This window comes from Fundulus heteroclitus, unplaced genomic scaffold (assembly GCF_011125445.2).
Source record: "Fundulus heteroclitus isolate FHET01 unplaced genomic scaffold, MU-UCD_Fhet_4.1 scaffold_303, whole genome shotgun sequence".
NCBI classification, from domain to species: domain Eukaryota; kingdom Metazoa; phylum Chordata; class Actinopteri; order Cyprinodontiformes; family Fundulidae; genus Fundulus; species Fundulus heteroclitus.
In genome coordinates, this window is record NW_023396713.1 from 87,533 (window position 1) to 159,621 (window position 72,089).

At 42.7% G+C, this 72,089-nt stretch overlaps 2 protein-coding genes and 1 long non-coding RNA gene across 3 annotated transcripts; all 3 read left to right on the forward strand.

Annotated features, from left to right (window-relative positions):
• The first annotated feature begins 21,890 nt into the window (after window positions 1-21,890).
• On the forward strand, window positions 21,891-24,469 carry LOC118559518. Its single transcript, XM_036130231.1, has 5 exons — window positions 21,891-22,027; window positions 22,128-22,221; window positions 22,922-23,084; window positions 23,929-23,993; window positions 24,146-24,469. Exons 1-5 carry the CDS (start codon window positions 21,891-21,893, stop codon window positions 24,467-24,469), a joined length of 783 nt encoding a protein of 260 aa, XP_035986124.1.
• Window positions 24,470-34,937: 10,468 nt separating this feature from the next.
• On the forward strand, window positions 34,938-43,188 carry LOC105935275 (GTPase IMAP family member 4). Its single transcript, XM_012875606.3, has 4 exons — window positions 34,938-35,057; window positions 35,439-35,489; window positions 40,675-40,800; window positions 42,160-43,188. Exons 1-4 carry the CDS (start codon window positions 35,036-35,038, stop codon window positions 42,924-42,926), a joined length of 966 nt encoding a protein of 321 aa, XP_012731060.2. The 5' UTR covers window positions 34,938-35,035; the 3' UTR covers window positions 42,927-43,188.
• LOC118559520 lies at window positions 36,288-37,116 on the forward strand. Its single transcript, XR_004928908.1, has 3 exons — window positions 36,288-36,344; window positions 36,507-36,775; window positions 37,065-37,116. It is a non-coding gene; the product is annotated as an uncharacterized LOC118559520 (long non-coding RNA).
• Window positions 43,189-72,089: the final 28,901 nt, after the last annotated feature.

The following is a 72,089-nucleotide window of genomic DNA, read 5'->3' on the forward strand; positions in this document are numbered from 1 at the left end:
AGGAAGCTGTCTGAAAGGGATTTTCGGGTGCTAACCCGGATTGCATCCAAAAAACATAAAACCACGGCTGCCCAAATCACAGCGGAATTAAATGTGCACCTCAACTCTCCTGTTTTCACCAAAACTGTACGTTGGGAGCTCCACAGGGTCAATATACATGGCCGGGCTGCTATAGCCAAACCTTTGGTCACTCGTGCCAATGCCAAACGTCGGTTTCAATGATGCAAGGAGCGCAAATCTTGGGCTGTGGACAATGTGAAACATGTATTGTTCTCTGATGAGTCCACCTTTACTGTTTTCCCCACATCAGGGAGAGTTACGGTGTGGAGAAGCCCCAAAGAAGCGTACCACCCAGACTGTTGCATGCCCAGAGTGAAGCATGGGGGTGGATCAGTGATGGTTTGGGCTGCCATATCATGGTATTCCCTTGGCCCCATACTTGTGCTAGATGGGCGCGTCACTGCCAAGGACAACCGAACCATTCTGGAGGACCATTTGCATCCAAGGGTTCAAACATTGTATCCTGAAGGAGGTGCCATGTATCAGGATGACAGCGCACCAATATGTAACAGTGTTTAGGTTTAAGTTGTAGAATCCCACTTGCTTTCTATGTATCAGTGCAATGGGGAAATAGCTCCCCTCTCTGTGTAGTTGGTTATATGTTGCTGGTCCCTGTAGTCAGTGCCAGTCTGTGAAAGCTGCACGAGAGGTGAGTTGCATTCTTCAGCACACAGTAGAAAAGTGTTAGCAACATCATAAAACATAATTTTTTACTAAATTAGACAAGTACTTTGTAATGATTAGTTACTAGATGTGTGCCTGGGACCAATATCTGTACTTTTAGTTTTCTTAATATTGTAAAACACTTCGTGTGCTAAGTTAAAAGCTAACATAATGCTCTGTTGTAGCGTGCTGAGTGAAGCTGAGCCGTTGCACTGATTCAAACCCTGCTATGTTTCCATTCAGGTACATCATTTATTATTGTATTCTTCATTGTACATTGAAAATATGAATGTTTTGCTGTAATTACGGCCAGTCTGTGAAAGCTGCACGAGAGCGTGCTGAGTGAAGCTGAGCCATTGCACTGATTCAAACCCCGATATGTTCCCATTCAGGAAATAAACTGCCTGACAACCCAGAAACTCATCTTCATTTAAAAAAAAAACTACACAACGCAGAGTTGAGGGGTTACTTGGGCCAACCCGGTACAGTGGACTGAAGCAGAACCCGGTTACAAATACACACAGCAAGACTGATGAAAGATTGGTTTGATGAACATGAAAGTGAAGTTGAACATCTCCCATGCCCTGCACAGTCACCAGATTTAAATATTATTGAGCCACTTTGGTGTTTTGGAGGAGCGAGTCAGGAAACATTTTCCTCCACCAGCATCACGTCGTGACCTGGCCACTATCCTGCAAGAAGAATGGCTTAAAATCCCTCTGACCACTGTGCAGGACTTGTATATGTTATTCCCAAGACGAATTGATGCTGTATTGGCCACAAAAGGAGGCCCTACACCATACTAAGAAATTATTGTTGTCTAAAACCAGGTGTTTCAGTTTCATTGTCCAACCCCTGTAGTTGCTAATCAACTTTGTGAACATTTACAAAGTAATGACCTTCTTGAGGAGTTTCAGTCAGGCTTTAGAGCTCATCATAGCACTGAAACAGCTCTGGTGAAGGTCACTAATGATATTCTCATGGCCTCAGTACATGGACTTGTGTCTGTACTTGTCCTGTTAGATCTCAGTGCTGCATTTGACACAGTTGATCACAATATCCTCCTACAAAGACTTGAGCATACTGTAGGGATTAAGGGGAAAGCATTAGGCTGGTTTAAATCCTATCTGTTGGACAGATTTCAATTTGTTCATGTTAATAATAAATCTTCAAACTCTAGGGTCACTTGTGAAGTACCACAGGGTTCAGTCCTTGGACCAATTCTCTTTACTATATATATGCTTCCGATTGGCAAAATTATCAGACAGCATAGGATTAATTTCCACTGTTATGCTGATGACACTCAGTTGTATTTGTCCATAAATCCTGATGAATCCAATCAATTGCTTCAACTACAGGCATGTCTTGATGACATCAAAAGCTGGATGACTTTAAATTTTCTGTATTTAAATTCTGACAAGACAGAAGTTGTAATCTTTGGGCCAGAGTCCTCAAAAAATTAAATTCTTAATCAATCACTTAAACTGGATGGCATTAACTTGGCCTCTGGTAATAAAGTAAAAAATCTTGGTGTTATTTTTGACCAAGACATGTCATTTAAATCCCATATTAAACAGGTTTCCAGAGTTTCCTTTTTTCACCTCCGGAATATCGCCAAAATTAGAAACATTCTGTCCAGGAGCAATGCTGAAAAACTAGTCCATATATTTGTTACTTGTTACTTGTTACTTGTTACTACTGTAATTCTTTGCTATCAGGAAGTCCACAAAATGCAGTTCAGAGTCTTCAGCTGATCCAAAATGATGCAGCAAGAGTTCTGATGAAAATCAACAAGAGGGATCATATTTCTCCAATTTTAGCTTCCCTTCATTGGCTTCCTGTTAAATCAAGAATAGAATTTAAAATTCTTCTTCTAACCTATAAAGCCCTTAATAATCAAGCTCCAACAGACTGCAGGTCTGCTGGTGGTTCCTAGAGTCTCTAAAAGTAGAATGGGAGGCAGATCCTTTAGCTATCAGGCTCCTCTCCTGTGGAGAATAACCTATTTGTGTTGTGGCTTTTAGATGTATGTTGAGCCTTTTGTATTTGTGTTCTGGATTTTGTATTAGTGTTCTGGCTTTTGTATTAGTGTTCTGGCTTTTGTGTTAGTGTTGCGGCTAATGTATTTGTGTTGTGGCTTTTGTATCAGCGTTGTAGATTTTTTATTTATGTTGCGGCTTTTGTATCAGTGTTGACACCTCTGGGCTACCGTACTCTAGACACAGAACCGTACTCTTCACTTCTGGAAGTATCCCAAAATAAGAATTGTCAAAAGTAAAGTGCCATGGGTGATGTAGTGGTGACAAGCTAACAAGCTAAAAAACTAAAATATGCGATTTCTAATCAGATATGGTCAAGACATATTTAAGAGATCAAAACATAGAATATATTACTGGTAATTAACACCTTAGCCATATATTACTGATAATTTGTCTCTCTTTATTTCCCTACTTAGTCATGAGGAAAATTCTTCTCTCCCCAGAATCACGAGGCTGTGTACTTTGCAGTGTCTGGTTTAAATTCACGCATTTAAAAACATGCCTATAAGCCGTGCCGCTTCTGTTACGCGGCCAGTGTATTTCCTCCTTTCCTCACAACTTTGCTCTGTGAGCCAGATGCCCTGTCTAGTTTTAAGACTAGGCAAAAATTTTCATGGCCCCTAAAAACCCCTATTATGGGTCGTCTCTCCTCTTTCCTTATGTTGGGGAAGCAGCTTTCCTTGTGTTGGCCCCTCTCGCGCACTTTTACCCTGGGCGTCCCTTAGGGCTTCTGGGGTTTTGGTTCCTTGGGCGTCTGCCTCGGTGCTGTGGGGGGCAGGTCTTTGGCTCCTCACAACCACTATTGAGCATTTCTCTCATGGATAAACCTTACATACACAGGCACACTCTCAAAAACACCTACAGGTGGTTGGATCCAGGTACTTACAGATAAAGAAAACCCCTATTAGCTGTCACTTTATACATTTGGTATTATATAATACTGTATATTCTTCAGTGATGGTATGAAAGCGTTGGTTGTTTGTACCTATAATACTTTATTGACTAGTTTCACTTTGCATGTGAAGAAGCAGACTCAGTAGATGTTGTATTGCTCTCTCCCTTTTCTCCCTTTTGGCATTTTGTCTCATCTGTTTCTCTCCTTCTTTCCATTTAAATTAAGAGCTGTTCTTTTGAATAATATTCTAATTAATAAAAATAATTAAAGTTCTTAGACTTAGACAACTTTATTGTCATTTTGTATGTACAGCGTGTATACAGAATAAAATTTCACTGCATACAGCTTGTGAGAGTGTAATGAGATTTCAGGTGGAATAAGATAACATTACAATATAAAGTGCAGCAGTGATTTAAATAGTCCTTGTTTACAAACATACTTATTTAGAGGCCATTTTTGTTTCTTGTGGTTAATGCTGAGAAAAGTCAAAACTAAATCGTGATTTTGGTTTGTCAGGCTTCTCTGTGTTTCTGTGCTCTAACTCTGCTTCACAGGTTGTTGCAGTTGACTGGTGGGGTTGGCCCACACCTGCTGCTCATCAAGGAGCTTTCACCTCAGGCTTCATAAGGAGTTCAGAGACAGCTGGAAGATGCCAGAGCGTTACCCCGTCGTGGTATGCCTAGGCCTCTGATCTGTCACCTGTGCCTCGTACCTATGAGTTTTTGGAAACCCTGTTCATGGACTAACTTTGTCTCCTGTTATTCTCCAGTCTTGTCGTATTTGGATTTACTCACCTGTCTTGACGTGCTCAGAATTTCCGCCGCTCATATTTTGCTCTGGCATCTCTACTTATACTCCCATGGTGGTACCAACCCGTTCCTGGATTCACCTGGTTCACCCACAACACTCCGGTTCTTCCAGCTGCTGCTGCTCCTCCTGCCTGCCGTCTCAGTGGTGCTGTCCCCCCTCACCGGCATTACATCTGTCAGCCCTCCAGTCACTCAGCCGCCTGTTTTCCATCAGTGAGTTACGGTCACAGAGTTGCCTCGTCACTCAAACCCCCCCGGATAGGTCTTTCCAACTGAATGGTAAGCAGCGCAGCTTCTGGTATCTTTTCCCCTGGTTCGATCCCTGGTGATGTTATCCCCTCTCTTCCCACAGTCGTTCCAGCTCTGACGTTCAGACCTCGCCTGTCTCACACACTGTGTGCTTTCCCTTTATTTAGCCTAATAAACATCTTAAAACGGTTTCTGATTCCGTCTGTGTCTGCATGTGGGCCAAACACTTAAAAACCATGACAGAAGAACACTCTGGCCAACAATGCCCAGCAGACACATTCGGTCGGCAATTAGCCGCCCAGCAGGAACAGTTGCAGGCTCTTATCTTAGCAGTCAATTCAACGCAGGAACAGATACAACTAGTCGCCACTCAGCTGCTAACTTGACAGCTGAAGCCACCGAACAAACCCGTCTCAGTGAGCTCATCTCTAAGTCCGGAGAAGTTTTCAGGAGACAGTGGGGATTGCAGAGGCTTCCTTTTTCAGTGTAATTTAGTCTTTAATCGTTCCCCTCATACCTTTCCCACCGATCAAGCCAAGATTTTGTTTGACTTGCGATTATTAACATGAACAGCCCTTAAATGGGCCGAAGCTTGTTTTCCCGACTGCAGATCCTTCGGTTGCACCTTTTCGGAATTTATTAGAGTTTAAGACGGTCTTTTCGGCCGAGTTGGATCCTGTGCAGCAGTCACACTCTTTAAAACAACGCGGACAACGCGTCTCTGAATTCTCCGTAGAGTTTCGCACATATGTTGCTGCCGCCGGCTGGGAAGCCCGACCGTTAAAAGCAGTCTTTTTCCAAGCACTGGACAAAACATTAAAGGATGAGTTAGCAGACGTTGAAGAGCCTGACACTTTCGAGGGCTTGGTCGCCTTAGCAATTCGGCTGGACACCCGGTTACGTAGCCGAAACCGGGGCCAAGCTGAAGAACTTATATGGCCGTCTGGTCCACCTATGCAGGGAATAGGTTCCCTACGACCAGCGATAACACCGCCGTCGCCCCCAAAACCCATGCAGATTGGCCGCGTTCATTTAAACCGGTTATGAAGCGTCCGTTAGTTTGACTTAACCTTATGTGTATATATATGCCAAAATATGAACAAATAAATATACCACCAAATTTATTTTTTATTTTTTTCACATGTAAGAGAAAATCAGAAAAGATTCTGATCATATTTCAAGCGCCCTCCAACCCGCAAGTCGTCAATTCGTGAACGTTCATTTAAACATGGCGGATTACAGCACTACATGCGATGGCGAAAACGAGAAATCTGAAAGTGAAATTTCGACTTCAACCGAGCAATTCCTACCAGGTGACCATTCTGATGTATTGGAGGAAGAATATTTGTGTCTCGAGCCTCACATGTTCGACCCAGAAGTTTCAGATGACGAGAAGGCAGCCGATGAAAAACAGCCTTCCATATCGGACAAGGAGTGGAGATTGCACGTCGGGAGATTAGATGAATTGTAGCACACGTTTTTTCTTTTAACTACGCAGTTCAAATATTTTTTCATATGTTGACATCATTTTCTTTTAGGCACCATAGATATTTAATGGCTAAAATGCCGGTGTTGTGCGAAATCCAGTTCCCCTGTGAAAATCTGCCCCCCCTTGTCGGGAGCGCGCATTGCAGCCGTTTTCACGGCGCTTATAATTGATTTTTCGGTAAAACAACGCATATAATAATGTCAAGGTTGTAACATTCAGTTTAATCGGCAGCTGTTTACAAAGTTATAAAATAAAAATAAATAAACGAGGTCTTCTTGCGCTGTTTTGTGTTATTTTAAACGCCAAGATAATCAGTCTTTTTCCAACTTTTGTCACTTTGATTGAGCCAACGTGATAAGCGAATTTCTCCAAGATAGACTTAATAAAGTCTATCTTATCTTATCTTAAATGAAGAGATGAGGACAAAATTTATCACTAAAATGAATGAGCATTTATTCACAACTATAAATGAATTTATGCCATGGCCTAGTTAGGCCCAATGATGAGGTGCTACTTATCATAAAGAATCACTTGACAACAATTTATGAACAGTATCGGTACATCTAATATTTAGCCTACCTACATAGTAGCATAACAAAAGTCAAAAATAATAATATATCAAAAATATACACTGAGTAATATTGAGGCCTAAAGATTTCCTTAATGTAAATCAATTTCCAACTTACCATAAATGCATTAATAGTGAATTTACGAAGTCAGTTATGGTGTGTAATTCATATACAATTAATCAATCTTATTTTTTAGGTGTTCCTGTTCTCACTGCCAATAATGGATTCTGCGAGAGAGTGCATCTGTTGCCAGGAAATCGGCTTGGTTGTTGCTAAGATGGAAGAAGCCAGAGAGGATATGGATGGAGAAATCCCTGGCTGTATCACAGACCATCCTGGTATGTCTAAATGCTTGGACATTGCAGGTTGCTTGGTCCCAATACAAGCAACAGTATAGGCATATAGCCTATACAATTTGTGAGATGGTGTTGGGACTATTTAGGCAAAGATACCAGGGTTGTGATACCCTCGTGTGCAGTCAGCTGTATAAGGGCCCACTTCCCACCCCCAGGACATGAAGATGATTTTACCTTAAGAGGTCACCTGTTGGCAGTTAAAAAAAACACTCAAGCTGAAAGAATTAAATCTAAAACATGCATGTAAACTAAATTGTTGTGGTTATTATGTAATATAAGCAATTACTAATAAAATGATTTAATGGTCTTTTGGAAAATCGACTGAATGAGAGATTGATGGCATCATCTTTTGTTGGTTTGAACTTGTGAGTGATGGGGGCCCTTATGCTGCATCAACCTGCTTAGTTTTTATTTTCTTGAGCTCTGCTAGCAGCATCTCAAAACAGTGGTCTACATGGTCTGAAACAAAAAGCAGCAGCGAGTAAAATTTCTCATAACATTTTTTTTTTGATTGCTGGGGTGCATTTACACACAAGTGAATAAACAGATACAGGAAAGTAAAAGACAACACATGTAGACATAGATACATGAAAATAAAAAGACAAAGAGTGAAGCAAATAGTATGGCAGTGGTGATTCCTGATAAAAAAAAATTTCAAAAAGAACATCTAATTATCTCAGTATATATGCAGTAGAATTATGTGCTATATTATTAGCTTGAGAATGAGTGGAGGATACGAATATAAATAAAATAATTTGTAGTGATTATCTGCATTGAGTATTCAAAAGGGATGTACAAATAATCATCAAAATATATTATGAGGTTATGGCTGTCCATCAGAATATGTGAACAAAATAAAAATGTAATATTATTTTGGACTCCTGCTCATGTAGGTATTTTGGGTAATGAAATAGCAAATAGGTTGTCTAAGGAGGCTATTAAAAAAGAATATATTGATATGCCAGTAAAGTTATCCAAATCTGAAAGCAAAAGTATAGTTTGGAGAGAAAGCAAGAAGATATGGAAAAGTAGGTGGGATAATGAAATAAATCGAAGGCACTTATATAGGATACAAAATACAGTTGATGTAGTAAGGATTAGAGAAATAAACAGGCGGGAGGAAATAATTATAAATAGAATAAGAACCGGTCACATTTTAAAAAAAATAGAACTCTGTAAAATGGGGAAACATCTTACAGGTTTTTGTAGTTGGTGTCATGATGTAGAAACAATAGAACATGTTTTTTATTAATTGTAGAAGATATGTAAATCAAAGATTATTAAAAACGGAATTAAGTTTTAATAGGAATTTAAATTTGAGAATGTGGTTTATAAGCTAAATAGTATTAAGGGGAAAAAGAAGATTTTTAGGTTTAAAAAAAATACTGGGATCAGAGAATTTGAGGAATAGATATTAGGACCCAATAGATGGCAGCAGTGCAACAATAATGGATGCAAGCTGGCGTTAAAATCTAAAGAGGAAGTGCAGAATCTATGAAGAGCCAAAGACCCCCTCCCCCGGAGCACAGAGGCAGTAAAATGACGAGCCACAAACGGGCTCTAAGTGTGTCTTTTGGCCACTCATGCAATCTTCCATCTTCATGGGAACAGTACATAGCGACACAACGACAAGGCATCTTGTAAAAAAGCCGTGAAAGCAAAACAACATTATCATTTAGTACTCAGACAGTACAGCGGGTGCCGGCTTCCAGGTTTGCAACTCATGGTATGACGTCACTGGGAAAGTCCGCCTATAGCGAGATCGTTTTGATTCCATGGATTTTGCGAACGCAAAAAACGAGAGATGCGGGTAGGACACCGAAAAAAAAAATTATCAGAAGTAATAAATAGCTATGTGGACATCATCTGTGAGAAAAAATCTCGCTGATCTGCCGCTTCAACAATTAATGCTTCATAACCGGTTTAACCCGTGAGGAACGTCAACAGCACTTCTCAGAGAATCAGTGCCTTTACTGTGGGGGTGCTGGACACTTTGTTAATTCCTGTCCAGTTCGACCAAAAGACCGGGTCCGTCGCCTGTAGTGGGGAAGACAGCGGACCATTGTAAAATTTCGTCCCCCAAATCTTTTGATGATCAGGTCCTGTCTTGTTTCTGTCTCCCTGTTACGTTTGTCCTTGACCGAGACAGCTTTAATGTCTCTGTTTAAATTGACTAAGGTTTGGTAACCCAGTCCCGTATTGAAACGGTTCCTTTGTCTGCGCCCCTCCAGGTCTCCGCCTTAGATGGAGAACGGTTAACTCTGATCACACATCAAACTAATCCTCTGGAGGTCATTGTCTCTGGTAATCACAGAGAGCGGCTCTCCTTTTTTGTTTTCCCCGTAAAACATTATCCGGTTGTTTTAGCACTGGCTTGGTTAACTATTCATAATCCACATCTGAATTGGACGGAGTCTCGGTTAGAATCATGGTCCACTCCCTGTCATTCTCGCTGCTTGCAGTCAGCTCGGCCAGTCTCCCATCCCTCGAATTCGTCCCCTGAATTAGAGGACTCCATTGACCTTAGGCGTGTCCCTGAGTTTTACCATGATTTGCGCTTAGTCTTTAGTAAGAGTCAGGCTTTCTCACTTCCGCCGCATCGCCCATACGATTGCGCTATTGATTTGCTACCGGGAGCTCCTCTATCCTCCAGCCGCCTCTATAATATCTCGAGGTCTGAATGTCAGGCGCTCGAGAGATACATAGGTGAATCCTTATCGGCTGGGTTAATTCGCCCTTCCTCCTCTCCATTAGGTGCAGGTTTCTTCTTCGTGGGGAAGAAAGATGGACCCCTCAGGCCATGTATCGATCACCAAGGGCTTAACCAAATCACTGTTAAAAATAAATACCTGCTTCCCCTGTTGTCTTCTGCCCTAGAACCAGTCCAGAAAGCCGTAATCTTTACCAAACTTGACTTGCGTAACGCTTACCATTTGGTCCGGGTTCACCAGGGGGATGAATGGAAGACGTCTTTTAAAACCCCACTTGGTCACTTCGAGTACTTGGTCATGCCTTTTGATTTGTGTAACCTCCCATCTGTCTTTCAGGCATTGGTTAATGACGTCCTGTGGGACTTTTTGAACGTCTTTGTGTTTGTCTATCTAGGTGACATTCTGATTTACTCTAGTGATCTTGTTCAGCACCAACAACATGTCCGCCTAGTCCTCCAATGACTCCTTAAAAAAATGTTTGTATGTCAAGGCAGAGAAAATGTGAGTTTCACATGAGATCAGTTTCTTTCCTTGGTCTCATCCTAGAAGGAGGACAAGTCAGATCAGACCCAGAGAAGATTAAAGTTGTAGTGGAGTGGCTGACTCCAGACTCCAGAAAACAGCTTCAAAGGTTCTTAGGATTTGCCAACTTCTACAGACGTTTCATTAAAAATTACAGTCAGATCGCCTCCCCCCTGCATGCTTTAACTTCTACTAAAGCCCCTTTGTCTGGAGCTCTGAGGCTGAGGCCTCGTTTTCTGAACTTAAGACCAGGTTTTCACAGGCCCCCATACTTGTTCATTCCAACCCAGCTAAGCAGTTCACCTTAGAGATTGATGCGTCTGATACAGAAGTAGGAGCTGTATAGTCTCAACTGTCAGATTCTGATAACAGATTGCATCCCTGTGCTTTTTTTTTTCTCTCGCCGGCTGTCTCCTGCCTAGCGAAATTGTGACGTGGGAGACCGTGAGCTGTTAGCTATTAAGTTAGCGTTAGAGGAGTGGCGACACTGGTTGGAGGGGTCCGAGCAGCCCATAGTCATCTGGACCGACCACAAGAACCTCGCTTACCTACAGTCTGCCCGATGTCTTAACCCCCGTCAAGCCCGCTGGTCCCTTTTCTTCTCCAGATTCAACCTCTCCATAACCTAGCCCTGGCTCTAGAAACATCAAACCTGATGCCCTCTCTCGACAGTTTGCACCTCAAGAACAGGAAAGGGAACCACTGCCCATTCTCCCACCTACGTGCACCTTTGGGGCTCTCCGTTGGGACCTGGAGGATCATATAAGCCAAGCCTTACAGTTGGATCCAGATCCAGGCACCGGCTCCTCTGAGTTAAAGTATGTCCCTGATGTACTATGTAGGTGCCACAATTCGAAGTTCTCGGCTCACCCTGGAATATATCGACTCAGTCCCAGGTGTCCCGTCGTTTTTGGTGGCCGTCCTGGACTAAGGACGTGCGTGAATATGTTTGTTTCTGCCCCATCTGCGCTCAAAATAAACCATCTAACCAGCCTCCCTCCGGTCTGCTCAACCCACTTCCCATTCCGAAAGGCCCCTAGTCCCACATCACTTTGGATTTTGTCACTGGACTCCCATCATCTCAAGGTATGACCACCATATTGACTGTTGTTGACCAGATCTCCAAGTCATGTCATCTCATCCCGATACGTAAATTGCCTAACTAAGCATGTGTTTAAACTCCATGGCATCCCTGTAGACATCCTGTCTGACCGGGGCCCCCAGTTCATCTCCCAGGTCTAGCGGAACTTTTGTTCTGCTCTCGGTGCCCGCTACACCCTCACCTCAGGTTATCACCCTCAGACCAACGGTGAGACTGAAAGGATGAACCAACAATTGGAAACTACTCTTCGCTGCCTTACTTCCTTGTCACCCTCAGATTGGAACAGGTTTTTGCCCTGGGTTGAGTATGCTCTCAAGTCTCATGTTTCATCCGCTACAGGACATTCGCCTTTTGAGATTGCACTTGGATATCAACCCCCACTTCTACCTGCTGATGAACTCCATATACCGGTCTCATCAGTCAACCAATACATCACCCGTTGCCAGGAAACTTGGAGATCCACTGTCACTGCCCTCACTCGCACCGCAGAGCAGAACAAGAGGTTTGCTGACCAGCACCGTGTTCCTGCCCTCCAGTATCGCCCCGGTCAGAAGGTCTGATTATCCTCTAGAGACGTCTTAACGGACCCAACAGCCAAGAAACACGCCAATACATCACCTGTTGCCAGGAAACTTGGAGATCCACTGTCACCGCCCTCACTTGCAGCCAAGAAACACGCCAATACATCACCCGTTGCCAGGAAACTTGGAGATCCACTGTCACCACCCTCACTCGCACCGCAGAGCAGAACAAGAGGTTTGCTGACCAGCACCGTGTTCCTGCCCCCCAGTATCGCCCCGGTCAGAAGGTCTGATTATCCTCTAGAGACGTCTTAACGGACCCAACAGCCAAGAAACACGCCCCCCGGCTATGCCGTTCGTCTGCTCTGTGAGCAGAGAACCCTATTGTTTTTCGTGTGTTTTTAAATTATTTATTATTATTATTACGGAATTAAAACGCATTGTGGAGCCCACGCGGATTTGTAACCAATCAATTGGATCAGGTATCTAAGTTTAGAACGTGCGCCCCTACTCAAACCCAGAAATTCAGACCCCTCAACAACTAGGGGGCGCTATAATAAAGGACAATGCGTTTACGCCTGTAACCACCAAACTACTGGTCCTACACTCAAAAACTTGATGCCACTTTGTTTATTGGATGATTCTGCAAAATAAAGGGAATTGGCACACCCTTCGTTTCCCAGCTAGTTTTCGCGCTACATGGCTACAAAGGTTAAACCTTTCTTGTTAAACTCCTCCTACATATTTTGTGCAATCCGCACAAAACTCCATATATAACCATATAATGGACAAATAAAAAAAGTTATCGCGGCGGATTTTTGAATTTTGACTTTTTCGAAAAGTAACGCTAAAATAAGTGATTGTTAGCTAGCTAGCTCTAAATGTAATTGCTGATTATTCTAAAACTATAACAGATTTTGACATGTCCTTCATAACACATAGTCCAAATAAGATTTTGCACATGTGACCCGCGTTTGAGGATCGTCCATCACTAGGGGGCGCTGTGATGTCAAGAAATCTACTACGCAAGAATGGCTGATCGGATTTTTACAAAACCTTCTTCATTCCCTTCCAGACATTGCCCTTAACTAAAGTATTAAATATGGTATTTATTGAAACAAGTGGGCGGGGCCTATTTCCAAAAGTGTGGAAAAAACTTGAAAACTTAAAAAATTCACCTAAAATCAATTGTGTGGTGTAACAAGCTCAGATTTTCAGGATGTATTCCTTGAATAAGGTGCAACAATTCTCTTACTGCATGTATTCCAGTTTTTTAAGTGCCACACTCTGTTTTTTTCAAAGTTTGTAAAATGGAGAAATCAATGTATTTTCCACAAATATTGGTCAATCCCAAAAAAATGGCCTCTATCTGTAAAGCACAGCCAGAATAAGCATGTCTTTCAGTTTGGTAAAAATCCAGGCGATTTTGACCAATTTACAAGAATTTAAAAATTAATGATACAAGATTATAAAGTTTAATTTTTTTTTCTCTGAATCCATTTTTTTAACGACCATCAAAAAAAAATCATGTGGTTAGATAAAACACTCTTGGACATTCATGAATATTTTCAGAATTTTAGAGCAAACCGTTGATTTAAAAGGAATATTTATTTAGATAGTTTGACAAAAACCTATTGTAAAGAGCTTTTCAGGAAATGAAGCAAGGGCTCCATCTCGTGGCTTGTTTTTGTAACTACAACAACTCTTACCATTAATAGTCTAAGTAAAGGGTATTGAATTAAAACTTAGAAGTCCACTTCAATAATTTTGTATGTATATATGTATGTCTATATATATATATATATATATATATATATATATATATATATATATATATATATATATATATAGATTTACACTAATGCTTTAATGTGGCGTTGTATGGAATACATTTAAAAATTCCAGCAGAGGACAGGATTTGATCATGGATGGATCTCTACAAACACACACACATATATATCTATCCATCCATCCATCCATTTTTTGACCCGCTTAATTCCTCATGGGGTTGCGGGGCTGCTGGTGCCTATCTCCAGCATATATATATATATATATATATATATATATATATATATATATATATATATATATACATATATATATATATATATATGATCACTCTTAACAGACTGTTCCTTCAGAGCCAAATCTGCGTGGAGGTCAACTAACTGCAAGCTAACTGACTCAGAAGTAAATCTATGGTTAAGCACTACAATTAGGGCTGGGCAAGTTAACGCGTTAATTTCGCGTTAACTCATTAGACTATTAACGGCGATATTTTCTTTAACGCGCGTTAACGCATGTTGGTCACATGCTTTTATTTTGTGAAGGTCTGTTGCTGCGGTGTAGGGGTTTGAATCAGAACAGTAGGTGGCGATAATGCGCCAATAACCTCGCTGTCAGCCCAGCCTCAGATTCAAAGAGGAAGAAAGGTGCTGGCCGGAAAAAAACACAGCTGACATGCGGAAGGCGGTGTTTCCCGCAGGTACCGCGAGCGAGCTTAGGCGGGGCGAGGCGGTGAGTTGGCGGCCGGAACAAGTTTTGTGCGGAGCGGAGCGGGGGGGGGGGGTCTGCATCGACGCCGTCGGTGAAGTCGCTTCTCGTTTCAAAGTATCCATGTATTTTTGCCTGTTTTCCCCCTGCCATTCACTATATGCGCGCGAGAAAGCAACAACAAAAAACCGCGTGTCAACGTCAAATAAACGCAAGCATATCGAGTTAGCAAGCATTTCAGTTTAAAGTTCTTCCAGCATGGAATATGACAGAAACAAGTTAGTTGGAACCACTGCCAAGTTAAACTTTGGTATTGAACATAAAATGGTAATGCTGCTCCCTGCTGTTACCTCAGAAATTGCCTGTTTTTGGTAGATTTTTTCCCCATAAAGAGAATTCCCTGTCAGTGGCAATAAGCTTTAATTTATTATTATTGCTATTTTTTGTTTTACATGTTTAAGTTGAGCTTTACACTAAATATGTGTTACGGATAAGTGCTACAAATGTTACAACACTTTTGTTCATATGGCAGCAGAACATTAAAATAAAAGTGCTCTTTACACTACTTTTGAATTCATTCTTGGAGTTTGTAAATACAATGCGATTAATCGCGATTAATCAGTGCGATTAATCGCGATTAAATATTTTAATCGTTGCCCAGCCCTAACTACAATACAAATATACAGTCAGTTTATCAACATCCCACTGTTAATTCTTCTAGTTCAAACATACTTCATGTAAATTAAAATTATGACTGTTCATTAATATCAATCTAAACAGTAGACATTTTAAACCTTGTTTACATCTTAGTTAAATAGCTTGAGGCTGTACACGTGTAAATTCCTACGTTGAGCGAGGTACTTGAACCCATCACACACGCAGTATTTGATCCAGTCCAACATTTCTCTGTGTTCAGCGCTGGGTTTCGTCCATACAATGGATGATGAAGGAGAGTATTGGATGTAGAAGGATTTCATGCTCTTTGGTAAGGTGATAACTGTATTTCATCTCATGATTTACAAAGACTTGGAAGAGGATTAAAAAAACCTAAGCTGTAATTTGTTAAATTACAGGTCATAGTTTCATAATTAAAAAGGATTTTATATTTTTGTTTTACATGGGTTAAAGATGATTCCGGTGTTTTGAGTTGGGAAAATTTTTTAAAGTGCATGTAAAACATCACAATGGAAATGTGAGGAATGAAGAAAAAACAATGCTGTAAAAATTGATAAAGTGAGTTTATTTAGCTGAATGCAATAATAATATTATCGTGTGCAGGCTAGGTTTTTTTGTTGTTGCTGATCAAAAAGCTGGATCAGACTACTGGATCAGATTCCATAGATTCTCTCTGAAAGGACACGGCGAGCCTGTGCCCCAAGCAGAACTGAACCTCCATTGACAAACTTCATTCTTCTTACTGACGTGAACTTGCCAGTGGTAACAACACAAACCACTGAACAAAGAAAAGAAAGAAAACAACTGAACTCGCAACATAATTTGACTTGACTGACGACTGAAATATATTATATATAGTCACAGAGGGTGTTGGGGTAGCTGGGGCTGAGTTCTTCCTGAAGTCCACAACCATCTCCACTATTTTTACAGCATTGAGCTCTAAGTTGTTCTCCCTGCACCGGGTCACCAGATGGTCACCCTCCCACCTGTAGGCGGACTCGTCACCATCAGAGATCATCAGAGTAAACAACAGGGGGCTGCGGACGCAGCCCTAAGGGGAGCCCGTGCTGAGGGTGATGACATCAGAGGTGGTCTGTCAGACCCGGACTGACAGTGGTCAGGAGGTGAGGAAGTGTTGAGGGGTGTGCTGAAGCCCAGATGTTCCAGTTTTTCCACCAGATGCTGTGGGATGAGGGTGTTGAACGCTAAAGTCCAGGAACTTGCTCAAAGGGGGCGCGGCGTAGGTGGGCTTGGATGAGGGTGTTGAATGCTGAAGTCCAGGAACATGCTCAAAGGGGGCGGTGCGTGGGCTTGGAACCCGTTAATAACTGCTTGCAGTTCTAGTTATTATTATTATTATTATTATATATCAGGGCAGTCAAACTTTTTTACAGTAGCAGGCTACACACTATCAGGTAGGACGGTGCACTCATGCCGGTGCCCGAGCCCCGGAGGGGGGAATTTTGAAAAATAGTCTCCCTGATTGGAAGCTTTCAAGACAGGTGATTATTTAAAGAATAGAGTCAGAGTGCATGTTTTAAATTGAATAAAAGGCAAAAAAAATAAGTGAATGATCAATTCTTCAAAAACAACCTTTGTTTTTTTTTATTATTATTATTAAATCATTATTTTTTCACATGATATTATCATCATGTTTTAACAAGGTAAGGTAATCTCCATTTGCATAAAATTAGTTTAATTTGAATTACTAGCACCACATAAAACAGATCAGATTAGGTGAGGTCTGTTCATCTTATTATTATTATTCACAGCTCTGTTCTAAAAACGATCGTAACATTTCTTCACGAATAAAGTCGAATTTTTATAATAAAAATACAGGGGTGGAATTTGAAATTGAATTTACATGTTGAATTTATTTCAGTCATATTGCTCTTTCGAAATCTCTTATCTCAGTTTAATTTCACTTGCACTCATCACACACGATATCATATCATCTACGAGTATTCTAGAGACGAACACAAAATGCATCCCCTGAAAAACTTCGATAATTTGCTGCTGTAATATATTATATTAATTATATTATATTATATTATATGTAATATTATAGATTTTTCAGAATAAAAATCTAACAGATGTGCATAATCAAAAAATATCAGAAATACAATTATAGAGCATTCAGTATTGTAAGAAAGCCCACACTGTTTCTGGATAAATACATTACTCTATGGCTTAAGTTCTATTCCGTTTTAAGCCTCTTTCCTTGTAAGGTTGAAATGTCCCATGCTCCTGAATGCACCATAGCTTTCTGACGCTCGTGAATGTATCACACTGGTCTATGAACGTGGTGCTGTGTGCTGTGAATGTTTGATCTTCCGCTTAAGACAAAGCTTTGCAGTTTCAAAACTCACGTCGGCTCTCACGGTTTTATTGCACTTTTCGGCATAACACCGGTCTGTGTTTTGATTGGAAAAGTAGCATCTCGGTTGGAACAAGGAACCCAATCACTCGTTAATGTTGCTCTCAGTGGAGACAGATTCTAAGGTGATTCTTGGGATGTATAATCGGGGAAAAGTAGGCGGCGGCAAGAGCTGCTATAGACGGCGATTTGCCGCCGTTGACCGGTTGAACTAACAACTAGTTGCTAGACGAACCAAGAATTTGCATAGCATAAATAAATACGTAATATATAGTAACCTAAGCTCAATCTCCCAAATGTTTTCTTTTCTGTGACAAATGAAATGTATTTTGTGGAATCGAACGGGTGGCCAGGAAGCTGTTAGGATATCGCGCGCACGTTGTATAGCCTATGCTAGTTTGACATGGACATTTCATTCTGTTTCCGTTCTCCAAAATAACCTAGAACTAATTTAGTTATATAATTTAACTAGGCACTTAGTTCTAGCAGACACCAGCGAATCTGTATTGCTCCTTAAACCGCCTCTGGCATTAATATCTGCCAACAGTGCCTTAACTTTGCTAACTGTGGGCGGCAGTGTAGGCTAGGCGGGAAAAGCAATCCCATTTGAAAATGCACCCGTTACCTCCGCCAATTTATTTTTGCATGTGTCTATGTATCGAACAATGCACGCATCTGTATATATCTTGACATACTTAGTAGAAGTCAGCAATAGTGTGTGTGTAGCAGACTACTACTGTAAATCGGGAATTCTTGTGCAAAATTCTGTTTCCCTGTGAAAATCTGTTCCCCCTGTGTCGGGAGCGCACATTGCAGCCAGAGAGGCGGATCTGACCATTTTCAAGGCGCTCCTGATCATTTTTCGGTAAAAACAGCTCATATAATAATGTCAACTTTGTAACATTCAGTTTAATCGGTTTCTCTTTTTACAAATTCATAAAATGAATACATTTACGAGGTCTTCTTGCACTGTGTTGTGTTGTTTTTTTAAACGCCAAGAGAATCGGTATTTCTCCAACTTTTGTCCCTTCAGCCTGACAGAAATAAACGTCACCAAACAGATTTCCAACACGTAGTGTATTTTTAATTTTTAATTGCTGATATAAGAGGATGGAAACTGGCTGATAGCAGGGCACACAAATTAGAATTTCTGGTTAATCCCCTTCTAATGTAAAATATGAAATATTACTGGATTAAGGACATTTCTAGTATAACATATCACACATATCAATTTTAGAGAAATTGGAAACAGTTGCTCTTTATTTCCCAAAGATGTGGGAGGAGGAGAGGAGAGAATGGATGTTTCAGCTCCCTGAAATAATCTGTTCCTTCTTTATAACATAGGAAGAAGTAAATGTGCCTGCAGGTCTTTAAATGTGCTTATTCCCCTCACCACCAACAACAAATCCTGGGCATTTGGTCATATTTACTCTTTATTTGCAAAAATTAAAAGGGGGGGGGGGGACCATATATTTCAGCTGTTTTAGCTGCCTGATATAATCCATTCTCCCAAAAACATGGGAATAAATTACCAGCAAGTCTTTAACTGTGATTCAAAAACATTTGCTCTTCATTTCACAAAAGCAAGAGGCCTTGGAATTTATATCTTTCTCATTTCAAAATAAGCTTTCTGAAAAAAAAATTCCAGTGGTTTGTTTTTAATTATTTTCGTTATATTTGTAACTAGTTAGATAAACCTTTAAACCGAAAATACATTTCATAAAGGTCATCAAGCAAACAGTCATATTTATAATAATAAAGTATCATATAATAAATGTTGCAAAAATGACTGTACTTGGGCCGTACTAGAAAATATTTGTTTATTACTTGGTAAACTTTCATGGAATCAAATCAAATTTGGCAATAGGCAGCCCAGTTTCAATGCAGCAGCATAGTTGCAGTAACTTTTTTGACCATTTCCTGCACAGCGTACCTTTAAAAATTGTGGTATGTTGATATGGCATTTATAAATATATTCCAGGTTTTTCCATTTGAGGACGGCATGTTGCTGAAAGTTAAATATCGGAATGTAAAGAAGTACATCAGTTGGCACTCAGCCGTGACCTATGTGGAATTCATTAGTAAAGGCAAGGACTTTGATTAATGTCTGAAGACATATGCCACGATTCCACTACTGCCAATAAGTGTTTTTCTGTCAATCCCGTTTACATGTATTTCCAAAGACATTATTGTTGCACATCTGTTTTTTTTTTTTATGGCACAGATATCTTAATAAGACACATTTGCCATTGACTGCAAAGTACAACAGTAATACTGTACACAAGAATGGCCACATATGGCCATTGGTCAGATTTCAGCTTGTCATTGTTTCTCTTCTTTTACAGTGAAAGAAAAGTTTGGGCTTCCCGATGCCACTGAGCTTAAGGTGTTCGATGATGCGGACACAGCAGTTGACGAAGACATTATTTCAGAACTATTGGAGTCCAATCCAGGTCTTTGCTTGAAAGTTCGTGAAAAAACTTCTGATGAAGGTATGGGTCTTATGATGTCAATGAAGAGTATGTAACATATACGGTGCCTAAAAACATCTACACCCCCCCCCTGTTCAAATGCTAGGTTCTTGTTATGCAAAAAAATGACAGAAAGACAAATAATTTCACAACTTTTCCCACTTAAATCTAAACTATTAAAGGGAGAGGATGCACACCCTTAAACTTAATACTTTGTTGCAGCACCTTTGGCTTCTATTACAGCACTTGATCTTTTTTGGGCAAGAGTCTATTAGTATAGCACATAAGCATTCCAAATCTGCCTCTACTGTGTACAATCCTCCTCAGATTGTCCAACAGATCTTCAGTGGGATACAGGTCTGAACTCTCTCTGGGCCATTCCAAAACCTCAACCTTATTCTGGTGAAGCCATTCTTTTGATGATTTAGTCGTGTGCCAAAGACGGTTGTTGTTCTGAAAGATGAAGTTCCTCCGCATCTTCACCTGTCTAACAAGGGGCCACGGTTCCACGGCCCCCGTGGAACTGGTCATAATTCCCTCCTCCCTGACTACAGTGCCAGTTCCAGCTGAAGAACAACAATTATATAGCATGATGCTGCCACCACCATTCTTCACTTTATGTATGGTTTTACCTTGGTGATGTAGAGTTGTTTTTGTGCCAAATATACCTTTTGGAATTATGTAAAAAAATAAAAAAAAAAGCTAAACCGGGGTTTCATCAGATCATAACACATGTTCCCACATGCATCTGGGAGATTACAGTTGTCTTTCTGTAAAATGTACTTTACAGGTTGAACTTTTTGGACATAATTCCAAAGGGTATGTTTGGGGCAAAACGTCACCCTAATAACACCATACCTAAAGTGAAGTATGGTGGTGGCAGTATTGTGCTTTTGTGCTGTTTTTATTCAGCTATAACTTGGGCCTTAATTGGGGAGGATGGAATAATGAATATTTTGACAAAGGCCGTGGTAGTGGCACAGAACTTTTGACCCTCTGTTAGGAAGGTGAAGATGCAGATGAACTGCATTGTTCAGGTTAATAGTTCAGATTAAAGGTGGAAAAATCTGTGAATTTATTTGTTTTTCCGTCATTTTCTTTACATAACAAAAACCTGGAATTTGAAGAGGGGTGTAGACTTTTAAGACCTACTGTACATATGTATGCAAAGTTTTCGCTCTTTGGTACACCTGGCAGTGTGACAGTGTGAAAGTAAGCTATATATGCTGTACTCCTTTGCATTGTGATCGATGCACACTATTAAAATTGATTATAGGTATGGAATGTATAATTGCCAGAGTCAGCTTTGCATTTATTCTGCCCATTGCCAAATTGGAACTTTCCATGAACATTAAAAACACTAACAGCTACTTGTCTTTCACAACATTACATGTTACCACAATAGCCCATGTCAAAACGGATACTACCACAGTCATATATTAATCAAAGGATGTGCTGTACAGATTTCTTTCCTTTAGACCACTCAACGCCTTCTACTTCTGATACTGCATCTTCTCTCACGGATACCTTGTCCTTATCATCATGCGACAGCGACGTAAGAGAAAAGAGCATTTCTACAGGTTGTAGTAGACTGAACAAAGAAGGAAGCCCATCTGTGGAGAAAGCTCCCCTGTCAGAGACCGCAATAGAGGTAACATTTTAAGGAAAAAGTCATGTGTTGTTTGTAAACATACTTCATTTCTGTGGCACAGACACAGGCAAAGTTTCTATCCATACTAATACTCCCCAATAGTATGATCAAGCATTTGTTTCTCACCTACAAGTGGAGCAGGAAAACCACTCAAATGTATCGTGTGATGCATGACACTTACATGCTTAATTATGTTTAATAATGATGATAATTACTTTTGTGTGTTTTGTGTAAGCAGATGGTCAAAAATGCCTTGCTTCGGAAATCTGGAGGACAGGGCATTCTTGAAGAGTATAAATCCGAAAACACGCTGAAGCACCGCACTAGGAGGCAGCTTGTCAACATACTGGCAAGTGATATGACTGAGAGACATGGGTAAGACCTAGCAATTGAACTTTGACATGAGTTTAGATTTGTGCAAAATATATTCTCCTGCCTGTCAGAACTAAGTGAATTTTTTGTCTTGTCGCTACAGCCGGATTCCTTCCCGTCGACAGAAGGAGAAGTATGCGCTGGGAATCATTTCACTTTTTCCTGCACTTAAGGATCCCTTCTCACCAAAAGGATATGTAAGTTTTGCATTGATTTTTAGGAGTCAGTAGAGAAAATTACATTGAAAGGTGGCTAATGTGACCGCTAGGATGGTTATTATTGCATATATTTCATATTTTAGTCATAGCTATAATAGCCTGACTTATATAGGTGATTTTTACTTTTGTTTCCATTTGCTGTGCGAGATGTAACACTATTTTGATGTTCTTTCATTTGTTGTAGGAGCATTTTTATGATGCACAGAAAGGTACTGGATATTTGGCGTGGCGGCTGAAGACAATGAGCAGGACTACAGCGAAGAGGCCAGCAAAGGAGCCATCATTGCCTAAAGACCAAGGGCCAAAACGGAGAAGACAAGTGACAACACTGCCTGAGCAGCTTGATGGTGACGACTGCAGAGAAGCCATTTCGTTTCTTATTCACACCCCTGAAGAGGCAAGTGTGCTGGAGAAAATGAAGATGACGTTTCAATATCGTCAGGACTTGGTGCATGACCCAGAAAGAAGCGCTGTCTTCAAAACATTCCCACGTTTCCTGGATGTCAAAGGACTTGTGAGTAGAACATTACTTTCCTTATAATACAGCCCCTTTCAGAATTCTTGGAGCAGCCTCACAAATTATCTTGTTTGTGTTGTCTACCAAAGACATTTAGAATTAAAAGTTCAAATTGTCAGAGTTTTAACACTGGTTCAATGTTGTCATATATGTGATTAACAGGTAAATCAAGACTTCAACCTGCTGTTTGGTGCTGAAAAAAGTTCCAAGTTGTTGAACAAGTGGGACACAACATTCAAGCCGAAGATCATCAAGGAGGCCACCCAGCTGACTCAATCAACTGATCTGCCTCGTCTGTTAAAAGCGGCTGAGAGGCACCCAGAGAGTGATGGTATGCTGGCACACAGTGTTTTACATTATAAATCAGGGTTGGGGAACCTTTTTCATTCGGGGGGCGGCACTTAAATTAATTTGATGGCCATAAAAGTCCTCAGAGGGCCGTACTATGAACACAAACCATGATTTTCCCCTGTATTTTAGGTCTGTATTGAAGGAAGCCACATTTAAAACAGACCCCACCTTCTCTAAGTCCCCTGAATATAACTTCACTGTATTGGAAATGCATTTTCTGAGATTCACAAATTATGTCATATTTCATTTGAAGCTGCACAACATTACAATCATATCAGGGGCCAGATAAAGGTTCCCCACCCCATACTATAAATTATACCAGTTTAACCCATTGATAATGGATGCTGCGTAGAGCAACGTTGACCCAGATGCCTTAAAGGTGCGCTGTATAATATTTTTAGTAGGTAATTTTCAGAATTCATGCTGTCCATTTACATGTGTTATCTTTTTAGCAAATACTTACCACCATATTTACATTCTAAGTATTTATAATGACTGGGAAAATTGGACTTTTCATACATGGAAATGATGAGGGTCTTGGCTTTTAAAAGCGTCGCATTTCATGTTTTGATGTGCTTCGAAGGCTGAGAAAGTAAGGTTTTTCTAGGCTGAGGACACCCTCTGAGGACTTGGGGCATTCAGCAGGGTTTTTGCAGTTGGTTTTGGCAGAAATGGGTTGTAATGTTTTCTGTTCCTAAGTTAATCACTGACTCTCTCTGTCTCTGTCTCTCTCTCTCTCTCTCTCTCTCTCTCCCTCATAGATTGGGACAGTAACATGGCCACTCTGCTGCTGCTACTTCATCTTTTGCCTCCCACAGCTGGACGCAAGAAGACCAAGATCAGCCCAACTGATGCAGCTGATAGAATGGTGCTCTTCCACAAGGTACATTCATCGTAAAATTTACACAACATACTAGTTTTTACTTAGTTTTTGAGAAACAACCTATTATGGAACATGATGTAAAACCAACTGTAATGTCTGAAACAAATAAGTCACTAGGAATGTTTTTTTCTTTTTTATCATGCGTTTTGCAGTCATGCAGCAGCATAGATGAATGTCTAAAAGAAAGAGAGGGAAAGCAGCCATTCATCCTTGCGGTTGGCCTTACCCGTAACAAGATTGACACCTACTATTTTGCCGTTGACAAACAGCTCATTCCAATTCACCATACCAGCTCACTGAGTGCGTTTGACGAACTTTTCAAATGTCACTATGTCTTCAACCTCTCGTATGATGAGTCCTTGGTCCATCTGTACATGTTTGTACAGACTACTGTATTCAACATCGATGTTTACTCCACGGACGAGTCACCGCGTGTTCGTGTGTTGCGTGCCAAGATGTTGAATGACAATGTTTAAATGTTTTACCTGTCAAGCCGTGCATACCACCAGTCAGGCCTTAATAAGCCACTTATGTTATTTATGTAAGTGTTTTGTGGTGTGATTTGCACCTGCCATTTGTAACTTTTTTTGGTGCTTGGTGTATTAAAAATTATAAATGTATTTGTCAGGGTTCTCTGTGTTTTGGCTGCTCTAACTCTACTCCTCAGGTGTGTCTAGTTGGCTGAGGAGGCGTGGTCCACACCTGCAGCTCGTTGCAGGCGGCTTCCTCTGGCGTCTTAAGCAGAGCGCTGACAGATGGAAGACGCCGGAGCCTTAACCAGTCGTGGTACGACGTGGCCTCAGTCCCAACTCTCGGAGACCAGCTTGTGAGTTTTTTGTTACTCTTCATTTTTGGATTAATTTTTGAACCTCTCTGTTGCTTCAGATTTTGGTGCTTGGATGCACTCACCTGTCTTGACGTCTCGTCCGAAGAAACAGACCAGCGGAACCTGCCTGCTCAGATTTTGCTCTGGCGCTCCCCTCATACTTCCTGGAAGTTACCCAGCGAGGCCTGAGATCCCCTCTCCCGGGTTCTGTTGGTTCTGTGTTCACTCTGGTCAACCCATCTGTCAACCGTTGCCGATGAGGCTCGCTCAGGATTCCTCGCCAGCTACATCAGCCGCCCTCAGCCACTAGCCGCCTATCTCCAGCAGAGTAGTATCATAGAGTTCTCCTGACGCTACTTCTTCCCGGTTAGGTCCGCCCAGCCTAATGGTAAGCAGCGCTACTTCTAGCAATTCTCCGGGTTCTTCCTTCAGGGTACTCACTCACTCTCTCTTGCAGACTTTCCAGCCGTGACGTTCTGACCCAGCCGATTCACCTGTAGTTCCGTCCGTAGACCTGCCTGTTTTCCAAATAAAATATCTTAAAACTGTGCATTGCCTCCCGTTCGTATCTGCATGTGGACTCGTCACCTGAAAACCATGACAGAAGAAGGCTCCGGCCACCAAAGTCCAGCGGATACATTCGGGCGGCAGATAGCCGCACAGCAGGAACAGATGCAGTCGTTAGGTTTTGCCGTCAACTCTACTCAGGAACAGCTTCAGAGATTAGCCGCTCAGGTTACCCAGCTTGTGGACACTGTCACTTCCGCGATGACGTCGCCTGTCACTCAAGATCTCGTGACCCCGCCTTCCGACGCTCAGAGCATGGAGAATCAGATTTGGACTCCACCACTTGAGGGCGCGTCACCTTGTCCGGAGAAATTCTCCGGTGACAGTGGGAGTTGCGGTGGTTTTCTTTTCCAGTGTAAACTGGTGTTTAACCGTTCCCCTCAGACATTCGCCTCTGATGAGGTAAGAATATCTTACGTCTTACGTCTACTAACGGGCAAGGCTCTTAGGTGGGCCGAGGCTCGATTCCCTGATTGTCAGTCGTTTGGAATTACTTTTCAGGACTTTGTTGCTGAATTTAAAACAATTTTCTCACCTGAGTTAGATTCGGCACAACAGTCTCGTCATCTCCTCACTTTGAAACAGCGCGGTCGACGCGTATCTGATTTTTCTGTGGAGTTTCGCACTTTTGCCGCTGCTGCGGGTTGGCAGCCGAGGCCGTTAAAGGCAGCATTTTTTCAGGCTCTTGATGAGTCGTTAAAGGATGAGTTAGCCCGGGTTGAGGAACCTGAGGATTTTGAGGAGTTTGTTGCATTAGCTATCCGTTTAGATTCTCGATTACGCAGCCGAACCCGCTTTAGATCAAACCAGGCTTTGCAATCATCCACCTCTTCGACACTTATTCAAAGGGAATCCCGTTCCAGTACACTGCCTCCTGAACCCATGCAGTTGGGGCAGGTTGGTCTTTCCAATAAGGAACGTCAGCAGCGTTTCTCGGGAAACTTGTGTCTTTATTGTGGAGGTGAGGGTCATTACCTCAGAGATTGTCCTGTTCGGCCAAAAGACCGAGTCCGCCGCTCATAACGGGGGGAACGGTGGACAGGTTGGGATCTATTCCCCGGGTAGCTGTTAAGGCATCATCTGTTTCTCGTTTATGTTTGCCAGTTACTTTAATGTTCGACCAGGATAGTTTTGATGTTTCGGCTCTAGTAGATTCAGGCTCTGATTTTAATCTCATAGACCAAGCTGTAGTGGACCAGCTTCGAGTGCCTGTCGATCCTTTACCCGAGCCTCTCCAGGTCTCGTCTTTAGATGGACAGAGGTTGACTCTGATCACCCATCGCACCCGACCACTCGTAGTGATAGTTTCCGGTAACCATCGGGAACAGCTTTCATTCTTTGTCTTCCCGGTTAAGCGTTCACCCGTGGTTTTGGGGTTAGCCTGGTTAAAGGTCCATAACCCGCAGTTTAACTGGGCTGAGTCCCGACTGGAATCATGGTCTCCAACTTGTCATTCCCGTTGCTTACAGTCCGCTCGGCCCATAGCCGTTTCCTCTACTTCCTTGACAGATTCCGGAGACATGATTGACCTCTCTCGCGTTCCAGAGGAATATCATGACTTACGGCAGGTGTTTAGTAAGACTCAGGCTTGTTCACTTCCCCCACATCGACCTTACGACTGCGCGATTGACTTGTTGCCTGGGGCCCCACTACCGGTGAGTCGGCTCTATAACATCTCTAGGTCAGAACGTCAATCGCTCGAGAAGTACATAAGTGAGTCTTTGGCCACAGGGTTAATTCGTCCTTCTTCCTCCCCATTAGGCGCCGGATTCTTTTTTGTTGGCAAGAAGGACGGGACCCTTCGACCCTGTATTGATTATCGAGGGCTAAACCAAATAACCGTGAAGAATAAGTACCCGCTTCCTCTATTATCTTCAGCCCTCGAGCCAGTCCAGAATGCCAAGATCTTTACTAAGCTTGATCTGCGCAACGCTTATCATTTGGTTCGGGTGAGACAGGGGGATGAGTGGAAGACGGCTTTTAAGACTCCGTTAGGTCACTTCGAGTACCTAGTCATGCCCTTTGTCAGGATGCAGCGTGAGGGCTGCATGCTGAGCCTCTCTCCCTCTCTCTCTCGTTACTGCGCAGCCTGATGGGTTCCACCTGTCAGGCTGCAATTAACCCGCAACTGCCTCCACCTGGTCCCACCCTTATTTAAACATACCTCTTTCTGCTCTCGTTGCCGGCCCGTAGTGTTCACTCCAGCACAGTCTCAGTCTGTCTCCAGTTCTGCAACTCCGCTCCACGTTCTTCAACTCAGCTCCACGTTCTTCACTCCAGCAACTCAGTTCCACGTTCTCCAGCTCTCGGTTCCACGTTCTTCAGTTCTGCAACTCAGCTTCACGTTCTTCACTCCAGCAACTCAGTTCCACGTTCTCCAGCTCTCGGTTCACGTTCTTCAGTTCTGCACTCAGCTCCACGTTCTGCAGTCCAGCTCCACGCTCCCAAGTTCCGCAATCCAGCTCCACGCTCTCAAGTTCTGCTACAGTTCCACGCTCTCCGGTTCCGCAGCTGCTTCAGTCTCAAGTCCTCCGCTCCCGAGTCTCCTCCCGGTCAGTCTTCCCGTGCTCCTCCTGTTAGCCAGCTTCCGCACCCTTCACCTCCGTCCATAAAGACTCTGGTTCCTCTCGTCATTTACCCATCATTCTGTACAATAAAACTCACTTCAAGAACAAGCTCTGTGTGTGCGTGCTGTGTCCGGGTTCATCCAAAGACAAATCATGACACCCTTTGGTTTGTGTAATGCCCCGGCAGTTTTTCAGGCATTGGTTAATGATGTCCTGCGGGACTTTCTGAATGTTTTTGTTTTTGTCTATTTAGATGACATCCTGATTTACTCTCGTGACCTAGAACAACACAAGCAACATGTGCGACTTGTTCTCCAGCGATTACTAGAGAATCGCTTGTTTGTAAAAGCCGAGAAGTGTGACTTCCACCAGACTTCAGTTTTGTTCCTAGGTCTTGTTTTAGAAGGCGGTCAAGTGAGGTCAGACCCAGAGAAGATAAGGGCGGTAACGGAGTGGCCGGTTCCTGAGTCACGTAAACAGCTCCAACGTTTCCTAGGTTTCGCTAATTTCTATAGGCGTTTTATCAGGAACTATAGCCAGATAGCCTCCCCGTTACATGCTCTTACCTCCACCAAGGTCCCATTCATCTGGAGTCCTGAGGCAGATGAGGCATTTAATCAACTTAAGTCCCGTTTTTCCCAGGCTCCCATACTCGTTCACCCTGATCCTGCCAAGCAGTTCACCCTTGAGATAGACGCTTCCAATACAGGTGTGGGAGCGGTCTTGTCTCAACAGTCTGAGGTAGATAATAAGTTACACCCTTGTGCCTTCTTCTCCCGTCGTTTGTCCCCTGCTGAGCAGAACTATGATGTAGGCGATCGTGAACTTCTAGCCATTAAGTTAGCATTGGAAGAGTGGCGGCACTGGCTTGAGGGATCCGAGCAGCCCATCATAATATGGACAGATCACAAAAACCTCTCCTATCTGCAGTCAGCCCATAGACTCAACTCAAGACAAGCCCGTTGGTCTTTGTTTTTCTCTCGTTTTAACCTCACCATAACCTACAGACCGGGCTCCAGAAACGTCTATCTCGTCAATTTGCCCCGTTCGAACAAGAGAAGGAGCCGGAACTTATTCTTCCTCCCACATGTACTGTTGGTGGTCTGCATTGGGATCTGGAGGACAGGATCAACCAGGCCCAACTATTAGATCCGGATCCTGGAACGGGTCCACCTGGACTAAAGTATGTTCCCCAGTCTGTTCGCCCTGAGGTTTTACGCTGGTGTCACGATGCTAAGTTTTCTGCCCATCCGGGTATCTATAGAACCCAGTCTCAGGTGTCCCGGCGATTCTGGTGGCCGTCATGGACCAGAGATGTCAGAGACTATGTTCTAGCCTGTCCTGTCTGCGCCCAGAATAAGTCTTCTAACCAGCCACCTTCTGGGTTGCTGAATCCTCTTCCTATACCCAAACGTCCATGGTCCCACATTGCCATCGATTTTGTTACTGGACTCCCTGTATCCCAAGGGATGTCAACTATTTTGACAGTAGTTGACCGTTTTTCAAAGTCATGTCATCTTATTCCCATCCGTAAGCTCCCTAACGCCTTCCAGACAGCCCAATTCCTCATAAAACATGTTTTTAAGCTCCACGGTATTCCTGTTGACATTCTTTCTGACCGGGGTCCCCAGTTTATCTCACAGGTCTGGCGGCACTTTTGCTCTGCTCTGGGTGCTCGTTACACACTCACCTCCGGATACCATCCTCAAACCAATGGCCAAACGGAACGAATGAACCAACAATTAGAGACCACCCTCCGCTGCCTCACGTCATCTTCACCTACAGACTGGAACAAGTTTTTGCCTTGGGTAGAGTATGCCTTGAACTCACACATCACCTCAGCCACGGGACGTTCACCTTTTGAAGTAGCCTTAGGATATCAACCTCCACTCCTACCCACAGACAAACTCAGGATTCCCTTCGCCTCCGTCAATGACTACATTGCTCGCTGCCAGAATGTATGGAAAGCAACGGTTACAGCACTCACTCGCACCGCAGAGCGGAGCAAGAGGTTTGCCAACCAGCACCGCAGACCAGCTCCCCATTATCGCCCCGGTCAGAGGGTTTGGCTATCTTCCAGAGATGTTTTGTCTAACCCATCCGCCAAGAAGCTTGCTCCCCGGTTCACTTGCCCTTATGAAATAGAGACAGTTCTTAACCCGACCACCGTCCGCCTACGTCTACCTCCTCACTCTCGAGTACATCCTACATTCCATGTATCCCAGATTAAGCCTGTTTTGGACTGTGATTCGTACCCTCCTTCCGGACCCCCTCCACCCTCCCAGGACAGTCAGAACCCTCGCGTCGTCAGGGTTGTGGATGCCCGTCGGCGAGGTAAGGGTCACCAATACCTCGTCGATTGGGAGGGTCGCAGCTCTGGGGATCGCTCATGGGTGTCTGCAGCTACCATCGCGAATAAGGATTTGATTTTGGATTTCTGGTCTACTCAGCCCAGCACTTCTTCGTCTGGGCCGCCAGGAGGCGGCCGTTGAGGGGGGGTATTATTTGTATTATTTGCTTGTCTGTCTTCCCCGTTTTGTATAAGACGACTTAACACTAGTAGAACAGTGAGATGAGTGTATTTCATGTATGTAAATGTGCACTGCACACTGCTGCACACAGTCCAGATGAACGTTTAGTTTTAGAAAAAGCAGTATTTATTTCACAAAATAACACAAATTAGTGTTACATGGTAACCCCTATAGTGAGTTAAGCTAAGTCAATTCAACACTCAAATGTGTTAAAAATATAACACTTTAGGTGTCAAGATGTTACACTTAAAGTGAAGTTTTAACACTAATCGGTGAGGAATCAGCACTCAAATGTGTTAAAAATTTAACACTGTAGGTGTTAACATGTTACCCTTTGAGTGAAAAGTATAACACTGATCGGTGTGAAAAATACACAAAAGTAGTAGTCAAAAGTAACACTGTGGGTGTTAAAGTAGTAACACTGAAATAGAGTTAAACTATCAACACTATGCATAGTGTTGATTTAACTCGGAACCAGTGAGAATTATATAAACTCAGGAAAAGTGCTAAATTTAACACTATGGGAGTTTTAAACACTGGCCGATTTGCTGTGTATATATATATATATATATATATATATATATATATATATATATATATATATATATATATATATATATATATATATATATAGTGCTCATGTTTATGTATGCTAACGCTTGACTTTTGAGTGCAGACACAGCTCTACAGGTTGTTGTATCTCACTGTTAGTTTCCAGCCCAAACCAGCATAAAACCTGCCCAACTAAAAAGAAAAAACAAGCCCAAATCTCAAACTTTCTCATGTCAAAAAGCGCAGAGGTATTAAACACATAAGGACATGCCACAATGTACACAAAATGTACAATCAATCAACCAAATAACACACAAGATCACTTTAACAATCATGATATATCAACTCGGAAAAAAAATTCAATAGTTTCCCAACATGAGTAATAAATCTACCTTTCATATAAACGTAATTTCTCTTACAGAGCATAGCTCAATCAAACTTTTTTTTTTCACACAGTCATGAAATAATTTTAAGTTGATCAGTAGAACCCAACCCCTCTAGGGCGTTTATATTGACCAATACAATTTCATATTAACGCTTGATTAACCATTATTCTTTCCTTGTTTTATTATAACAATCAATATGATTCATCCATCCATCCATCCATTTTCTGATCCGCTTTATCCCTCATGGGGTCGCGGGGTGCTGGTGCCTATCTCCAGCGTACACTGGGCGAGAGGTGGGGTACACCCTGGACAGGTCGCCAGTCTGTCGCAGAATATGATTCATTATAACTATCATTGATGATGTCAGATTCGACTCATTTAAAAAATAAATCGATCAGTAAAATGAGTTCAATGAGATGCCATTTTAATAAAAGGGTTTTAGTTTTCTTCCAGACATAGACAACTATTTGAAATATATTTTGTTAGTAATTCTTTCTAAAAGCCCAATAAATGTGAAAAGCTTTCCAAATTTTTACCTGCCCATAAGCTATTTTTGTTCCAGCTCAATGTGTTCAAAAGAAGCCTAATTGGGTGGAAACCTGCCTACTTTGGTAACACTGAAAACACTATGGCTTTTTGTTTGTTCGATTTTTTAGATTTTGGGATTTTATTGAGAGTTTCTTTCTTAGCACTGCAGTAGTCAAGGAGCCACTGTTCAGCCTGAAGCATATAAAATGCTTTTTTTTTTTTTTTAAAGTGTGCCTCCCTGAAAATGTAATGCCCCCCTGTAATTTGTTTCTGCAGCCGGGTCTGTCCAAGCATGAATTTGAATTGCTCACAGCTCAGGTCTTGCATTATTACAACGTGACACGATTAAAACTATTGCCAAGAAACTTGCATATTATGAAACAATGAGAGTGAGAAAGAGATCTTTACATCATATAAAGATGATCTGCCATCAGGATCAACATTCATGCAGGAAATGAAGTTGTGGCACACAAAGTGGTCATCATTAAAAACCCAGCTCTCTCCCTGAAATTCTAAGGATAACAAATATGAAGTGCTACCCAAACATTTATATGATTCTTCACCTTCTGTCAGTTATACCTGTTATGAGTGCTTCTGTGGAACGTGCTAACTCGGGCCTTAAAGCAGTGAAAACTTTGCTGAGGTCAACAATGGGACAGGAAAGGTTTGTGGCTTTGCTACTTATGTATGACCCACAAGGACATTCATTTAGACATCAACAAAATCATAGACATATTTGCCCAGAAGCATCCCAGAAGGTTGACATTTGTAAACCCATTATCATCGTCATCATAAACTTAAAGGTGTTGTAGAAGAGAACAATATTAAGTCTTACAGTTCTATTATAGGCTTATGGCTTAACTTCACCATACAAGTTCATTGGTTTAACTTACTTTAAAGTTTTTTTTTTCCTTAACATAGTTCATCTCGTTAAAATATATTCAAAACTCCTTTGTCACTTGAACCGTACCAAACTGTTCTTAAGTCCTTGGGTCTTTTTATATTATTTTACTAAATAAATATAATTTCTGGAAATAAAGAAAATCTTTGTTTGATTAATTGTTAAGGATAATTTTTTTTCTTCAAACTACTTTTTAACCTTGTGCATGCTGTAAAAACAGAGATTTTGGCTTAAAAATCCTTTTTCAATTACAATAATGTAATCATCCAATAAAATTATTATCAGTGTCTCCCGCAGCACTATCTTGGCGAGGTGGCTGCCTCGCCAAACTCACGCTACCGCCTCGGCAACATTCCAAAATAAATTTTAAAAAAGTAACTCGATATGCTTGTGTGTTTATTTGACGTTAACACGCGTTTTTTTGTTGTTGCTTTCTCGCCTACATATAGCGAATGGCAGGGAAAAACAGGCAAATATACATGGATACTTTGAAGCGAGAAGCAGGTCGACTTCACCGTCGGCATCGATGCAGACGACCCACCCCCCCCCCCCCCCACCCCCACCCCCACCTCGCCAGTCATCCGCGCATGACTTGTTCCGGCCGACAACTCACCGCCTCGCCTAAGCAAATTCCTGCGGGAAACACTGATTATCAATTCAAAAAACCTTAGATGAATAATTAGGGTAGTGTGAAAGAGTAAAGATGGCATTCTTTGGTTATTTAGCCTCACATTCTCTTGGCATGACCCTAAGGTGCGCACCCCCCTTTGAAAAATCCTGGATCTGCCCCTGCACTGTGTGCTTTCCCGTTATTTAGCCTAATAAACATCTTAAAACTGTTTCTGCTTCTATCAATGTCTGCATGTGGGCCAAACACTTAAAAACCATGACATGGTAGAAATATATCGTAGTCAGAGCGCAATATTTTCTGCCCCGAATTGACACGCAGTGGGTCTTTTAGCACCTAATCTCTGGACAGCGATGAAACAGATTGATTTGTTGTTTGTATATGATTAAAAAGACATAAATTAAACTGAAAAACATAATCACATTAAATCGCAACATTAAGATAAAAAAAATCGCAATCAGCCCTAATATATATATATATATATATATATATATATATATATATATATATATATATATATATATATATGAAAGGAAATTTACATATACAGTATACAAGTACAATATATGTTGTGCATATGTGTATAAAGCCTATAGCTGTTAGTTCGTTTTTGTTGTTGTTTCTATTTGTTTGTTTGTTTGTTTTTATCTGGCACGTTTAACTGTTGGTCAGTGTGACTGCCTGGCGACTGAAACTTTCTCTGTGGCTTTACAATTAAGTATAAATTTCTAATTCAATGAAAAATTACAATACGCTAGCACTGAGCCAAATTTAGTTGGTGTTCCTCAATTCCTATAACAGAAACAGCCTGACAGAATATGTGCCTCTTCTCACCTCATCTGGCCGCCACCCTGGAATTATTTAAACAGATGTAAGGCAGAGTTTTACTTACTGATTTCCATCCAACGCTTAGTGCTCTAGGTTACTCCGCTCCACGCAGTCTGGACCTAAATTTGACGTCCACCATCACGCAACTTCGACCTGCTCCTCCACCATTTTAACACCACCCTGTGGTAAAGTTACGGGAAACTAACTTCTAAACCTCACCAGTTCTGATAGGTCCCTTAAACTTTAAACGCAGACAAATTACAGAAAAACAACGATGTTATTCAACCCACCTCCCAAAAAACCGTTATACCGCAAATTAGTTTCAATTTGGCGAGTTTCCGTGTAGAACCACGGATATACGTTGCAGTCAGATAGTCACAAGCACATTTATTTGCAAATTAAAAGCCCTGGTTTAACTAAACGGTTTCTTATTCCGTTTGTTACTATATGATTATACAATAACAGGCCTAATAATAATTGCGATTCAGTTTAGAACTGACGTGAAAAAATATTAGCTATATCATTTCTATGAGATGAGCTCAGGGTTTATTCACCTAAAAAATAGCTCTGTTTGTCCCTTGTTGACACTCAAGCAGATTGCTTTATTTTGAAGCTGTGATAGAGGAAACGTCTAACTGTTGCTCAGAAGTCGCAAATGTTGTCTTATTTTATTTGGAGGAGCTGTAAATTGCCGAAAGAAAACTTCAGACACCAGACCTATCGATAGGATGGCAGAGAGGGAAGGAGCTGGTAAGTTTGTGTGACTTTTTAAGAGTTTGTTGGTGGAAATCTAAAACCAAAGCGTGGTAAGTGTCTGGGACAAATCTTAAAACAGTCCAACGCGTTCAAACCCTTAGATAGTTTAAAGTAATATAGCGCAAACCTATTTTCCTAACAGTGTTCAGTTTGTTTGGTTATTATAGATTGTTTTTGTCCGTTTGGGCATATTTAGATATGTGACGCAGTTTTTAAGTCGCTGTAACTTTCACTCCACAATTCGGTGACTAACAGCTTACGGTCGAAGTTTATTAAAATTTGTAACGATCCATTACTAACACCAGGAGTGTCGTGTGTATTATGAATTTTAAAAACTATTGTCTATTGCCACTTCTGCTCGTTTCCTTTCTTTAGGTGCAGCAACGGGAAGAGTCCGAAGAAGCAGCATGGATGAACCTCCTTCAGGTTTGACCAGGGCCTCGCCCCGTTTCAGCTTTTATGAATGCTTTAAAATCACATTTTACATTATTGTTGATAACGTTAATTTATTCAGTCTTTATTTCCACCTTTGAAGAAAATTCTGTACCACAAATAATACTGGTAATAAGAAATTTTACAAATATTAAAAAATGTTAGTGAACATATGAGATAAATAGAACAAATGGCATAATTTCTGGTATATTTGTGTGTTTTATTCAGTTTTGGCATCAGGTTTAACCAGTATGTTATGCACTTGCCAGGAAAATCAGACTTGAGAACTACAAAGTCCATTCAGAAACAAAGTAGCAAAAAGGTTTATTAAGGCCTTACAAGAAGCAGTGTCTTCATAAAAAGTAATATTTCCCCCCAAATGGTTTTAAAACATAATATTTTTAGAAAACTTATCATCTGCACAAACCAGCACCAACTCAAACTGAATGACATGCCATAGGAGTATGGAGACAAATTTTTGCCAAAACGTTGCACACAAAAAAAAGTTTTGCACACAAATAAAACTTGTTTTGCACACAAAAAGATATGTTTCACACAAAAAAAATTGTTTTGCAAACTGTTCGCCAACCTTGCACTCAAAATATCATTTATAAGTTTTCCTCGAGCACAAAACGGTCTCTGCTCGCACAAAACAGCCTCTGCTCGAGTACGAAACAATCCCACTACCGCTGCGGGAAATTTGTGCCAAAAGTCACGTGATGCATTGAGTTGTTGTTGTTGTTCAGACTTCCCGACAGCAGGGGGCGCACCCGAAAGAAACTGAAACGCGCCGGTTTGGCTGAGGAAGAAAAACGTGACATCACAGCTAACAGCATTAGCACCCCACAGGTAACTTTCAAAGCTTTCCCGGTGAAAAAGTAATAGCTCACTGATAGATCATGTAAGATTTCAGTTAAAGGCACTGTTTAGTTTTATCTCTGATCTAAAAATGCTGTGTAACGGACTTTTGAAAAATAACGTATTTAAACCATGATTTAACTCTCCTTTCAGAATTCAACGTGTTTGGAGAGACGTGTGGTGCGCAGGAACAAACATATACAACAATGTGCTGCACTCAGGAGAGGACAACAGTTTGCTTGAGCTGTCAAACATGTTAGATAACTTCTGTTGTCACTATTTATTTATCCCAAGACTACAACTAAGTTTTCACACCATCAGCAGTGGCTGAGATGACCATTCACTCAGAACTGAGAGGAATCTGACACTTATGGGAGATGGGAAGCATCCAGCATGCTGTGGTAGAACCAGAAATCACAGAGGTAAGATGGATTTTTTTTGTGCGTGCTATTATACAGTTTCTCACAATGCATATATTTCAAACCAGAAATTAATTTATCTGATCATTCCAATACAACAAAACATTGAAAACATCAGAGAGGTGGCATTGAAACTGTTTTCTTTGAAATGTGTTTATTATTAAAATAATTAATGGATTTTGGAGTCTTTTTTTCAATCCTTAGCTCCATGAATTAAATTATATTCAGTAAGTTGTAGCAACAGAATCATGGCCTCTTTTTTATTCTCTATATATCTCCATCTTTCTTGCAGGGACTCTGCCTGCCTCATATTGACAGTGGACTGCTGGATGACCCACACTGTGGGGTCACTATTCCTGAAACTGGCAATGTGTTGAGCCCCGAACAACTGGTAGCACTGAGGGCAGCCATGGATGGGACTGGGACATTCTGAATCACACGGTTCAGATATATATATATATATATATATATATATATATATATATATATATATATATATATATATATATATATATATAAATAAATGTTGCTACTGTCCAGTATGACCAACACTTTACGAGTTTAATCTTATTTTGGTTACCATTGTTGCAAAAGGTTTTCAAGTAATAAAATCTAGCCAGGAAAATGTAACTAAGTTAATGTATTCACTGAATAAAAATGTAGAATTGCTAGGATTGTGATAGTAAATGTGTAAGGTACTGTATAAACCTTTTGAAAATGCTGAGGTTATTGAAAAAAAGGGGCACATGACCCCTTTTTTTTTACTAAAACTGAGGATGCAAACATTGTGAGACAATTAAACAGTCCTTTATTTTCCACATTGCATAATAAACATACCCTTTGATAAACTCTTCATTTCCAATTCTTACCAATATTAATCAAAGTGAATACACCTTTTTCACAAGGATTGCTTTTATTGTTGAAATTAAGACTGAAAGAACTCCATTAATTCTCCAGGTTTTTCCCAGTAAACAATCCATATATTAACAATAAAACGGGCTGTATTAAAAAAACTGGCTGATGAAATGGATGAAGCCAAAAACAGGTCTATGAAAAACAATTTCTGCATGTAAGACTGTCAGGAAATTTAGAACAATCTCAAACCTGGCCTTTTTTTTTCCTAACTTTTTTTTTTTTTAGCCTAAAGGGCTCCACTAAGAGCTATGAAGGACATGCTGCAACAGTTACTGATCAAAGTAGTTAATACTGGGAACTAAAACGGTTACATATTAAGTTATTTTTTAACAAGCCCAACTCCTCATGTGTTTAAAGATTCCATCAAATCCTGAATTGTTCAAGTCTTGGTAGTCTCGTGATGGAAGTCGACCTGGTAGACTACCAGAGTTTATGTAGGAGCCTTCCATCCAGCCCAGAACTTTGATGACCTTCACCTCATCAGTGGGTGCTGGAAAACAGATATGTGTTATTGTTATGTAAAGGATAATACTGTTAAAGAAAAAAATAAATCACCACTTCGATGAAAACAAACTTTTCAAGAAAATATCTGCTCATGTGGCTAATTCCAGCTGTGGTTTTTGCCATGGCCAAACCAATTTTATTAAGTGCACAACACATATTTGCAATTGGGCACAGATGACCTCATTTTTACTTTGAAGAAATTAAGGAGTTAGAAAGGTAGTGAGATATGATCTAGATCTGCTGCTATATGCTTTACTTGTAACATTCATATTTATGTTAGAAAACGCAATTTTTAATTAATTTCCTTACCAATTTTCATATAATCAATATCCACTCGTTGCAATTATTTTAAATTCATTAAGAATTCGTTTTGCACATAAGCATACATGCATTGGTTTGACAGTTTTAGGATAAATTACCAAATCCAAACACCAATTTAGATTTACACCAATAAGAACAATAGACAGTCATTTGAAAACAACACAAAAACCACATGATAATCTGTTAACAATGCATTTATCCGGGTATCCACTCAGGTACTATTTATTTGACACAGCACAGTAAAAGCAGAAGCCAACCACAGTGGCTGCATTACAAAGCAAAAGTTGTTTTAGCATGGCGTTCAACCTAAGGCAAGCTTTCATGTTATTTGCTCTAAAAAGTAACATGGTCCCTTACTGTAACATAGCAGGGCCTTTAACTGAAATCTTACATGATCTATCACCATAGTGAGCTATTACTTTTTCACCGGGAAAGCTTTGAAAGTTACCTGTGGGGTGCTAATGCTGTTAGCTGTGATGTCACGTTTTTCTTCTTTAGCCAAACCGGCGCGTTTCAGTTTCTTTCGGGTGCGCCCCCTGCTGTCGGGAAGTCTGAACAACAACAACAACTCAATGCATCACGTGACTTTTGGCACAAATTTCCCGCAGCGGTAGTGGGATTGTTTCGTACTCGAGCAGAGGCTGTTTTGTGCGAGCAGAGACCGTTTTGTGCTCGAGGAAAACTTATAAATGATATTTTGAGTGCAAGGTTGGCGAACAGTTTGCAAAACAATTTTTTTTGTGTGAAACATATCTTTTTGTGTGCAAAACAAGTTTTATTTGTGTGCAAAACTTTTTTTGTGTGCAACGTTTTGGCAGAAATTTGTCTCCATATAGGAGACTGTACCATTTAAAACCTGTCAGCCAGTCAGTCCTTCAAAAACAATGGCAACGTTTGCTCTTGGGAGGGAGAGTTGGTGTAAAACAGCCGACATCCAAGTGCTCACAGGTCAGACAGGAATGACCACTCTGCAAAATCATAAATTTTCGGTAACTTGTCTGGATTCCCGCTTAACATAAAATAATAGATACATAGCAAAACAGCATTTCAAATTAGCAACAGAGATATGATTGTACTAGTTGAAGAGGCTGATTTGTTACTTTGAATAAAACTGTTTTATATTACAGGAGCATTCTAAAAAATCACCGTCTTGGGAAATAGTCTGGTTATTGCATGGTTGTACTTCCATAAGAAGGTTTGGTTACACTGGCTACATGAGCAAATCACAGATACTCTAAAATGCTCATATGTATTGGATTTAGGATAAATCTCCCTAAAAAATGATTCCAATATGCTTTCTTCAATTTTGAGGCAGTAAAACCATTAAGGCTTTAATAAAGCAAATCAGAGGATTCACATCTACATGATGTGTACATATGAATTTCCAAAGGCAATAAATAATTACATCATTCAGTTCGGTAGTCAAAGAAAGATCAAAGCTAAGGAGAAGCAAGATTAAGAACATGTTTCCGCTAAGTATTCACACCCTGAACCTTTCCATGTTTTTTTAGCATTATAATCACAAACGTCAGTGTTCTTTAGTGCCACTTAAACTAGCCCACAAAGTACCACAGAGCAGTGCATTAGGAGGGTAGGATAAAGGATTGTCCACACTTTGATCAAAGTGTGGCTTTCAGTTGCACTCAGCCTATATGAAAACCTTTTTTTGTAGGAAAACTACCAATGTACATCACATGGTGATAGCGATAAAATGATCAGGCCATTGATGGGATGATGTCAGAATACTGGGACAATCTTGGAAGAAACACATGTTAGAGGCTCATTGAGCCTGGGGACTGTGGTGGGGGTTTAACTTCCAGCTGGATGATGACTATAAATATATAGACAGAGCTACAATAAACGGATTAGATCAATGCATAATAGAATGTCCACTCTAAGTCCAGACCTAAATACAAATCACAATCTGTGACACAATGAAAAAGAATTATGTTTACAGAAGTTCTTCATTCAAACTGAATGACTGGTGTATTAAAATTAAAATTTTCAGATGTGAAAACCTGGTTTACAGAATGCAAATGCCATGCAATGGAATTGCAGTAAAACATTATTTTACAATAAATGGATTATATAGGGCTGTAAACTTGAAAAGACAATTGGGCTTAACATATACCTTACAATTGACTTCTGCTTTGTTGTTCCAGTTTCAGATGTTTCAGTTCCAGACTTCAGGCTTGTTCTTGTTGGAAAAACTGGTGCAGGAAAAAGCTCCAGTGGAAACACTATATTAGGAAGAGGCGCCTTTAGAGCTGCAACCAAACACTCCTCAGGTAACAACCATACATAGGAATCAAATAATTATACAGTAATGGAAAATGTTATTGGACCACCCTTGTTGTTTTCAATTTCTTGTTAATTTTAATCTCTGGTACAACTAAAGGTACATTTGCTTGGACAAACATACTGATAACAAAAGTAGCTCATAAGAGTTTAAGAGCTGACATCTGGCCATTATCTATGGTTTTCTTGATAATCACTTAAAACTATAGCTGGTAATCCTGTTCAGAAACACTTTTCATTATACTAGGTAAAATGGTTCTCCCATCCAGAAAGTAGTCAATACATTTTGTATTCACAAAAAGGAGGTTCAAAAATTTGATCTCTGTGGGACCTGCAGGCCCAACTTCCAGGCCTTCCACCTTATCGATTGGTTGTCCCACATGCCAATCATTCTGACGCGCTCACGTAATGCCACTGTGTGTGTACATTACATGTCAGTAGTGCATGCTCAGTTCTATTGCTTTTGTATCTGGTTAACTTAGTGGTTAGCTTAGCGGGTAGCCGTTCAATGTAGCTTCCCTGCTCTCATTGTATATTTTGAACATGGCTGAGAGTTGCAAGAAGCAAACTGTGTACAAGTTTATGATAAAAAGAGGAAGGCCCCAGTTGAAAGAACCATAGTGGAGAAGATTCTTTTAACGCCATCCCCCTGAGAATCAGAAAAGCAGGTAAGGCAGTCTTGCACATCCGCAGTTGTTTAAAATGGAAAAATTGCAGACTTTACCTTTATGTACTTACATCAATAACTGTGGTGGCGCAGTGGGTAGCTCTGGTGCCTTGCAGCAAGAAGGTTCTGGGTTCAAAATCCAACCCTGGGTCTTTCTGCACGGAGTTTGCATGTTCTCCCTGTGCATGCGTGGGTTCTCTCCGTGTACTCTGGCTTCCTCCCACAGTCCAAAAACATGACTGTTAGGTTAATTGGTCTCTCTAAATTGTCCTTAGGTGTGTGAAAGGTTTGTCCTGTTTGTCTATGTGTTGCCCTGCGACAGACTGGCGACCTGTCCAGGCTAAACCATGTTTCTCGCCCAGTGAATGCTAGAGATAGGCACCAGCAACCCCTGCGACCCCACGAGGGAATAAGTGGGTCAGAAAGTGGATGGATAGATCAATAACTGACATTTTACTGCCAACAACAGTGCTTTTAGGCATTCTGTGTTTTTGTTGTCTATTTTAGTCACATGATCCACGCAGAAGTTAGTAGTTGAATACAGAACTTTGTTTTTGATGACTCCAGCCAAGAAATTTAAGAAAACAAGGGTGGTCCAATAATTTTTACCATGAACCAGAAAAAGTCATTTAATTCAGCTCCTTTTAATCATTTCATATAAACTTGTATTTTCCATTTACAGAGACCACTGAATGCTCCAAACAACGTGAAATGATGTTCAGCAGGATGGTTTCTGTTGTTGACACCCCCGGTCTCTTTGACACCGATCAGTCTGACAAAACAGTGAAGAGAGAAATCTCAAAATGCATCAACATGACAGCTCCAGGGCCCCATGCTATTTTGCTGGTTATCAAATTTGGACCCTTTACACCAGAAGAAAGAGAGGCAGTGATGAAGGTGGAGGAGATCTTTGGAGAGGAGGCCTGGAAGTACGCCATCATCCTCTTCACCCATGGTGATGAGATCAAGTCAGACTTTGAGCAGAACCTCGAGAATGCTCCAGCTGACCTGCAGGAGATCTTACAGAAGGCTGGAAACAGATACCATGTGTTCAACAACCTCCAAGCAAGCGATCGTCGACAAGTTATGACTCTGCTGGAGAAGATCCAGAAGATGGTAGATGACAATGGAGGACAGTTTTACTCAAATGACACCTATGAAGAGGCTAAGAAGATGTTGGATCAGCGAGAACTTGAGATCAAGCAGTATTATGAGAAGGTGCTGGAAGAGAAAATAAAAGCTGTGAAGGCAGATTATGAGAGGCAGTTGAGTGAAGCCAAAGAGGAACATGAGCAGGTAGTGAAAATGTTGGAGTCTGAGTTGGAGGAGTTGAAGCGATACTACCGCGTCCTAGAGAGCGAAGTCCGTCAGTTTTTAGAGCAGATAGAAAAAGATGATGACTATAGCGAACTTTTCAAGCGGTATGAGAAAACCCTTAAACTTAATTGAAGAAGTGTAATTTTTTGAGAATCTTATTCAGTGTCATTGATTTTATATCACTGACTTTGTAATTTTATAATGTAAACGTTACTGTAATCCGAATAGTATTACTCTGTGATGAAACTGACCAGTTCAGCCAGCATTTTTTTTTTTTTTACAAGGTTTTTAGATTTTGTTTTGGGGTATTCTTAGATAATTTGCACCAAACATGTCTAACTCTGGGACAAAGAACCTGTGTTTTTCCTGAAATAAACAGTATGATTGCTGGAAATTCCTATGGTGTTGTGTTTTATTGTTTGAACAACTAGGCATCTGGAAAATTTACTCAATAATAAACCAGGTGTGGGCATGCATGGTTCTCCATATCCCATGTTTTTATCTATTGGAGCAGATTACAGTGAGAAGGCAGCTGCAAGATCAACCAAAGTAGCAGCCACAGCAGCAGGATAAGATGTGCCATAGGAACAGTAAGAGAAGCTAAAGGGAGGAGGTGCTAGTTTTTGCAGGAGGAAACCATGAACCTCAGAGAGTCGGTGATGTTTAAGTGCCCACATCGGTGACTAAGTAGAAGGGGTTAATGTATTCATATCCCACAAAAGTCTAAAATGGTTTAGCACCCTACTCTTTTTTTCATGCATTTCTGTTGTAAGATAAGATAAAATAGACTTTATTGATCTCACAGTGGAGAAATTCACCTGTCACATTGGCTCAATAATCAAAAGAAGGTTCCAAAAGGAGGAAAAGGTGCATGAGGTATATACAGTGTGTCCACATATATTCAGTGGATCGAGAAAAAAAAAAGAAATAAAGCAGAGATTTAAGGTGAATTATGTACATTTAATGTGACCTATATACATATGGATTTGGCATTGTGCATTAAAGTACCAGGTAAAGAACAAGAGTGAAGTAGTGAGATAGCTATACAGCTTAAGTCACTTATTTACAGGATTATTGCACAGGGTATTAAATAGTAATTGCACATTAGATATTGCACAAGTTATTACAGTTATAGTGCAGTATTGTATAATCTGATAGCAGCAGAAATGAATGATTTGCGGTAGCGCTCCTTTTTACAGACAGGATGTCTAAGTCTGGCACTAAAGGAGCTGCTCAGCTTCTCTACAGTCTGGTGCAGGGGGTGGAAGGTGTTGTCCATGATGGATGTGAACTTGGACAACACCCTCCTCTCAGCTACTTCCTCCACAGAGTCCAGAGTGCAGCCCAGGACAGAAGTGGCCTTCCTTATTCAGCCTCTTTCTGTCCCGCTCTGTGCTGCCAGGAGCCCAGCAGACAACAGCGTAGAGGAGGGCTGAGGCCACCACAGAGTCATAGAAGGTCTTAAGCAGAGGCCTGCTCACACCAAAGGACCTCAGCCTCCTCAGGAGGTGGAGGCGGATCTGGCCCTTCTTGCATAGAGCGTTGGTATGATGAGTCCAGTCCAGTTTATTGTTGACGTAAACACCCTGGTATTTGAAACTCTCCACAGTTTCTATGCCCAGTTTATGTCCTGTACCTTATGCTCCAAAGGTATGCAAGTGTGTCAAGGTCCTTGAGCTTTTCTTAAAGACTAGCGCTTTTTCCTGGACCCAATTTGAGCAAGATGTTCAGTGTTTTAAAGCCTTTTAACTGGGTGTTGAAGGTGATGATTATGATTTTTCTTATCGTACATTTTCTATTTCACAATGGTTAAACATCAGTAGGTTATACTTCACAAGATGTAATATTATGCCTGTTGAAGATCTAAGTCATTTCTTTTGCATAATGAAAAACAAGACAAATAATAATAATAAATAATAATAATAATAATAATAATAATAATACAATTTATTTAACAGCACCTTTCTTGACCCTCAAGGTCATTTTAAAGACAATAAAATATAGAAAATAAATTCAAAAGGTAAAAATACAGGGAACAGAAAAATATTAACAAACAGTTATGGAGAGGGACAAGAACCGTGTATTTACAAATATGCAAGCTGGAATAGGTGGGTTTTGAGTCTGGTTTGAGTCCAGCATATCGAAATCAAAACACCAAACACATCTGAAAAATAAATGTTTAAAGCATTGTGTATGGGATAATGCCCAACTAGCTGTCCATTACTAGAAATTGATGGAGGCGTAAACCGTCCTCCGCTTCATGTTCGACGGTTGCTTCCGCAAAGTCCATTAATTTATGATAATGGACACCTTGTCGGGCATTATCCAGTTTATACCATGGTCACTTACAAAATAAGTACTATATATAGAAACATTAACACTTTAATGTTTTTTCACAAAAAAAGTTAAAGTGTTTCACAAGAAGTGGCAGAGAAAAATATTAAATATCTCTCGTCCTGATGTGTTGCCAAGGTAACCAGCATCAATTGTCTTACTAACGTTTGAGCCAGCAAAATAATTTAAAACAATCAGGCCATTTGACCGGAAATGTTTTTAGGTGTTCTTTAGCACTTTTTACCAGACAGCCTGCAGCCAATCAGAATTGAGTATTCATCCAGACCGTGTTATAAAATAGGATAAATGAGACACAGATCTCTTCTATAACGATTTTCAGGAAGAACTAAGGTCAGAACTAAGGCAGCTAAAGTTATATTATCTCTCAGCCAGAATTATAACCATGGAAAATGACCTGTTGTTTTATGAATGATAACTATAAACAACTGAGCTTATTCATAGTCTGCTACTCAATGTTTAGGGGTCCACTTAATTTTTTCCTGGTTTCCCTGCTTAAATGTAAATACCCATTCAGCAATAAAAGACAATAGGGGAATTTATAAGCAATTGAAAAAGAGAGTAAAAATGTATAAATAAATGTTGGTAATTCCGTTACTTTATTAGTTATTTTTCTATGCTGTAATTTTTATCTTTGAAACATTAAAGACATTTGTAAACAGTCTGCAGAATGTGTCTATCTAAATGTATTAGTGACAAAGTGTTGATATCTGAACCAAGATTTCTAAACAAAAAAAGGCAAATATTGGTGTATGGAAGCCCAAAGAATTTGAGCAAACAGGTACAAAGAAAACTCCACTGTGATAAAATGGGAAGAAAATACAGATTTTTAAATTATATAGGTGGCAAAAACATCTCCAACTACTCCAGAAGTGGGAAGATCCCTCATGCTTCAAATACTCCACAGTCATCCCAGTCCCTAGAAATGCACCATCACACGGTTAAAGGACTACAGGCCTGCCGCCCTGATGTCTGCGCTCATGAAATCCTTTGAGCACCTGGTGTTGAAGCATCTGAAGGAGATCACAGACACGATGCTGGATACACTGGAGTTTGATTACCATTGGAACAGGTTGGCAGATAATGAAGTAAACCTGGACTACATTCCATCCTGTACCACCTCAACCACCCAGGAATGTGCACTGGTATGCCTGTGGACTTCAGCTCGGCCTTCAACATCAGCAACCCAGTCATCCTCCATCAGAAGCTCACCCAGCTCACACCTGCCAGTGAACCATCTTCTCCTGTACATGAATTATCAGCACTGGCGCCCTCCAGGGGTTGTGTTCACTGCCAACTCCTTTCTGTACACAAATGTGTGTGTGTGTGTGTGTGTGTGTGTGTGTGTATATATATATATATATATATATATATATATACATAGTATAATTTTTATCTTAATGTTTTATTTTTTTAATTTGTAGTCTAGCCATCATGAACTCTGTAATTGTCAACAAGATTTGGAGAGTTACATCTGTTTATATCTGTGTTATTTTGCTTTATTTCTGTTTATATTTATTGTTCATTGTAAAATTCTTACTGTTGTGTTTTTAGGTAGCCAATTTTTAGATCAGTCCAGGGACAACAGATGAAAAATAGCCTTTTGGCAAATTCTGGCACATTTACAGCAATGCTAATTTATGTACACTGATCCCAATCAAATAAATAAAAAAAATAAAATAAAAAACTCCAGCTAAAACAAAAAGCAGGGAATAGCACAATAGAGGTGGATGTGCCTGTGTGTTTTAGTGTAATTGTGTGTGTGTCTGTGAACTGTGGCAGAGAGCAGTTGCAGTCATTAGTCTTTGATGGTGATGGAATGTTATCAAGCAGTCCAGTTCAGTGCGCTGTGTTTAAGGTCCAGATGTCAGATGTCACAGGGCGTCTTGTTTACATAACATCCAAGAGAAATTAAGATTGCAGGGGAGCCAGTTTAGATAATAGCATTTGTTTTAGGTAGGCAGAGTCTTTGTCAGGTCTAAACACCTAAAACATGATACAAACAGGGAAAGAAAGGCACAAAGACAGTTAGTTCAGTTTTATTTGCGAGGAGAGTAGGAAGAGACCGTGCAGTTACAATCTCCAATCCACTCTGCCGGACTCAGAGTTCTCCTCACAACTTTATTTAATTTAGGGCGGTCCCTAGTTACATGTCTGAAGCTGCACTAAAGGTAGGGGAAATGAAAGCTGCAGCTTCAGATAGAGAACATAACAGCGATCGAGTTTTTCCGAGAAGTATTCAAAAGCTCATCTTGTGCAGTTTCACCATGGGCTTCATTTGTCAAGATGAACAGGTTAGTATAGCACAAACACATTTTGCAATAAGTTGATTAAGTATACATGAGCAACATTATACATCATAACTATTAAAGGTATCATAAGTTTATATACATTTCTTCCAACAGTCTTGTTTTTCTGTCTGTTGTAAAGTCTTGCTGCGTCTTCTCAATGACAATACCAAACAGCCATAATTGTGGTCAGCTTCCAGCTTTCTCCAAGATTGATCTCATCCTGCCAGCAATTTCAGAAACAGCAGCTGGCCTTCAGTTCTGCTTTCACAGCATTTCAGTGGGAGTGCTGGTAGAGGCCATATCCCTCACATAGTTCAGGCAGCCTTGATATGGGCCAAAACAGCTGCTGACCTTTTCAGAATTTCTCGATACTCCAGGTAATTACAAGCTCCAAAAAGCAGAAATCCCGTAATCATAAATCCAATTTTGAACAGATTTTTAACATCCTCAACTGACAAAATGGACTGACACATAATCCTCCTTCTATTGTGTGTCCAGCTGCAAATGTCCCATCAGGGCACAGGGGCTCTCCTTCGGCCAGTCTTCTCGTCGAGAAAATTTGATCAATTGCGTTGAAAGTCCGGTTTACCAGATCCATAATTTATAGTTTGGAAGATATGTAAAAAAAAAGGCTCCAAAAAAGATTGATAAAAGCAGGCAGGGAAGTGGAGGAGGGAAAGGGGAAAAGGAGAGAACTGTTTCACACGTGACATCTGACAGGTTGAGCGCTCTAAGCAGGCAGTCACAAGGATACACAGCATCACAGTCCCTCTCTGTTCTCACTCACTGGTGGGAGCCTGCTGGAAAAGAAACGTCTCTAGGTGCTCAGCTAGCTAATCACACATTTTACCATCCGACCATTCCGCTGCTTCATCCCACTGGCAGAAAGTGTGGGAATTGTAGGAATTTGCCACAAGAAATTAAAGCAACAGCACGCTCCACTATGATGGGTAAAACGTCTGCAGAGTAAGTGCAAAGTCCACAAAGCTCAAAATATGCACACAGTATGCCTGAATATGTGGGAGCCTTTAGGCAGCCCACACCCAGAGTACACACTAGCAACAATAAACCTAATAAGTTAATTCAATATAAAAGTTACGTTTATTTTGGCCTGATGTTAGAAACAGGGCAGTGTAGTCCAATTACTCTGTCTTCCTGCTAGAGACGTATATTAAGCTGTGTACGTGAAGGTGCGGAGTAATATTACACACTTGGCAAGAATATTTAGTGTTCCTTATAATCCGATGTGCCTTATATGTGGACAAAGACACACATAGACATGTTAACTCATGGTGCGCCTTGTAATCCGGTGTGCCTCATGGTCCAAGAAATATGGTAGTTACAGGAAGATAAAAATTCTAAGAATGTTAATTCTGAATGCCTTGCTGTCATGTTTTTTTCCGTCTTTTTCTGGTTGCCGTTTTTTGTTGGGAGGATGTTTGGGGAGGGATAAGGTCACCACCAGGAGTCTTACACAGTCATTCAATTCTCTCTTTACCTCTTTTGCTTCAATCTCCACCTGCCATACTGGTATGTCAAACCTATCGAAGGGAGCACACAGGCTCTACTTTTGAAATTATATGAGTCAGTATTTAAAGTTGTAATGTTAAAGGTTTAACCCATACAGTGCTGAGGATGATTTTGTCTCATATTAAATGACTACATACTGATGTATCGTTCCTACAGGAGACTCATATCAAGAGTTCGGATGGTTGGCATCTCCTGGTTTGCTGGAGTGGACAAGGTTTTCACTCCATCTTCGCGGTTAAAGCACAAGGGGTCTACACACTGATTAGCAAGAATATTCAATTTAAGGCCCATAATGTGGTAGTTGATAAACATGGCAGGTTTGATATAGTGAGTGGGAAGTTGTACAGCACTTTAGTTGCCCTGGTGAACATTTATGCGCCTAATACAGATGATAGGAATTTCTTAAAACAACCTTTTTCTTCTTTTCCCAATTTTAGTAAATACTCCTTGGTCCTAGGGCGCAATTTCAACTGTTGACAACATGCAGTTTTGGACCACTTATCTGTTAAAAGTAATGTTGTAAGTAAATGTGCATCAGTGATTCAAACATTTTTATCTGAGTACAGACTGTGCAATGTGTGCCATATTTTAAACTATGTCTGTAATGTTTTGTGTAGAGATGAACCCAGAGTTCAACCAGACGCAGTCGTAATCCTTTTTTGTGGAGTTTATTGAAGGAATGGCGAGGGGAAAAACAGGCAAACAGACAGGATCCAGGCTGGCGGATATTCCGACATCAAACGTCTAGGCAGACTCAAAAAACAAAGAACAGGTCAGGCAAGACAAGAATACAGGAGGGCTCTTACCAACGGACGAGAGAGGTGATTGTGAAGTCCTGGCAACAAACAGAAAACTAAGAGGGGTTTAAATAGGCGGGCAGAAACAGAAGCAGGGAGGGACTAATTAACCAAAATCAGGTGGAAATAATTAAGGGAGCAAACAGGACAAGTCTAAGGATAAAAATAAACCTAAGCAGAACAAACTAAAAACAGAAGAACAGGCTAAGACTAAAAGTGATAACAACAACAGGGTAAACCAAAACATTACACCAACAAAACAAGGATCCAGACAAGACAGAAATCAAAACCGCAAGATAATGAAAGACAGGAGAAAAACTAAAACATAAACCAGAACTATAATCGGAATATTACAGAGCCCCCCCCCCCCCCCCAAGGGCGGATTCCAGACGCCTTCCTACGTGTACGAAACAGAACAAAAAATAAAAAACAATAAATCAGCACGGGCGGGAGGAGGGGGTTCTTGGACGGAGGGCCAGGGTCTGAAACAGAAAATAGTTAATAAAGTCCAAAACGAAAGACAGGGCGGACTAAAACCAACAAACATGTTCCAAACAAATAGGTCTCTAAACTCAAAAGTCTGGTAGACGTCCCGAAAGACGACCCCGGCGTGACGGACGTTCCGGCGGTCGTCCAGGCGGGCGGCCCAAGCGAGACAGGATCTCCGGCGGTCGTCCGGGCGGGCGGCCCAGGCGATACAGGATCTCTGGCGGAAGGACCCGGCGTGACAGGTTCTCCGGTGGACGGCCCCGACGTGACAGGTTCTCCGGCGGGCGGCCCCGGCGTGACAGGTTCTCCGGCGGGCGGCCCCAGCGTGACAGGTTCTCCGGCGGACGGCCCCGGCGTGACAGGTTCTCCGGGGGACGGCCCCGGCGTGACAGGTTCTCCGGCGGACGTCCAGGAGACCGTCGGCGGATCAAGGCGACAGGAGGCCGCCGGCGGAGCAGAAACCTCAGAGGCCGTCGGCGGAGCAGGAACCTCGGAGGCCAGTGGCGCGGCAGGACCCTCAGAGACCATTGGCGGGGCCTGGAGAGGGAAAAAACAGAACCGGGCGCCGGACAACAGGCTAAGGAAGGCACCAGACTACAGGCTGAGGAGGGCGCCAAACTACAGGCTGAGGAGGGTGCCAGACTACAGGCTAAGGGGGGCGCCAGACTACAGGCTAAGGGAGGCGCCTGGTTAATGGCTACAGACGGCGGCGCCTGGTTAATGGCTACAGATGGCGGCGCCTGGCCAATGGCTACAGACGGCGGCGCCTGGCCAATGGCTACAGACGGCGGCGCCTGGCCAATGGCTACAGACGGCGGCGCCTGGTTAATGGCTACAGATGGTGGCGCCTGGTTAATGGCTACAGACGGCGGCGCCTGGTTAATGGCTACAGACGGCGGCGCCTGGTTACAGGGGACCGATGCGGGAGCCTGGCTACAGGCGACCGGTGCGGGAGCCTGGCTACAGGCGACCGGTGCAGTAGCCTGGCTACAGGCGACTGAAGAGGGAGCCTGGCTACAGGCGACTAGAGAGGGAGCCTGGCTACAGGCGACTGAAGAGGGAGCCTGGCTACAGGCGACTGAAGAGGGAGCCTGGCTACAGGCGACTGAAGAGGGAGCCTGGCTACAGGCGACTGAAGAGGGAGCCTGGCTACAGGCGACTGAAGGGGAAGCCTGGCTACAGGCGACTAAAGGGGAAGCCTGGCTACAGGCGACTAAAGGGGCAGCCTGGCTGCAGGCGACTAAAGGGGCAGCCTGGCTGCAGGCGACTAAAGGGGGTGCCGGCTACAGGCTTCAGGAGGCCCCGGGCTATAGGCTTCAGGAGGCCCCGGGCTACAGGCTTCAGGAGGCCCCGGGCTACAGGCTTCAGGAGGCCCCGGGCTACAGGCTTCAGGAGGCCCCGTCAGGCCCTTCGCAACCAGCAGTCTTTGGACCAGCTGCTGGAGGGTCTCAGAAAGTCTCAGAACTATAATCAGAATATTACAATGTCATGGGAAAAAATTATTATCAAGAATCAAGATACTCTTTCAATACAGTGACCTGTCATTATTGAAGGCAAACAGCACTCAAGGTGCATTATTCTCCGAAATGCACACAAATTAAGACAAACCCTGTGTCTTTATAGGGAACAGATGTATACAAACAGGAGTAGCCTCTGTGATGAACAAACAACAAATGTGACGTATAACAGTTCCATCTTGGCTCCTGACCTTTAACCCCTCCTAAACCTGAGGAGGTCTGGAGAGGCAAATGATGCAGTCTTTAGAAGAAAACATCTCTGGCAGAGAAGATGGCAAACTGATACCTTAAGTTCTTCTGGATCCAAAGGGCTTGAAGTTGATCAGGCTAAGCTGCAGCAAACAAAATCATCTTGTTCTATTGCTCTTATGGGCATCCTTATGATGCAGTAGTGACCATAGCAGTATTATTGTGACCTCTACAGCCAGAAAATTCAACCACAGGCAGAGGGCTGCCCTCAAAGAGGTGTTGTTTGGCATGATAATGCTTGGGTGATTGAAATGTCACTTTTGTCTGCTGGAGGTTCTTCTGAAAACAACTTGCAGTGGGATACGTACACAAGGGGTCTACACACTGATCAGACAGAATATTCCATTTGAGGCTCATTATGCCTTAGTTGATAAGCATGGCAGGTTTGTTATAGTGAGTGGGAAGTTGTACTGCTCTTTAGTTGCCCTGGTCAACATTTATGTTCCTAATACAGAAGAACATTTCTTAAAACAACCTTTTTCTCCCTTAAACAATCTCAAAAAATATTCTCTGGTGCTGGGGCGTGATTTCAGCTGTTGACTAGACCCAGTTTTGGACCACTCATCTGTTAAAAGCAATGTCATAAGTAAATCTGCATCAGTCATTCAAACGTTTTTATCTGAGTAGGGACTGTGGGATGTGTGGCATTTTCCCATGTGCACAAACCCTATTCAAGAATTGATTACTTTATTACTGATACTAACTGCCTGCAGCAGATTTGCTCCCGTGACTACCACAGCATGTCAGATATCCCCAGGGATGTGGTTGTAGTGTTAGGCCCCTGGGGATTCTGTTGCTGTTTGTCTGCAATTGTCTACAAAGTGCAAACAATTGTCTGCATTTGTTTGCAGTTTGTCCTTCATTAAAACTCATTTTTGATCATGCTGTGTCTTGGCTCTGTGTTGCTTACAGACCACACCCCACTCATTTTGTCCCTGTCTCTTCCTCACTTTCCCCCAAGAGTTGGGCAGGGGTGCTTCAGTTCGACCCTGCTGTTGGATAAAAACAAACTTCATAAAGTTTATTCAGGACGAGATAAGTTTCTTTTTAGATCTGCAACTCTATTTGTGAAAACAGTTTGACCACACAAATTCAAAATAGCTACCAAACACACATGACAAATGAATCAACATAGTTTACGCAACATGACGCCTCAGATAGGAGAAAAACATCAAACCAGTGTTCAGGGATCAGCGAGTGGAAGAGCAACTGTTTAAAGACATGCCACATTTCTGAAGAGGAGACAGTAATAGTAATATCATCTTTATTGTCATTGAAACATACATTACAATGAAATTTGTTCTCTGCTTTTAACCCATCACCCTTGGGGAGCAGTGGGCTGCCATGTGGGGCACCCAGGAAGCAATCTGGGGATGGGGGTCTTGCTCAGGGACCCACAGTACAGGCACTGGGGATCGAACTGGGTACTTGCATCCTTCTCAGAGGGCAAGCGCGCTGCTCTAACCAGTCGGCCACCAGTCCACAGTCCTTGCAGGCTACAGAAGAAATGCCTCCAAGAACTGTGTTAAATAATAGTATGCTACTATGTTGAATATTATTGTTGATGTTCTTATTGACTTCCTGTTAAGGGCAGAGATTTACACAGGTGGGCACAATCTGCTAATAAAGGGCCACAGGCTGCTCTGGTGAGCACTGCACTCAGGCCAAACGAAACAGAGAGCTATGTTGTTTTTCCTTCGTTACGACCCGGCATTTCCAGCCCTTTAAGCTATGCATTTACTGCGCCTCTCCGAACCTTTTCGTTTATCTGTCAAAAGACCAGATCCATCAGCAGTAGTGGGGAAACCGGCGGACCAAGTTAAAATCACCGTCCCCGCATCTCCGTGCTTGTGCTTACGTGCAGCTATTGTCACGTCCCGCGAAACTTTTAAGTTATCCACCCTGATCGACTCCGGGTGTGATTTAAATTTAATTGATTTTTCTTTTGTTCATCGCACGCAGCTCGACACGATACCCCTACACCTCTTTAGGTCTCAGCCTTAGATGGCAGGGCTCTTCCTCCTATCACCCTTCAAACTAAGCCGCTCAAGCTCGTGGTATCAGGTAATCACAGGGAACAGATTTCCTTTTTAGTTTTTCCGGTGAAACAAGCGCCTCTTGTTTTGGGTTATTCCTGGCTGCAACAGCACAACCCACACATCAACTGGGCTGACAGGCGTATAGAAGCCTGGTCACCCAAATGTTATTCTAGCTGCCTATTGTCAGCGGTTCCCGCCAGCCCGATCTCCGTTTGGCCGTCTACCAAGACGGATCCTGAGGGTTTACGATTGGTACTTGATATCTACCACGACCTTAAGACGGTCTTTAGTAAATCTCAGGCTAGCTTGTTGCCGCCCCATCAGCCCTACGATTGCGCTATCAATCTCCCACCGGGCGCCCCGCTGCCGGCTAGTCGCCTATATAACATCTCCCAGGCAGAACGGCAGGCGCTAGAAAAATATATTAAAGAGTCCGTGGCAGTGGGGTTAATTAGACCATCTTCCTCCCCGCTTGGGGCCGGTTTCTTTTTCGTGTCTAAGAAGGATGGCTCCCTTCGCCCATACATAGATTACCGAGGGCTTAATGCCATAACGGTGAAGAATAAATACCCCCTTCCACTCCTTTCTTCCGCGCTCGAACCGGTCCAATCCGTAACGGTCTTTTCTAAGCTAGATCTGCATAATGCTTACCACCTGGTCCGGATCAGCCGGGGGGACACGTGAAAGACAGCGTTTAAGACACACCTGGGCCACTTTGAGTACTTAGTAATGCCTTTTGGACTCTGCAACGCTCCAGCGGTCTTCCAATCCCTAGTGAACAATGTCCTCCGAGATTTTCTTAACCTGTTAGTTTTTGTGTACCTGGATGACATTCTTATTTACTCACGCACCCTCTCCGAGCATCAGGCTCCTGGAGAACAGACTCTTCGTGAAGGCTGAGAAATGTGAGTTCCACCAGCCATCCGTCACCTTCCTAGGTCTCATCCTGGAAGGGGGGCAGGTCCGGTCTTACCCAGGCAAGATCAAGGCTGTTCTGGAGTGGTCTGTGCCCGAGAACCGTAGGGATCTTCAGCGGCTTTGCTAACTTCTATCGTCGTTTCATCCGTGGATACAGCCAGATTGCCGCCCCCCTCCATGCACTCACGTCTGTCAAGTCTCTGTTCAGGTGGAACTCGGAAGCGGAGGCAGCCTTCCTCAACCTCAAGGACCGGTTCTCCAAAGCACCATTTCTCGAACACCCCGACTCTTCCAAGCAGTTCATTGTGGCGATCAATGCCTCTGACACCGGAGTTGGAGCTGCTCTGTCTCAGAATTCTAACCAAGACAAAAAGCTCCATCCTTGCGCCTTCTTCTCCCATCGTCTTTCCCCAGTTAAACATAACTACGATGTGGGCAACAGGGAGCTCCTGGCCATAAAACTCGCCCTGGACGAGTGGCGCCATTGGCTTAAGGGATCCGAGCAGCCTGTGCAAGTATAGACAGACCACAAGAACTTGGCCTATTTACAGACTGCCAAACAGCTAAACTCCAGACAGGCTCAGTGGTCCCTCTTCTTTTCTCGCTTTAATTTAAACACATCCCGGTTTCCAAGAACCTGAAGCCTGACGCCCTTTCCCGCCAATATGCACCCGAGGATTTAGACAAAGAGCCAGCAAGCATCCTCCGTCCACCTGCTCCTTCGGAGGTCTCCAGTGGGAGATTCTGAACCTGATTTCCGAGGCCCTACCAGCCGACACTGATCCTGGTACTGGCCCACCTAATTGAACATACGTGCCCACCTCTGTCCGGTCCCGCATCCTCCAGTGGGCCCATGCTAAGAAGTTCTCAGCCCATCCAGGAATCCACAGGACGCACACACTGATCACCGGATCAGTGGGTGTGATTTCTGGTGGCCCAGCCTTTCCCGTGATGTCAAATAATTCGTCCAGTCTTGCCCCGTCTGTGCACAGAACAAGCCATCTAATAGACTCCCCGCAGGCCTGCTGCAGCCTCTGCCTATCCCCGAACGCTCCTGGTCCTATGTTGCCCTCGACTTCGCCACCGGTCTTCCTAGGTCCCAAGGCATGACAACCATCCTCACTGTTACTGATCGATTCTCAAAAGCCTGCCATCTCATTTCCCGCAAGAAACTCCCCTCAGCTTTCCAGACGGCCCAGCTCCTGGTCAAGCATGTCTTCTGCCTGCATGGCATCCCTCAGAATGTCCTTTCTGACCGTGGCCCGCAATTCATCTTGCGGGTTTGGAAGGAGTTCGCCACTACCCTCGGCGCTCGGTACTCCCTGACCTCAGGCTATCATCCACAGACCAACAGTCAGACAGAGCGGCTTAACTAGGAGCTGTAGACGGCACTCCGTTGCCTCACCTCCTCTAATCCCTCTGACTGGTGTCAATACCTCCCACAACATTGAATACGCCCACACAGCCTTGTCTCCACCGCTACCGGCATCTCCCCCTTCGAGGCCTCTCTGGTGTATCAACCACCACTTTTTCCAGACGACCACAAAGAAATAGCTGTACCATCTGTCGACCATCACATCCACAAATGCAGAGAGATCTGGACCCAGACCATCCGTGCCCTGAACCAGACCGCCGAGCAGAACCGCCGCTTTGCGGATCGAAGAAGAGTTCCAGCACCTACCCACCACCCCGGTCAAAAGTTCTGGCTCTCCACCCAGGATCTCCCGTCCAGATCCACCTGTCGGAAGTTATCACCACGCTTCACTGGCCCCTATGAGATCATCTCTGTCCTCAACCCCACGACTGTCTGACTCCATCTCCCGTCGCATTCCAGAAGTCATCCAACTTTCCACGTGTCTCAGATCAAGCCTGTCCTCTCGAGTCAACTGACCGTCTCCCTTTCCCTTACAGTTGTGTTACGAATCCCGATCCAACATGCCCGCGTCATCCGTCCTTCCATCTTTGTTAATAAACCTTTGAATCTGATCTTTGCTTCCGAGTGTGATTCTGCATGTGGGCCAAACATATAAAGCCAAACATGACAACAGTATGTATGCAACTTTAGTTAATTCAGTTTGGAAACAGACAACCAGAAACAGGAAAATAGGTCCTACAACTAGTAAAATAACTGTCTACTGTGACAAAAACAATTGTTAACCCAAATTAGTGGTGAATAGTGGAACAGTGGATATCACCGGTGCCTCATACAGTTCAACTCCTGCCAGGGGATTTGTGTAGAGTTTCCTCTGCCTTTAAGATTAAATATGGTAAAATATAGTTTAGGTTTCAAGAGTCTTTTTATTATTACAGAAGTCTACAATAGAAACACCACATTATTCAAAAGAAGAACCTGGGGTGACCGCAGCAGGTCTATTATTTAACACTGTACAGAGAATATTCTTCTCTTAAAGCTTAAAAAAGAACTGAATAACTGGCACAAATCTCTGAAGGAAGAGCTTTAATGAAAACGTGAAAGCTGCAAGATGTTGTTTGTAAAGTGCCTTGAGATGACATGTTTCATGAATTGGCGCTATATAAATAAAATTGTTTACAAATAAGCTTTAGTTTCTCACAAAATTAGTGAAAGGGCAGGTCAAATAGACAATGTTCCTTCCTGCAGATGATCATGAACGTTTGAATCCTGTTTATTTGGGTAAAATGTTCTATGTCCTGTGCAAGGGACTCAAGTTGGGGAATATGGATACCTTAATTATGAGGTGGGTTAGGGACCACCTGGGATATCAAGCTGGTTATGTTGATGAGGTGATGGAGTCATTTCAACTAACCTTTGATGATGCAAGGACGAATGCTCCCGATCTAAATTAGAGTTTTCCAAGGTGTGAACTCTGATATTTGGTGTTGGGTTAGGTTGGTGTGGGCCACCTGAGTGACTCTCCTGGCCCTTAGACAGCAGTACAGAGTTAGGACAGGTGGTGGTATTAGTCAGGTGTGATGGCTACTCATCCCTGCAATCTGAACCACTGGTGTCTGAAAAGTTATTTACCTTGTACTCTTTGGGACTGTCCACTGCAGCAGGGTGGTGCAACACTCCACTGCGGCCAGCACCTCCCATAGAGTGTGGAAGTACTTTCTGTACATTTAAAATTTAGAAGCTCTGTCCTAAAGTTTGGAAAGTCTGGCTCCATTTGGCCGTAATGAGCAGACCAGAAAACACAAACATTAATATCCCATAGATGCATAAAAACCTTATGGAAATAAAGTTTTTTATAACCATAAAAACACACTGATGTAATGTTCTGTTTTGGTTTAGGTTTTAGTTTGGTTATTGTATCAGTTAGGCCGCTCTCTTGCCTCAGGTTTTGTTTTGGTCTGTCTTGTTTATATTCTTGTTTACTGTTTTAGTTTATCTTGTTATGTCTTCATAAGCTTTTTAGTTTAGGTTTGGTTTTTTGATCTGTTCTTGTTTTGAGCTTCAGCACTGATGTCTGGTCTAATTACCCACTCTGCACACCTGCCTAACTCCACCTCTGCTGCAATCACCTCTCACTGGTTTCACCTGCTTCCACCTCCATATAAACTGTTGAGACCAGACATCAGTGCCAGGTTGTTCTTGTTGAGTCCTGTTCAGGTTATGGGTGAGTCTGAGCCAGTTCAGTATTCTGTTTTTTTTTTTTTATTTGTTTTTGGATTTTAACACTGTTTCCCTTCAGAGATCTGAGTAGTGATGGTGAGATGAAGCCTCATGAGGCATTGAACCACTTGAGCCAACTGGTTCAAGAAAGGGTTCATTTCTTGGAGCTTCATGTGCACACGAAACCACCTACTGGCCAGGTGTATAATCACAGCCAGCTGTATCTTAACACGTGTGATGCATTTATTTTTTTGTCTATTATGACTCTTGGGAATGACTTCACAAAAGGTGTAGGACAAAATCATTTGTCTACATAAGTTGTGTATACACATATGTAATAAAATATTTTTATGAATGTATTCTCTGTGTGTAATTATTCCCAAAATAGTAGTGTCATGTGATATGGCATGGTGTGTAATAATCTCCCTCTTTTCAGGTCAATGCACTTCTAGACTGTTACAGATTATAATATTCTCATCACCTTTCACACCGACAGGTTTCTCAGTCTGTCGCTGCGCTGACCAGACGAATCTCTATTGCTCGCGTCAGTGCGGCGGTGCAGTGGGCGGATTTTACCCCTGTTGGTGCGCTGCGTGCGACGGATAAACAGTGGGGAAAATGCATAACTAAATACTGTAAAGGGCTCCTATAAAGGGAACAGGGGTACTGTCAGATCTGAGATGAAGCCCCTGATGTTACAAGTTCTTTAAAATTACCCTTAAAAGTGCGCACCTGAATTAAAGCGCGAGGTAGCACGCCCACTGAAGCACCACTGATTCTATGTTGTTAAAAACAAAAGAGCATGAAACACAGCTAGTAACTCTCCTATTGACTTTAACTGGCACACGTTGCTACCAATGTGAGGACATTAAACGTAGTGATTTACGTTTTGAATGGTGAACAGTGATAAAAGCACCTGCTCTGAGGGAAAGGGGGGGCAAGCGTCGAGGCACAGAAATACGGTGCATGTAGTTAAAAAATTCAGAATTAATAAAAACGAAACTTATAAACAGACTAAGTGGCGTTTTAAACTGCATCTGGTTAGCAGAACTGTTTTATGATCCAGCGTGCAGCCACAACTGGTTCTGAATGAATCGGTCATCTGGCAAAAATCTGAGCCACTTCCCAAAGCAGTCACGTGGTACAGCCGGGCAGCGAGGCTTCGGTCGTCATCGTTTTCGGCTCCTCCCCTAAATGAAGCAAGCTTCGATACGCGCTTTACGGAAACGCCCCCTCTATTACTCGACACACGCCTCGAAGCCTCGGCATATCACGTAACATCACTAGGAGAAAGGGTTCATTTCTTGGAGCTTCATGTGCACACGAAGCCACCTACTGGCCAGGTGTATAATCACAACCAGCTGTATCTTAACACGTGTGATGCATTGATTTTTTGTCTATTACGGCTCTTGGGAATGACTTCACAAAAGGTGTAGGACGAAATAATTTGTCTACATAAATTATTTATACAGATATGTGTATAATAAAATATAGTTTGAATGTATTCTCTGTGTGTAATTATTCCCAAAATAGTAGTGTCATGTGATATGGCATGTTGTGTAATAATGTTTTTCTGTGACTCTAGAAAAATGGCATGGGCTTAATCAGGCAGAGGACAGTGAAAGTGCTTGTGGAACTAGGGAGGGGGTAGTGAATAGGCTAATGCTTGTGTAACTTGGATGATTTTAAGCATTTTTATTAAGAAACAACTATTTCTCCACAGTTTTTGGTTTCAAACGATTTGTCTTTTTTGACACTACTTCTCCAGCCTTTGAAAAGACACACTCACATGGCACTGATGATGCCGGGGTGCATTATTAAATAATTGCAAGTTTGTATAGATTGGGGTACAGTGACCGATGATTAGCCCAGTACTCCAGGAGGTTCTCCAGCCTGCTTATGTTTGCCTCTGACAGGTAGCACTGATTTCTAAAGCTGTCAAACCCCGCGCCAAAATCTGAGCCACTTCCCGAAGCAGTCACGTGGTACAGCCGGGCAGCGAGGCTTCGGGTGTCATCGTTTTCGGCTCCTCCCCTAAATGAAGCAAGCTTCGATACGCGCTTTACGAAAACGCCCCCTCCATTACTCGACACACGCCTCGAAGCCTCGGCACATCACGAAACATCACTAGATCTGAGCCATTCTGTTCCTGCCTTTGCCTGCCCAAATGGACTGTTTGTTTCTCTTTTTGGCTTTGGTGAAACAGTCTTTTTGGATTTTGTTCCTGTCTTATTTTGTTATTAAAGAGCCTTTTGTTTAAAGAAACCTCTGCTGGTCTGGCTGAATTCTGGGTCCTCTGCCTCTGAACATTACAGATCATTACAACTCATGCTACATTGGCAAATCTTGGTTTCCAGAATGCTAGCAGAAGCTATTATATAACTCAGTCTTGTTTTAAAAAAAAAACATTAAGTAAGCAATTCTAAACTTTCCCTGTTAATTACTCTGCCAAACCTCTTATGTCTCTGATGGTGTCGATGGGTGTCTATTTGCAGTGAATTACTCCAAGGTTGAGCTAGTCATCTGAGCAGCAAGCAGGCGCTAACTCAAAAGAGGAAAACAGCTGTCGTTGTCATAGTTTGAGTTCCTGCCTTAGTTTAGTTTCTGTTTTTGGGTTCTTTTCTATTTTAGCTTGTGTCCTGTTTCAGTCTTGGTTCCATCTTAGGTTGGGCCTTGTCATTTATTGTGTGTTCTAGACATTCTTGAACTGTTTTTTAGTTTAACCTGTTTTCACATGTCAGTGTCATGGTTGAGTTTTGGTTTGGCTTCATTTTTCTGTTTTAATTTTTTCATCTCATTGGGTTTGGTTTGACTTTATTTATTGTTAGTTTTCATTGTCATCAGTTATTTTCTGTCATCTTCACTTCACCTCCTCAGTAGTCAGTCACACCTGTTAACAATTTACCAGTCAATTAGCCAAACCCTTGTTCCACCTGTTAAGTGCTCTATTTAAACCTCCATCTCTGTCTCCAGAGAACTGCTAACCTGACTAGTCGCCCTGGAGAAGCTGTGCTCTGTGCCCCATTGTCTCCAGAGAACTGCTAACCTGAGTAGCCGCCCTGGAGATACTCTGATCTGTGCCTGTAGTGCTACGAGGTCTGCTAGACGAGCAGCACTAGGCTTCCCTGACCACCCAGTATTTAAGGACTCTCGCTCCGGGCCGTCAGCTCCTGCCATCACCTACACCCCTGACCTTCTGCAGTCCTGTACCTCCGGTCCTCATCATCCAGCACACTTAATTTAAATAAAACTCTTAAACTGTAGTCCTGTGTGCGCTTCCTGAGTTCGTCGGTAAACAAAACCCTGACACTACGGCCCGGTCCAAAGATGAACTCAGGAACCATATGGGGCTTACCTGCAGGGGTTGACGACCCAGAGATCCTCGCATATGTGCAGATGTGCAAACGCCAGATGAAGGAGAGATATGCCAAGATGGCTTCTGCCTGGGACCCTACGCCAACGATCCGGGCCGACTCCACTCCCCTGGTGGTCCACGTGGGCATTGTTACGGCTACCTCGGAGCCCAGGGAGGGAAGCCGCTCAGCCTCTCGTCGTCTCGGTCATCACCTCCATGACTCGCAGCTGGCCCCTCGAGTGAAGCTTATCATTCCACCTAGCAGAGCTCCACGCATCAAAGAGAGCCAGCTGTGGGATTTCTACTACGGTGACCGAGACGACCTTCTGCCCTGCTGGTCAGCTGCCACCCCCGAGACTGCCCCGGATTCCTCATCTGGCCCCTCCCGGCGAAGACAGCAGAACCACCGGCGCGGAGGGTCCGTCAAGGACGCGCTTCTGCCTCTATCCAAGTTCCACGAGCGGGTCCAGGAGGATCCGCCTCCAACCTCGGCTTCCGCTGAAGCCTGTAGCCCGGCGCCGTCCTCTGAAGCCTGTAGCCCGGCGCCGTCCTCTGAAGCTTGTAGCCCGGCGCCGCCCTCTGAAGCCTGTAGATCGGCGCCGCCCTCCGAGGTCTGTATTCCGTCACTACCCGAAGCCGCCGAGGGATTGGTTCTGCCTCCGTCCACGTTCCACGAGGGGGTCCAGGAGGACCTGCCTCTGTCTAAGTCCCACGAGGAGGTCCAGGAGGACCTGTCTCTGTCCAAGTCCCACGAGGAGGTCCAGGAGGGCCTGCCTCTGTCCAAGTCCCACAAGGAGGTCGAGGAGGGCCTGCATCTGTCCAAGTCCCACGAGGAGGTCGAGGAGGGCCTGCTTCTGTCCAAGTCCCACGAGGAGATCCAGGAGGGCCTGCCTCTGTCCAAGTCCCACGAGGAGGTCCAGGAGGGCCTGCCTCTGTCCAAGTCCCACGAGGAGGTCCAGGAGGGCCTGCCTCTGTCCAAGTCCCACGAGGAGGTCCAGGAGGGCCTGCCTCTGTCCAAGTCCCACGAGGAGGTCCAGGAGGGCCTGCCTCTGTCCAAGTCCCACGAGGAGGTCCAGGAGGGCCTGCCTGCGCCCAAGCCTCAAGAGGAGGTCCAGGAGGACCTGCCTTTGCCCAGGCCACGTGAGGGGATCCAGGAGGATCCGCCTCTGGCCTCGGTTTCCGCCGAGACCTGTAGCTTGGCACCGCCTCCGACTGATCTGTTCGGCCAGAGCCGCAGATTGCGGACTCTGAGCCGCTCGACTCTGCCTCGTTGGGGCTGTCCACCATGGCGGCCGCCTCTGACTTTTCTGTTCGGCCAGAGCCGCCGACCGCGGTCTCCGGGCCGCTTGTCTTTGCCTCGTCGGGGCCGCCCTACTCGAGGGTTTAGTCGGGCGATGCTGCTCTGCCGCCTGCCTCGTCCGGGACGACCTCCACGAGGACTCTTTTTGGCTTAGCAGCCGTCTTTGCCTGCGCCCTTAAGGCCAGTGCTTGTTTATTTTTGTGTTCGAGCTCTGCCTTAGTTTTGAATTATGCAGAATTCCTCCGTTTTAGAGTTATTTAGGGGGATTCTTTGTTTGCCTTAGAGTTCTTTAGTCTCTGTTTTGCTTTAGTTTTTCCTGCCCTCTTTTAGGATTCTAGATTTTGCCTTTAGTTTTCCAGTTTTGCTTTAGTGTTCTAGTTTATTTTTACTTTAGTTTTCCAGGTTTTGTGTTCTTATTCTAGCCTTAGTTATCTGGTGCTACATTAGTTTACCTGTCTTTGCCCTAGTCTCTTTGTTTTGGTTTTGATTTTCTAGTTTTCTTCGGTTTTTCTTTTGTTATCCCTGCCCTAGCCTTCTGGGTTTTGCTTTTGTTTAGTTTCTGCCTGGTTTTCTAGTTTTTGGGGTTTAGATCCTAATTTTGTCCAGTGCTCTTTGGGTCCCAGCGCTTCTTGGTTTGTTTTGGCCCCTAGCTCCTCCTTGGTGCCCTGGCGTGTTAGGATGCCCTCTGACCCCTGTGGATTTCATGTTTTCCCGGCGTGTTAGGACGCCCTCTGACTCCTGGTGTTTAGTTTTCGTGTTTCTGGCGTGTTAGGACGCCCTCTGACTCCTGGTGTTTAGTTTTCGTGTTTCTGGCGTGTTAGGACGCCCTTTGTCTCCTGCCGTTTTAGTTTCCTAGGTTCCCTGGCGTTTTAGGATGCCCTCCGCTCTTGTTTCCTGGCGTGTTAGGACGCCCTTTGTTCCTGTTTCCCTGGTGTTTGGATTACTGGCGTTTAGATTTAGTGTTCCCGGCGTGTTAGAACGCCCTCAGACTCCTGGTGTTTAGATTTCATGGTTCCCTGGTGTTTAGATTGTTGGCATTTAGATCCAGTTTTCTTGGCGTATTTAGATGCCTTCAGGTACCTATAGTGTTAGGTTTTCTGGTTCCCCTTGCGGCCGGCGTTTCCCTCACGCCCCGGTGGGTTTTCCCTATGGCGCTGTCGTGTGCCCGTTCCTTCCCTTTGGCGCTGTCGTGCGCCCGTTCCTTCCCTCTGGCGCTGTCGTGCGCCCGTTCCTTCCCTCTGGCGCTGTCATGCGCCCGTTCCTTCCCTTTGGCGCCCGTTCCTTCCCTCTGGCGCTGTTGTGCGCCCATTCCTTCCCTCTGGCACTGTCGTGCGCCCGTTCCTTCCCTCTGGCGTTGTTGTGCGCCTGTTCTTCCCTCTGGCGTTAGAACGCCTGTAATGCCCGTTTTTGCCTTGTGGCGATGTTCGACTGTCAGCGTCAGTTAGACGCCCTTTGTTTGGTTCACCAGGGATTGTTAGAAACCCCTTTTAGTTCATCCTAGTGGGTAGTTTTGGTTTGATTTTAGCCCACCATCCTACCTTCCCTCCACCCACCCAGGTTAGATCAGCTTGGTTATGACTCTTGCCCTCCATCCTGCCTAACCCTCCATCCACCCTGGTTCGGTCACTTTGTAGTTTGTTTTGTTTGTTGGTTTTAGGCCGTCTGGAGTCCGGCCTTGGGGGGGAAGTAATGTCATGGTTGAGTTTTGGTTTGGCTTCATTTTTCTGTTTTCATTTTTTCATCTCATATGGGTTTGGTTTGACTTTATTTATTGTTAGTTTTCATTGTCATCAGTTATTTTCTGTCATCTTCACTTCACCCCCTCAGTAGTCAGCCACACCTGTTAACAATTTACCAGTCAATTAGCCAGACCCTTGTTCCACCTGTTAAGTGCTCTATTTAAACCTCCCTCTGCCTTCAATTCAGCACTGGGCCGTCTTCTGTGATCCACCTCTTCATGCCAGTCCCAAGTTTTTGCCTTGGAAGATTTGTTTGCTCTCTTGTTTAAGGTTAGTCCTGCCAGTCTCTCTAAAAACTCTTTGTTCCTGGAGAAGCTCTGCTCTGTGTCCCGGTGTCTCCAGAGAACTGCTAACCTGAGTAGCCGCCCTAGAGATACTCTGATCTGTGCCTGTAGTGCTACGAGGTCTGCTAGACAAGCAGCACTAGGCTTCCCTGACCACCCAGTATTTAAGGACTGCCATCACCTACATCCCTGACCTTCTGCAGTCGTGTACCTCCGGTCCTCATCATCCAGCATACTTCATTTAAATAAAACTCTTAAACTTTAGTCCTGTGTGCGCTTCCTGAGTTTGTCGGTAAACAAAACCCTGACAGTCAGTAGTTCAGTTCTACCTCCAGCCACTTCCCTGATCAGCTCCTCCTAGTCTAATTAGTTTCATTCCATTCACCTGCTCACTCCCCTACTTATACCTGCCTCTGTTCCTTGCACTCTGCCCGATCATTGTGTGTGTTTTTTCCTGCCTGGGGTAAGTCAGATCCTGCCAGTTTTCTGTTTTGCCTGTCTGCCTGAAACCCAACCTGATCCTGTTAGTTTTTGCCTTAATTATTTCACCTGTTCTGCTCACTTTGTTTTATTAGACCAGCCTGACTTCTGACCAGTTTATTTTAGGTTGTTGGCTGTGGACTGTTTGAGTTTTTTAATCACTGCCTCCTAGCTTTTTGGCTTGGTGTCGTTTTTTTTTTTTTTGGTTTTCTGCCTGTTTTTGCTCTGTTAATAAATCACCTTTTTTTACAAACTTTGCTTGTCTGGCTGAATTCAGGGTCCTCTGTTTCTGATTCATGACAGTCCTTTGGGAAGCCAGGCCTGGCTGGGCAAGCTGTACACGGCTCCGGGGAGCAGTGCGCTCATCCTATGAAGAGGGGTCAAAGTGTGGGCTTTCTGCGCGGCTTTTCCAGCATCGGGGACCTCCGTGCAGCCTTTCCTGGCATGGCTGAGTACCTTGAGGGCCATGCAGGTTGTAGCGGGCGACTTCAGATCAGCTTTTCTCTCTTGGCCTAGCCACAGAAGAGGAGACTGCTCTGTGCTGTCTCGACTCATCTTTCATGCAACAGCTGAGGAAGGTTACAAGCAAAACGTCTGCAGGGCAGTTGGCTGTTGCGTTCCAATGTTGGTTTCACAGAAAACAGAGTTTACTTTGCCTGGCCGGCACTGCAAATGTTCGTGGGTGTCCGAATCTCATCCAGACCCAGGTGTCTGTCTCTCCAATGCTGCTGCTGAGGAACAGCGTGTGAAAGAGAGTGATTATTTGTGGAAAGGGGTTTTTATAAAGTAGCCCACTGCTGTGAGAGCAGTCCCTATGAAGGCCTGCCAATGTACCACATCTCAGCAGTTTATAATTCAGTCAGATTTTTTCTCATGGCTTGATTGCACAACAAAGGTTATCATATTCAGTTTCAATATGAATGTCAAAATCTCCTCCTATAATAAACTTGTAAATGTTTAACACTAAATATGATAAGTCTGAGAACTGGGATCCGTTCTTCGTACGTCGCTAACTCAGTTAGTTGGATTTGATTGTTGACGATTTGGCATGATGGATTGTTTGGTTCTTCGAAAGACATCCTGCATTTGTTGTCATAGCAAGATGCACGCAAGCTTAAACCTGCTCGAGAGCAGGCTTATTTCATGTAAACAGGATTAGATCACGGCTTTATAAGTGGAGGAGATAGGGAAGTCTGACGTAGCCATGTCTTGTCCATTTTTACGACAGCAACCTGTTGCGGAAGGTGCAAGAATAAATTGCAGAGTTTTTTGAATTAATCGCGTATTGCGCAATAGACATGATCCTTTAGCGCAGAGCAACAGTGTAATTGTAGAGAGATTTTTCTTGGTGGCTGTTATAAACAGACAAGCACACCATTTAACAGTGACTTTTAAAGAGGAAAAAGTGGTGTTAGAGCCATAAATAAAAAATGTTTAAGTTATTTGTATGATGGATTGTTTTTTATTTTTATCATATTCAGTAAGATTTGTCCAGGCCATTTTATTGTGAAGTTTAGTTTTACTTTAGAAGGCTTGCTTCCTGTCGAGCCGTATATTGTATTAGACAAAAATATGGATGGATTATCTAGACACGGAGCAACACAGTTTTTGACCGTGCAAACTGTGTATGACTTGGAAAAGGAAGAACTTAATTTTTTATTGATAAAGAATTTTTTTTTGTTAAAATTCCCAGTTTGCACGCATCCTTTACTTCCAGCGTCTAAGGAATGACACCGAAATTTGGATCTCTTAACATAACTAGTGCCTTTTTAAAATAAAGTATAATAATTAAAGACTACCATTTTGTAGAATATTTTTGTATTTCACTTTTACTTGTCCCCGTGTTCTAGTGAGTCCTGTGGAGGCTCTGATACAAAAGAACAACGTAAATATGAAATTATTAAAATGCAAAAATTCATACTGTACAAAGTGATAGAAACATCGACAGTATTTACGCATTAATTTGTCTGCTACTTTTTGCCAGCCCTCTCTCCTGGCTTTACCAGACTTTGAGGTGTTACCTGTCGTTTTAATTAATGACTCAAATTTGGCATAACCTTCCATTAAAAGCTCTTGTTCTGCTTGGGAGAAAAACTGAGCGCGTTCTTTGACCATGCTGAGCAGCCAATAGCAGCGTTGCTGACCATTAGGCGCCCGCCATAGCATTTGCAAAGCAAATGCATGGCGGAGCCTTATACTATGCACGTAATAAGGGGTTCTTTATTATTAGACGCCCGCCTATGCATTGAAAATGCATGGCGGAGGCCTAGTACTATGCACCTAATAAGGGTTTCTTTATTATTATTATTCCTTATTATTCTTCCTTCACCGTTAATACAGGCCGAACCGTAGGATCTACCCCCACATACTATATATCGAAAAAATTACGTCTCTAACCTTTATCGTTCCAGAGAAACAAAGTACTGCTTGTGGGGTAAATCGCAGCTCAAACAGGATCAGAACTCCACGCCCCCAAATTATGCACTTTTTTACATTGTCGCTGTGCCTACACCGAATTTTGTACAAACATAAACATAGGCACCAGAGTCCTCAAAAGCCTGCTGATACTAACGGTGAAAGAATTATTTTGATATCTCTTACACTTTTTCAGCTACAGCCATTTGTTCGGGACAATGTTTCTGAGATTTTTCAATTTTCCTCAAAATTACCTTTTTTTCATGATTTTTTGATCCTAAATTAAAATATTTCCAACAAAAACCCATAGCTTGTCCGGTTCCTCTATTCGTTACGAAATAAACGCAGAAAAAATTACGTCTCTACCATTAATGGTTCCCGAAAGATCGAGCGCTGTTCGAGGCAAAGTATTCCATTCTAATCCAATTACATACACTCTGACTCATGTCTCTGCGTGCTGCAGACAGCCAGCCAGGGCCGGTCCCAGCCATAAGCGAACTAAGGGGCAGTGTTGTAGTCAAGTCACTATGCCTCGAGTCCGAGTCCAGGTTCGAGTCACCAGTGTTCAAGTCCGAGTCAAGTCCAAGTCATTAAAAAAAAATCCGAGTCGAGTCCGAGTCGAGTCCACTACTCATCCGAGTCAAGTCCGAGTCGAGTCACTATTGACGTGTGATGTATGACATGAAGCAGTAACATTCCATTGCACTAATAACTCTTTCGCTGTAGTTACCCTTGGTTTTACTCGGTAAAACGACTGCTTTTTCCAAGTCTAAGACGTCTCCTAACCATGGTTTTTAAACATTGTTGTTATGGAACGCGCAACAGCGACTCGAGGTACGCTGATAGGCCGCATATGAAGGATGTTAAAGCCGCAAGCGGCGTCGATCGGCCCTCGCAGCCAAGCGCACTCCGGCCTATTGGCCACCGCCACGGTGCCGGCCGGCGGGCGGGGTTCGCACACCGCCGCGGTGCCGGCCTGAGGGCGGGGTTCGCACACCGGCGCGGTGCCGGCCTGCGGGCGGGGTTCGCACACCGCCGCGGCTCCGGGCGGCCGGTGGAGTTCGCGCACCGCCGACCGCCCGCCACCGCAGATGCTGTTACGCATTTTCCTCGCTCGTCCACCGAGCGATTCCCACAAACGCGTTCGGCAGTGTTCCCCCATGACTCACAACAAATCTGGTGTGGATCGGTCGATGCAGCAAGGAGATATAGCCGTTGGATAATGATAATGCATTTGGCCACCGGACCGGACTAAATTGTTCGGCGGGCCGGAAAATTTATACCGATTCCTGGACGGTGACTACAAACAGAAAAAAAAAACGGCCGATGACGCTATGAACGCCGAGCAGGAGAAAAACAACGACTTACCTTCCTATCAACTCGGCCCGTCTTTCCGAGCCCTCGACACTCAAGCCATCGTTTGAGCTGAACGTTGGTATGTTGTTCCACAGTTCTACCAGTAAAATGGCCGCCTGGACATCCTCTTGTGAAAGTTTAACAGCTGTAAAGTCGGTCATATCCTTGTATCTGTTGCATGTGTAATGGCTGGCTGCTACGTGCGCTCTCACACTGTTTGCCCAACCTTAGCGGCAAGGGGCGCTGCTCATGAGATGGTGACGTCACGTGCGCGGTACGACATTTAGATATTAAAATCATACACCAAATAATATTCTAATGACATATTAAAATTATAGCCTAATGATATAAAAAAAGTCGAGTCTTTTTCTCAATTTCTGAGTCAGAATGATCTGAATGTAGGAGTCCGAGTCCAAGTTCGAGTCATCAGTGCTCAAGTCCAAGTCAAGTCACGAGTCTCTAAATTTAGCTAATGACTCGGACTCGAGTTCGAGTCTCGGACTCGAGTACTACAACACTGCTAAGGGGCCGCTTGGGCCCACTGCGGCAAAGGGGGGCCCAAATGTTTTTTTTATTTTTTTATTTTTTTTACTAGTAACAATTAGATAACTTGAACAACTGATATAAATGAATGATGATAAAGGAATTTATTTAACATGTTTTGTGACAGTTTGTATTCAGACGTTTTAAGAAAACATTAAAGTATTTTATGTATTGTTTCTTAATTTATTTTATATTAATACATAACCTCCTCCTTTTCCTGTCAAATCCTGCCACAACCATTTCGCTGGCTCTCCTTATTATTGAAAACTTTGTAATGTAATGACAGGTCAGGGACATCCTCCATTGGGATAGAATGGCACCTTTTAACACCCACTGCATTGGCTGTGATGAATGTAGGGATCTGAAATTCGCACAGTCACTTCCTCTTAAAATTTATCAATTTTTCAGTGATTATCAGCCATGAGTCACTTTTTTGTCCCAGTGGTTTAGGTGTTTGGCTGCCAATCAAGAGGTTGCAGGATCCAAACCCGGTGTGGTAATTTTAGAGTTTTACATTTTTACCCAACATTTAATTTTCCTTTTGGTTTAAATAAGTATTTTTAAATTTAAATCAATACATTTCACCATTTATTCATGCCTGTAACATTGTTTTTCACATATTTCATTTTTGACTTCTTCAACACAATTGACCTCTCCATAATTCAGAATTGTGCATGGCACTGGTCTTTGGTACAGTGGGTTAGGTGTTTGGCTGCAAATCAAGAGGTCACAGAATTGAAACCTGGTGTGGTAATTTCTCAGATTACATTTTTACCCAACATTTAATTTTCCTTTGGGTGTAAATAAGTATTTTTGAATTTAAATCTATACATTTCGCCATTTATTCATGCCTTTAATAAGTGAATATTTAACATATTCACTTATTAAATTTTTTCATGCTACATTGAAGTATTTAATCATATTTTAATAACACCAATTTCCCATGGTGCTTCGATGCACAACTCTTTGACTGTCGGCTCTTGGCAATTGGCTCATTAGATGCGTCTCAGATCGAAATACGGAGTTTGCACCTTTGCAGACACAAATTTACAGACTGTGCCTTGTATGTATTTAAAAACACGGACATCAAACGGTTTAGGAGTAGTGGCGATGCGAAAACATGTGATGTTTTGGATTTCCAGACGTCAATTTTCAAAACCTCTCCATAGGAAATGAATGGGGAGAGTTTAGGGTTGTTGCCAGTCTGAGGTGATTTGCGAAAAATCTATAAATCCTACACCAATGAGGGTTACATTTCCTGAATCCGGACAAAAATACCTACATTTTGATGTATAATTTGTGTACTTAGAGTGAAAATTGAGTGAGTAAGCTGCAGTTGTTTGGAGTTTTGCGTGCTGCAGACAGACAGCAAGGGCCGGTCCGAGGTAACAATTAAATAACTTCAGTTATACACACCACCAGGCAGGCACCTTCTTCAATTTCTTCAGAAATTTAACGTTTCTAGTTGTTTCTACTATCGATACATTTCCCCTTTTAAACAAACGCATGAACGCGCAGTTATCTCAGATAACTCAATCCAGCCATACTAATCATGAACAAGAAGTGTGTTCGAAGAACCCAATTAGCCGGATCATGATTGGCCGGATGAAATCATCTCGGATGTCTCATTTGATCTCGGATGTTTTAAGCAACGTACGAAGAACGACTCCGGAACTAGAAACTGAAAGTAAGGCCTGGTAGATGATACAAAACAATAAACAGAAGAGGCTTTATTACTTTGCAGTTAGGATGAAATGACTGCAGGTTAAATGTTCAAAAGAATTGTAGTTATTAATTGGCCTGGAACTAATTAGAAAATTCGACTGAAACAAGGTTGCTAGTCCTCCTCCTTGCCCTGTAGATCTGGGAATAAGATAGGATAACTTTATTGATCTCACAATGGAGAGATTTACTTGTGACATCGGCTCCTATAAGCAACAGAAGGTGCACAAAGGAGGAAAAGTGCATGTAGTATAAACAGTACATCCAGATATATATAGTGGATGGACAAAAAAATAAAATATCAAATAGTTATTGCACAGTTATTGA

Bases quoted from the DNA above. Each gene is read 5' to 3' on its own strand.
- LOC118559518 (XM_036130231.1), top strand. From the start codon at position 21,891: ATGGTCAAAAATGCCTTGCTTCGGAAATCTGGAGGACAGGGCATTCTT. The intron at 23,085-23,928 runs GTGATGGTATGC...TGCCTCCCACAG, and splicing joins GGCTGAGAGGCACCCAGAGA to CTGGACGCAAGAAGACCAAG. The intron at 23,994-24,145 runs GTACATTCATCG...TGCGTTTTGCAG, and splicing joins GAATGGTGCTCTTCCACAAG to TCATGCAGCAGCATAGATGA.
- LOC105935275 (XM_012875606.3), top strand. From the start codon at position 35,036: ATGGCAGAGAGGGAAGGAGCTG. The intron at 35,490-40,674 runs GTTTGACCAGGG...TTGTTGTTCCAG, and splicing joins CATGGATGAACCTCCTTCAG to TTTCAGATGTTTCAGTTCCA. The intron at 40,801-42,159 runs GTAACAACCATA...TTCCATTTACAG, and splicing joins TGCAACCAAACACTCCTCAG to AGACCACTGAATGCTCCAAA.